The sequence below is a fragment of the Scyliorhinus torazame genome, chromosome 24, assembly GCF_047496885.1.
Source record: "Scyliorhinus torazame isolate Kashiwa2021f chromosome 24, sScyTor2.1, whole genome shotgun sequence".
Taxonomy (NCBI): Eukaryota; Metazoa; Chordata; class Chondrichthyes; order Carcharhiniformes; family Scyliorhinidae; genus Scyliorhinus; species Scyliorhinus torazame.
The window spans coordinates 36,692,175-36,764,263 of NC_092730.1; the positions used below are offsets into that span (position 1 = coordinate 36,692,175).

At 46.1% G+C, this 72,089-nt stretch overlaps 9 non-coding genes across 9 annotated transcripts; 2 read left to right on the forward strand and 7 right to left on the reverse strand.

Annotated features, from left to right (window-relative positions):
- Positions 1 to 2,262: 2,262 nt before the first annotated feature.
- On the reverse strand, positions 2,263 to 2,344 carry trnas-cga (transfer RNA serine (anticodon CGA)). The gene has a single exon. It is a non-coding gene; the product is annotated as a tRNA-Ser (tRNA).
- An 11,933-nt stretch (positions 2,345 to 14,277) lies between these two features.
- trnag-ucc (transfer RNA glycine (anticodon UCC)) lies at positions 14,278 to 14,349 on the forward strand. The gene has a single exon. It is a non-coding gene; the product is annotated as a tRNA-Gly (tRNA).
- A 12,473-nt stretch (positions 14,350 to 26,822) lies between these two features.
- Positions 26,823 to 26,894, reverse strand: trnag-ucc (transfer RNA glycine (anticodon UCC)). Its single transcript has one exon. It is a non-coding gene; the product is annotated as a tRNA-Gly (tRNA).
- A 1,791-nt stretch (positions 26,895 to 28,685) lies between these two features.
- On the forward strand, positions 28,686 to 28,757 carry trnag-ucc (transfer RNA glycine (anticodon UCC)). Its single transcript has one exon. It is a non-coding gene; the product is annotated as a tRNA-Gly (tRNA).
- A 12,474-nt stretch (positions 28,758 to 41,231) lies between these two features.
- On the reverse strand, positions 41,232 to 41,303 carry trnag-ucc (transfer RNA glycine (anticodon UCC)). Its single transcript has one exon. It is a non-coding gene; the product is annotated as a tRNA-Gly (tRNA).
- Positions 41,304 to 43,221: 1,918 nt separating this feature from the next.
- On the reverse strand, positions 43,222 to 43,304 carry trnal-aag (transfer RNA leucine (anticodon AAG)). The gene has a single exon. It is a non-coding gene; the product is annotated as a tRNA-Leu (tRNA).
- Positions 43,305 to 46,039: 2,735 nt separating this feature from the next.
- Positions 46,040 to 46,111, reverse strand: trnag-ucc (transfer RNA glycine (anticodon UCC)). The gene has a single exon. It is a non-coding gene; the product is annotated as a tRNA-Gly (tRNA).
- Positions 46,112 to 46,787: 676 nt separating this feature from the next.
- trnai-aau (transfer RNA isoleucine (anticodon AAU)) lies at positions 46,788 to 46,870 on the reverse strand. Its single transcript has one exon. It is a non-coding gene; the product is annotated as a tRNA-Ile (tRNA).
- An 11,406-nt stretch (positions 46,871 to 58,276) lies between these two features.
- Positions 58,277 to 58,359, reverse strand: trnal-aag (transfer RNA leucine (anticodon AAG)). The gene has a single exon. It is a non-coding gene; the product is annotated as a tRNA-Leu (tRNA).
- Between the last annotated feature and the right edge of the window lie 13,730 nt (positions 58,360 to 72,089).

Genomic DNA, 72,089 nt, shown 5'->3' on the forward strand with positions numbered 1-72,089 from the left:
GCCAAAAGAACACGAAGCCCCCAAGTATAAGTAGAAGAGTTTGCCAGATATTCGTCCTCTCTTGGACCTGGCGCCCCGGCCACGACCATTTCCAAGTGCAGTAACACCAGAAGTAAGTGCAAGTTTAACGCTCGCTACCAGACGGATGAGCCGAGCTGAGCAGCACTTATTTCTCCAGACTCGAGTGTTCCAGAATCGGACAGCAGCCACTGTTCCTCTGACCTAAGCCGGGTGCCTGAAGTTAAGTACAGGTTGTCTTAGTCGATAGGTGTAGTTAACTAGCAGTGTTTATGTTGCATGACTAATTGTGTGTAAATAAAGTACTCTTGACCTTGAACTAACTAACTGGTGTTTGGCTCTTTGATCAATAGCCGGTTGAACCTTGTGGTGGTATCATTTGATACCTGGCGACTCTGAGCATTAGAACATAGATATCAAAAGAAAGGTGGGCAAACTTATTGATTGCCATAATTGGAACAGCGTCACAGAAAAGACAGGAAAAGAAAAGGCAACATCTTTCCTTCAGTTTTCAATCAGGTCAAAACACATTGATACACAAAGCAGCTCAACACAAACAGATTGAGAGATAACAGAAATAAATACACAATTATTCTATTATTCAACGCACTCTCATGCTCCTACACATAAAATTCAAATGCAAACGTCGCAATAGTAATCATAAATATTGTTTTATTTAGAGCTTGATATTATCCAATACCTGCAACAGCTACGTTGAAGATGTCATCGGAGTGCGTTCTTCAGCGGGAGGAACTCGAAGATTTTATATTCTTCTGTCATTTGTCGCATCCATTCTGCAATTTAGATTTGCGGAGATATGAAAAAGGAATATGTGAATTCCTCGGCTAGAACGAAATAAACTGATATGTGCCAGTAGAATACAGGCTGGAAATGCAATGAATAGTAGACGCAGAGGCAGTCAGTAAAGATGTGCGGGGTTACACAACAGCCTCACATTGCAGGACCAGTGGGAAATTGGTGTACTTTGCAGATGGTGAGAAACGATAGACCTTGGAGGAGCAAAGGGATTGGAGACCCTTGTTTCGGAGTCATTCACCGTCAGTGGAAATATCCGATTACTAGTTTCTCGTTCTCAACTTCCAGGCTGTCATATCAGAGGCGACATTCATTCCTCCAGTCCATTGTCTGGGCAAATCGCTCCAATGAGCTGCTGTAATTAATTGAAACATCGATTCCCTAGCGGGCAGAGTGGGGCTATTCGGTCCATTAAGTGGTGACCGACCCTCCGAACGAGCATCATACCGTTCCCGTACCAGCCTCCCCGAACAGGCGCCGGAATGTGGCCACTAGGGGTTTTTCACAGTAACTTCATTTGAAGCCTACTTGTGACAATCAGCGATTTTCATATTTCATATTTCATTTCATACCCTGTCCATGCCCTGCCCATAACTCCACCTAATGACTGGAAAGTACAGGCCTAGTAAGCATGGCCCATCCAACTAAGCTGCAGATGGTTGAAGTGTGGAAGGTAGCCGGTGCAGTCCCACTGCCTGCTCGCACCTCGTTCTATTCATCCATTAGCCTTTGATTTGAACAATAAAATGATATCCAGACATTTTGCTCATTTGTCGGCGAGATCAGCGGCCATTAAGAACGGCAGATAAGTCTTGCCGTTCGACACATTTTCACGAAAGTTCCTTTGACATTTTTGTGTTTTACACCACCTCACAGCTTTCCATGGAAGGCATAACTTATGACAACGAAACTTGCGTGAATTTGTAAATTGCATGAGCAAAGGAAGACACGTTGTCATCAGGATTCGAACCTCCGCGGGGAAAGCCCAATGGATTTCTAGCCCATCGCCTGAACCGGCATAGTGGGGAGCACCGCCGTGTTCCCGGTGGTTAACCAGCGTTCGATTACCGGCCATTGTTGCGCCGATTTATTTAGAAATTTATGCGAGCTGGTCAATTTCAAAATAAGAGAACAAAAAGATCTAACAAATGACAGGCAAAAATAAATTTGAAGCTTTGTTATCATCGATTTTCACAATTCTGGTGCCCGGTGAAGTTAATATGAACGTGACTGAGGTTGTGAAACTATCCTGACAAATAAGAAAATTCAGAGCGAAAGCAGAATGAGAAAAAGGAAGGTTCTTCTGTCATGACACAGACATTTAATCCGAATACATTGAATGAACAAGAAATTCAAATTGATACTTAGACTGACATCGTGTTCTGCAAACAGATTGCTCCAAACGAAGTAAAGATTTCGGATCATAGCCGCTGCGAGTAGGGTGCGAACCTACGCGGGGAAACCCCATTGGATTTCGAGTCCAACGCCTTAACCACTCGGCCATTGCAGCTGATCGCTCGCTTGTCGAAAGCATTGTAAAATGCACTCCAGGTATTCCAGTAATGCAATGAACGGTGTCCCAGTCTTTATCTGGGAAGGGTAGAATTAACATGGAAAAAGACCATGAGATTTGGGGCAACGCCTTGAGCTGCACGAAAATCTCACCTTCCATAACGCACTGTTCTACTTTTGTGTCACAATATCAGTTGCAAAGGAAATATGCGATAAATTGATGTTTTTTGAATGGACCAGTACATAACTTCCCAGTCTCGGTCAAAATTAAAGTAATGGAATCGAAGAATCTGACAACACAGAAAGAGACCTGCGCAGACCGAGTGGTCACGTGATGACTGGGTTATCAGGAAGTTCCACCAGATTTCTGTGTGAAGTGACCGCAGCAGGTCTACCACATGGACTCAACGATAAATTCCTCGACGTCAGACGCCGTTTCCATCCGCTGCAAAGAGGAAGCTGATGTTTTCACCCTGTCAATAATCACTGTGAATATTTCCATTTCAGTTCTGTTTTTGATGATACCCTTTTTCCCAGATCACAGAAAATACACGGAAAGCTCCAGCTGCCGGACATGGTCATTTTCGATGTCGCAAAAGTCCTTCACATTGAGAGCCGTGAAGATTCATGGAGCATCATCCTCAAATTTAGCTGCTCACGGGCATGTGTCACATCCTCTGCCTGTTCGGCAATCACATAGAGTCAGTGATCCTCACCAAGTGAATCAACACAAACCCGGCTCAATAAGAACTGCAGACAAACAAAGGGTGCGTCATAGCACCAATTTTCTTTTCCATTTTCCTCACTACAATATTCTACATGTCACCCAGCAACTTCCCGACAGGCCTGGAGATAATCAAAGGAACGACAGGAAATTGTTCAAACTACAATCGTTTTCATTAGAAAGTCAAACACTATCTTCAGACATTGAGCTCCAGGCTGGAGGCAAAGTTTGTGTGGGTGTTCAATCAGAATCTCAGAATCAAGCAGATTCAGCACGGCTTTATGAAGGGAACGTCATGGACGACAGATTAATTGGAATTCTTTGCGGCGTTAATCACCAGGATAAATAAAGGAGACCCAAAAGGTGTAATATATTTGGATATCCAATAACGCGTTCGACAAGATGCCACACATAAGTTAACTTAATGAGATAAGAGACCATGGTTTTCTGGCTAATATATTCGGACGGTCTCCTTGGATTTTATTTTGTATATTGTCACGTTCTCCAAGGTACAGTGATATGTATTCTTCTGCGAGCAGCTCAACAGATCATTAAGTACATGAAAAGGAAAGGAAATAAAAGAAAATACATAATAGGGCAACACATGTTACACAATGTAACTCCATAACACCGGCATCGGGTGAAGCATACAGGGGTGTAGTGTTCATGTGGTCAGTCCATAAGAGGATCGTTTAGGAGTCCGCTAACAGCGGGGAAGAAGCTGTTCATGCGTTATCTCAAACTTCGGTATCTCCTGCCCATTGGAAGAAGTTGGAACAGTGAGTAAGCCGGGTGGGAGGCGTCTTTGATTGTGCTGCCCGTTTTCCCCAGGCAGCAGAAGGTGTAGATGGAGTCAATGGAGGGGAGGCAGGTTCGTGTGATGGACTGGGCGGTGTTTACGACTCTCTGAATTTTCTTGCGGTCATGACCGAGCAGTTGCCATAACAGGCTGTGATGCAGCCAGATAGATTGCTTTCAATGGTGCATCTGTAAATGTGGGTAAGAGATAATGTGGACATGCCGAATTTCCTTAGTTCCCTGAGGACTGGATAATATCCCAAACTTGTATCCTGCTATTGTCACCTTGCTCCACCACCTTGTTCTCTTCACAAAACATCAGGAATCTCAGACCAAATCTTCAGACATTTGATTCTCTCTTCAACCAACATCTTGTCCCTGATTAAGTCCACCTTGGGAAGAGGGGCTTGACATTCCGAGATCCCCTGCAGACAGCCGGCTGCTGTTGATGGATCAAAAGAGGCCTAACCCCTGAAAGAAAGCCTCTCTCACAGTCCTGTGAGCATGTCTCCATTAGACGGCGCAGTCACAACCTGCAGAGTACCTAACGGCACAGAGGTCCCACTTTCGATCCCGGCCCTGGGTCACTGTCCGTGTGGAGTTTGCACATTCGCCCCGTATTTGTGTGCGTTTCATCCCCACAACCCAAAGATGTGCAGGGTAGGTGGATTGCCCCTTAATTGGTAAAATGAATTGGGTACTCTAAATTTATATTGAAACAAAACACTGAATAGATCCTCTGGGAGCTGGACTCAAATCAAATGGGGAATATCCGATGAATTTCTGGTCGAAAGATTTAACAACTGGATAACGTCAGCTGACATAAGCAATTGTGTTAAAATCCCTGTTGATATGCCACAGGAAAGGGAAGGAGAATTTGCAAAAGACAGATATCCCGCTGTTATGGAGGGAGTTCTCATTCTTACATATGGTCAAAGGGAATAAGGCTCGGCTGAGATTTGAATTTAGATTTTTCTTTCGGGAACAGACACTTTAACATACTAAACTATAGTGTGTGAGTATGTTGAGCTAATCACAAGGGAATGCTGGAAATACTTTACGGATCTGTAGTATCTGTGAAAAGAGAAATAGTTACCATTTCAGATGCTGACCTTTCATTGGAACGACCTGTTCCTCTCTCCACAGAAGCTGCCGGATCAGCTGAATATTTGCAGCATTTTCTGTCTTTGTTTCGGGTTTGCAGCATCCACAGTATTTTGGTTTTGGGCCTAAGGACAATGAGTTGTCCTTCCTGCTCTGAGGGTTATTGCAGGTCTCTCTGGATGTGATTATCGCTGATTATCCATCTCTGGGATCTTTATGAATCATTGAACGATTTATCGTGAGCTAGTCCCATTTACTGCATTCAGGAGCAGCATTCCCTATCAGTGAGCAGGTCACACACGTTGCAGCCGCCTGCTGCCTGTGACCAGCAACAAAAGCAATTGCAGAGACAGACTTGATTATCATCATGGGACAAATAACAAAAATAATAATCGCTTATTATCACAAGTCGGATTCATTGAAGTTACTGTGAAGTCGACACATTCCGGCACCTGTTCGGGGAGGCCAGAATGGGAATTGAATCCGCGCTGCTGACTTTGTTTTGCAGAACAAGCCAGCTGTTTCGACTACTGTGCTAACCCGGTCCCTCAATACAAAGCCCGAGAGACAGGATCAGAGGGAAGGTTGTTTTTCTGCAGTGTGGACTTCACTCCAGAACAATGAGAAAAGCAGAACATGAGAGTTGAATGTGGTAAAGAGACGTTTCTTCACACAAAAGGTAATGGAAATTAGGAACTCGCGCCGAACAAGCCAGTGAAACTCAGAGTCAATAATATAGTTTTGAATATTTCACATATTTTTAACCAGCTCTGGTCTGATTGTTTCTGAAATCCTGTCAGGGAGCTGGAGTGAAGATGCAGCCGAGCCCTAATTCAATTTAAATAAAGCGTGGAACAGTCTCGAGGGGCTGAATGGCCAGCACAGTTTGTTTGTTCCTGGGAATACAACAGAATATCAAGAGAAACAGTTGAAAACACACATTGCATTTCATTCATAGAGTCATAGAACCATACAGCACAGAAAAGGCCCTTCGGCCCATCACGTCTGTGCTGCTCAAAAACAACCACCTAACCATTCTCATCCCATTTTCCAGAACTTGGCCCAAAGCATTGTGTGCCCTGGGATGGCAAGTGCACATCTAAATACTTCAATATTATGAGGGTCTTTGCTCTACCATCCTTTCAGACAGCGGAAAAACATGTTTTCACAATAAAATATTTCACAACAAACACTGCAATCAGAATCTGAAAAGGGAGAGAGGTCATCTGGCAGGAAGGATCAAGGAAAACCCAAAAGCTTTCTATAGGTATGTCAGGAATAAGCGAATGACTAGGGAAAGTGTAGGACCAGTCAAGGACAGGGATGGGAAATTGTGTGTGGAGTCTGAAGAGATAGGCGAGATACTAAATGAATATTTTTCGTCAGTATTCACTCAGGAAAAATATAATGTTGTGGAGGAGAATGCTGAGCCCCAGGCTAATAGAATAGATGGCATTGAGGTACGTAGGGAAGAGGTGTTGGCAATTCTGGACAGGCTGAAAATAGATAAGTCCCCGAGACCTGATGGGATTTATCCTAGGATTCTCTGGGAGGCCAGGGAAGAGATTGCTGGACCTTTGGCTTTGATTTTTATGTCATCATTGGCTACAGGAATAGTGCCAGAGGACTGGAGGACAGCAAATGTGGTCCCTTTGTTCAAAAAGGGGAGCAGAGACAACCCCGGCAACTATAGACCGGTGAGCCTCACGTCTGTAGTGGGTAAAGTCTTGGAGGGGATTATAAGAGACAAGATTTATAATCATCTAGATAGGAATAATATGATCAGGGATAGTCAGCATGGCTTTGTGAAGGGTAGGTCATGTCTAACAAACCTTATTGAGTTCTTTGAGAAGGTGACTGAACAGGTAGACGAGGGTAGAGCAGTTGATGTGGTGTATATGGATTTCAGCAAAGCGTTTGATAAGGTTCCCCACGGTAGGCTATTGCAAAAAATACGGAGGCTGGGGATTGAGGGTGATTTAGAGATGTGGATCAGAAATTGGCTAGCTGAAAGAAGACAGAGGGTGGTGGTTGATGGGATATGTTCAGAATGGAGTACAGTCACAAGTGGAGTACCACAAGGATCTGTTCTGGGGCTGTTGCTGTTTGTCATTTTTATCAATGACCTAGAGGAAGGCGCAGAAGTGTGGGTGAGTAAATTTGCAGACGATACTAAAGTCGGTGGTGTTGTCGATAGTGTGGAAGGATGTAGCAGGATACAGAGGGGTATAGATAAGCTGCAGAGCTGGGCTGAGAGGTGGCAAATGGAGTTTAATGTAGAGAAGTGTGAGGTGATTCACTTTGGAAGGAATAACAGGAATGCGGAATATTTGGCTAATGGTAAAGTTCTTGAAAGTGTGGATGAGCAGAGGGATCTAGGTGTCCATGTACATAGATCCCTGAAAGTTGCCACCCAGGTTGATAGGGTTGTGAAGAAGGCCTATGGAGTGTTGGCCTTTATTGGTAGAGGGATTGAGTTCCGGAGTCGGGAGGTCATGGTGCAGCTGTACAGAACTCTGGTACGGCCGCATTTGGAGTATTGCGTACAGTTCTGGTCACCGCATTATAGGAAGGACGTGGAGGCTTTGGAGCGGGTGCAGAGGAGATTTACCAGGATGTTGCCTGGTATGGAGGGAAAATCTTATGAGGAAAGGCTGATGGACTTGAGGTTGTTTTCGTTGGAGAGAAGAAGGTTAAGAGGAGACTTAATAGAGGCATACAAAATGATCAGGGGGTTGGATAGGGTGGACAGTGAGAGCCTTCTCCCGCGGATGGATATGGCTGGCACGAGGGGACATAACTTTAAACTGAGGGGTAATAGATATAGGACAGAGGTCAGAGGTAGGTTCTTTACGCAAAGAGTAGTGAGGCCGTGGAATGCCCTACCTGCTACAGTAGTGAACTCGCCAACATTGAGGGCATTTAAAAGTTTATTGGATAAACATATGGATGATAATGGCATAGTGACGTTTAGATGGTTTTTGTTTCGGTGCAACATCGTGGGCCGAAGGGCCTGTACTGCGCTGTATTGTTCTATGTTCTATATGTTCTATCTTGTCCTCTGTGCCCCTATTAATAAAGCCGAGGATACCGTCTGCTTTATTAACGGCTCTTGCAACCTTTTCTACCTGCTTCAATGATTTATACACTTGTCCATCCATTTCCCGCTGTTCCTGCACACACTTTTGGAATTATATCCTTTATTTTATATTGCTACTCGTGTTCTTCGTACAGAAATTAATCACTTCATTTCTTGTCTGCCATATGTTCTCCTGTTGCACCAACAAGTCTATGTCCTTTCAGTGTTCGACGGTGTTCAGAATTCCTGGAGCTCTTTTCACAACCACAGGCCGGCCCAAAACATTTCAGACAATAATGTTCTCTTGAAATGTACTCTTTGAACTGTGCAAATTGCTGAACTTTTGAACTGCCTGTTGGACAACATCGGAAATTCCCATGTGGGGATGGGAGCTTTCTGCAAGTGTGGCTCTATGGCGCAACGGATAGCGCGTTGGACTTCAGGTTGCTGTCGTGGTGAGACGTTCAATGGTTGTGGGTTCGACTCCCATGAGAGTCACGTTTTAAATAATGTTTTACGAAATCAGTCACGGGTTGATCAATGTTCCCAGAGGACTGCCGCCCGGAACTTCCTTCCAGAAAGGTTCCTCCAGTCACTCCCCCACTTTCTCATCAGAACAACGTCACAGAAGAAACCACACCACCTTCACAGAACGACCATTCAGCAGGAAAGTAAAATATGTGAACTATGCTGACCCGAATCAGTCTGCTCAAACGTGAGTTCTTGTTGAAAGAAAAATTGAGGAAGTGAATAGTTGACTGGCAACCGCAGGGCAGTAATGTCGTAGCTCCTGGTTTCAGGAGCAGAGTGCTGCAGTGGAATGATGGGCCATTACCCCGAGTACGAAGAATCGAGGGTATTCCCTGCTATTTACAATCGCCCTCACAAGAAAGCAAACAGAAACAACGTTCCTGTTTGCTTTACAGCAAATGCCTATCAGAATCCTGCTTGCAGTCGCATCCCGACAGTTGTCCCAAGAATGACGCAGACAGTATTACAATATTGTAAAGGTAAAAAATGGGGAACCACAGAGAAAATGCTGTAAAAAGGGATGGGTGAGTAAATTTGCAGATGACACAAAAGTCGGTGGAGTTGTGGATAGTGCGGAAGGGTGTTACAAGTTACAGAGGGACCATAAGACCATAAGACATAGGAGCGGAAGTAAGGCCATTCGGCCCATCGAGTCCACTCCACCATTCAATCATGGCTGATTTCAACTCCATTTACCCGCTCTCTCTCCATAGCCCTTAATTCCTCGGGAAATCAAGAATTTATCAACTTCTGTCTTAAAGACACTCAACGTCCCGGCCTCCACCGCCCTCTGTGGCAATGAATTCCACAGACCCACCACTCTCTGGCTGAAGAAATTTCTCCTAATCTCTGTTCGAAAGTGACTCCCTTTTATTCTAAGGCTGTGCCCCCGGGTCCTAGTCTCCCCTGCTAATGGAAACAACTTCCCTACGTCCACCCTATCTAAGCCATTCATTATCTTGTAAGTTTCTAGTTGATCTCCCCTCAACCTCCTAAACTCCAATTAATATAATCCCAGGATCCTCAGACGTTCATCGTATGTTAGGCCTACCATTCTTGGGATCATCCGTGTGAATCTCCGCTGGACCCGCTCCAGTGCCAGAATGTCCTTCCTGAGGTGTGGGGCCCAAAATTGCTCACAGTATTCTAAATGGGGCCTAACTAATGCTTTATAAAGCTTCAGAAGTACATCCCTGCTTTTATATTCCAAGCCTCTTGAGATAAATGACAACATTGCATTTGCTTTCTTAATTACGGACTCAACCTGCAAGTTTACCTTTAGAGTATCGTGGACTAGGACTCCCAAGTCCCTTTGCACTTCAGCATTATGAATTTTGTCACCGTTTAGAAAATAGTCCATGCCTCTATTCTGTTTTCCAAAGTGCAAGACCTCGCACTTGCCCACGTTGAATTTGATCAGCCATTTCTTGGACCACTCTCCTAAACTGTCTAAATCTTTCTGCAGCCTCCCCACCTCCTCCATACTACCTGCCCCTCCACCTATCTTTGTATCATCGGCAAACTTAGCCAGAATGCCCCCAGTCCCATCCTCTAGATCGTTAATATATAAAGAGAACAGCTGTGGCCCCAACACTGAACCCTGCGGGACACCACTCGTCACCGGTTGCCATTCCGAAAAAGAACCTTTTATCCCAACTCTCTGCCTTGTGCCTGACAGCCAATCGTCAATCCATGTTAGTACCTTGCCTCGAATACCATGGGCCCTTATTTTACTCAGCAGTCTCCCGTGAGGCACCTTATCAAAGGCCTTTTGGAAGTCAAGATAGAGAACATCCATTGGTTCTCCTTGGTCTAACCTATTTGTTATCTCTTCAAAGAACTCTAACTCGTTTGTCAGGCACGACCTCCCCTTACTAAATCCATGCTGACTTGTCCTAATCCGACCCTGCACTTCCAAGAATTTAGAAATCTCATCCTTAACAATGGATTCTAGAATCTTGCCAACAACCGAGGTTCGGCTAATTGGCCTATAATTTTCCATCTTTTTCCTTGTTCCCTTCTTGAACAGGGGGGTTACAACAGCGATTTTCCAATCCTCTGGGACTTTCCCTGACTCCAGTGACTTTTGAAAGATCATAACTAATGCCTCCACTATTTCTTCAGCTATCTCCTTTAGAACTCTAGGATGTAGCCCATCTGGGCCCGGAGATTTATCAATTTTTAGACCTCTTAGTTTCTCTCGCAATTTCTACTTTGTGATGGTTACCATATTCAACTCTGCCCCCTGACTCCCCTGAATTGTTGGGATATTGCTCATGTCTTCTACTGTGAAGACTGACGCAAAGTACTTATTTAGTTCCTCAGCTATTTCCTTGTCTCCCATCACCAGATTACCAGCGTCATTTTGGAGCGGCCCAATGTCTACTTTTGCCACCCGTTTGTTTTAATGTATTTAAAGAAACGTTTACTATCATTCCTAATGTTACTGGCTAGCCTACCTTCATATTTGATCCTCTCTTTCTTTATTTTTCTCTTTGTTATCCTTTGTTTGTTTTTGTAGCCTTCCCAATCTTCTGACTTCCCACTACACTTTGCCACATTATAGGCTTTCTCTTTTGCTTTGATGCATTCCCTAACTTCCTTTGTCAGCCATGGCTGCCTAACCCCCCCCCCCCCCCCCCTCTGATAACCTTTCTTTTCTTTAGGATGAACCTCTGTACTGTGTCCTCAATTACTCCCAGAAACTCCTGTCATTGCTGTTCTACTGTCTTTCCCACTAGGCTCTGCTCCCAGTCGATTTTCGTCAGTTCCTCCCTCATGCCACTGTAGTTAGCTTTTTTTAACTGTAACACCTTTACATGTACATAGATAACTGCAGCTCTGGGCGGAGAGGTTGCAAATGGAGTTTAATGCAGAAAAGTGTAAGGTGATTCATTTTGGAAGGAATAACAGGAAGACAGAGTACTGGGCTAATGGTAAGATTCTTGGCAGTGTGGATGAGCAGAGAGATCTCGGTGTCCATGTACATAGATCACTGAAAGTTGCCACTCAGGTTGAGAGGGTTGTTAAGAAGGCGTACGGTGTGTTAGTTTTTATTGGTAGAGGGATTGAGTTTCGGAGCCATGAGGTCATGTTGCAGCTGAACAAAACTCTGGTGCGGCTGCATTTAGAGTACTGCGTGCAATTCTGGTCACCGCTTTATAGGAAGGATGTGGAAGCATTGGAAAGGGTACAGAGGAGATTTACCAGAATGTTGACTGGTATGGAGGGAGGATCTTATGAGGAAAGGCTGAGGGACTTGAGGCTGTTTTCGTTCGAGAGAAGAAGGTTAAGAGGTGACTTAATTGAGGCATACAAGATGATCAGAGGATTGGATAGGGTGGACAGTGAGAGCCTTTTTCCTCGGATGGTGATATCTAGCACGAGGGGACATAGCTTTAAATTCAGGGGAGATTGATATAAGACAGACGTCAGAGGTATGTTCTTTACTCAGAGAGTAGTAAGCGTGTGGAATGCCCTGCCTGCAACCGCATTGGACTCGCCAACACTAAGGGTATTCAAATGGTCATTGGATAGACATATGTACGATAAGGGAATAGTGTAAATGGGCTTTAGAGTGGTTTCACAGGTCGGCGCAACATCGAGGGCTGAAGGGCTGTACTGCGCTATAATGTTCTATGTTCTAAATCTCAGCTGCTTTGGCAGCATCTATGGGGAGAGAAAAGAGCTAACGTTTGGAGTCCAGGTGACACTTTGTCAAAGCTGGACACGAAACATTATCCAGTAGTACCACACAGAGGGGCAATATAGATATATAACGATAACCAGTAATACGTCACAAGGGAGCAATAAAGAAATAAAACATTATCGAGGAATAAGTCACAATAGAAACTGAGTGCCCAGCTTCCCCTCTCGGACGGATGCGGACAATCCAACCAGCCAGACTATATACAACAAGGGAAGAAGGATTTTACCCGGAGTCCTGGGATCATTATTAATTCCTCAACCAGAGTCACTGAAAAGGCTATCCAGTCATTCACTGGGCTTTTACCTGTGGGATAATTCTGTGCGAATTTAAGAAGGAATGTCTTGTGCTGAGATCGCCGCTTCCCCATTGAATGGGAGGCATTTGATCTTCGTGGGTTGAACATTCACAAAGAACTTCGACTTTAACACAGCGCCTTTGGCCGCCCAACCATCAGAACACGTTGCGATAGAAGATACAAATCGATTTAAATTATATCTTCAACGCCATTTCATTTCAAGTTAGATCTGCTTTTCCCATTTATTTATTTTTAAAATAAATTTAGAGCACCTAATTCATTCTTTCCAACTAAGCGGCAATTTAGCGTGTTCAATCCACCTACTTGGCACATCTTTGGGTGATAGAACATAGAAAATAGAACATAGAACAATACAGCGCAGTACAGGCCCTTCGGCCCACGATGTTGCACCGAAACAAAAGCCATCTAACCTACACTATACCATTATCATCCATATGTTTATCCAATAAATTTTTTAATGCCCTCAATGTTGGCGAGTTCACCACTGTAGCTGGTAGGGCATTCCACGGCCTCACTACTCTTTGCGTAAAGAACCTACCTCTGTCCTATATCTATTACCCCTCAGTTTAATGTTGTGTCCCCTCGTGCCAGCCATTTCCATCCGCGGGAGAAGGCTCTCACTGTCCACCCTATCCAACCCCCTAATCATTTTGTATGCCTCTATTAAGTCTCCTCTTAACCTTCTTCTCTCCAACGAAAACAACCTCAAGTCCATCAGCCTTTCCTCATAAGATTTTCCCTCCATACCAGGCAACATCCTGGTAAATCTCCTCTGCACCCGCTCCAAAGCCTCCACGTCCTTCCTATAATGCGGTGACCAGAACTGTATGCAATACTCCAAATGCCAACACACCAACACGGGGCGAATGTGTAAACTCTACGCGGACAACTACCCAGAACAGGATCGAACTTGGGACCTCGGCGCAGTGACGCTTTTCCTATTTCTCAACCCCCGTCAGAGTCCTGTATCTGAGTGCCACCCTTCTCCAAGCCGCAGGGCATAAAGGAGCTGCTCAAAGCTGCATTGGTCAGTTTTCACCAATCAGCAAGGAGCGAATTCCCACTCTACCTGTTCCTCACACCAAGGTATTGAGAGTCTAAGATCTGAGCGACGTGACGCATCCAAATGGAGCGTTGCAACCTGGCGACTGAAATCTCTCTCCACAGCTGCTTCCGGTGCTACTTTCACATACTAGTAGCCGAAGAACCCCTCCAGTGTCCAAACAGGAGGGAGTTCATCCAGTAGAATCGTCAGAAGAGAATTATGGGAGAAGTCAATCCGATCACCTCGACTGCACTGTGGGTAGCCGAAGAACTGGTGGCAATGAGCGGTTAAGCCCCAAACACGTCTGCCTCCATTCCTCCCTTGAATCCAACTCGATGCAATCTGGCCTGACAAAGTGGAAAGGATTGTCACATCAGTGATTGCAGATCGATCGTGGAAAACTGAATTCCACTTCCGAAAAATGTGTGGATGAAAAATCGAAGAGGACGGGATTCGAACCCACGTGTACACAGCACAAAAGGTAAACAGTCCATCGCTTTAATCACTCAGCCACTTCGTCCCACAGGTTCAGATGCCAATACGTCTCAATTTGTTTTGCATCCATGAACTGATGGAAATTATCTGCCTCGTTCGTTTCAAACTGGTGTTCAACGATGGAAATGAAGCGATGGTGGTATAGTGGTGAGCACAGTTGCCTTCCAGGCAGTTGATTCGGGTTCGATTCCCGGCCATCGCAGTAATTGCTAGCGCGGATGTCTTGACATCGTGAGTTTCAAACTGAGAAAAACTGGTCAACAGTTTCTCACTTGAATGTATGTGTAATTATCGAACTGAGGTGTATCAGATGCCAAAAGGTCCGGAAAGGTAGACATGGAGCTGATGCCTCCTCTTGTGGCGCATTCTAAAACGAGAGGTCATGACCTTAGAATAAAAGATCGCAAATTAAAAAAGAGTGGAGGTAAAACTACTTCTCGCAAAGGGTGTGAGTCTGTGGAATTCGGTACCCCAGAGTGTGTTGGATGCAGGGAGACTGAGTAAATTTCATGAGGTGTTAGAGAGATTTTTATTGGTGAGGAGTTGAAGGGTTGTGGAGAACGGGCCAGACGGTGGAGTTGAGGCCAGGATGGGATCAGCCAAGATCACGTGAAATGTGTTAGGCTCACGAAGCTAAATTGCCGACTCCAGCTCCGAAGTCTTGTTTTCCAGAGAGGATGTGTTCTGGCTAAAGCGCAATCGACCTCTTCATCTGAAACATTGTCGGTAGCAGATGAGGAACATATCAGCACGATAGAATGGCGGGGCAGACTCGATGTGTCTAATGGCTTAATTCTGCTCCTGATATTTTATGAACGTAACTTTTGCGCGACTTCGTGAGTTTCAAACTGAGGGGCAGAAACAGTTTCCAAATCAGAATTTATGCGCAATTAGAGCAGTGAGTTAAATAAGTAATTTTCTCAGCTATTTGTAATGTGATTTCAACATGAATAGTGTTCGACTATTAACCACCCCCAAGCCCTTAAACAAAAGCTAAACATCACAGCATTTTTACTTTATGCTCGTGACATGGACCAAACAGAGACACAGCAGACACGTTTCAGCCGAGGATGGGATTCGAACCCACGTGCGCAGAGCGTAAAGGATTATTGTGCAGCCCCTTAACCACGTGGTACAACTACTTTACTTCATGAAACATTAATGTCCGATCTTCTCACAGACAAGCAGCCGACGCACTCCTCCAGTGACAAATAGAATGAAATTAATCCAGGAGAGGTAGCAGAATGTAATTGTGGGAGAAGTCAACCCGGTCACCTCGACGAGACTGTGGGTAGCCGAAGAAGAACTGGTGTCAATGAGCTGTTCAGCCCCAAACACGTCCCTCCTCTAACCCAACTGGATGCATTCTGGCCTGACAACTTGTAATAGACTGTCACATCAGTGATTGTGGATCCACCTTGGAAAAAGTAGTCACATTTCGCGGAAACAGTGGATACAATTTCGAGGAGTATGGGATTCGAACCCACGTGTGCAGAGCACAATAGATTATCAGTCGATCACCTTTACCGCGGCCCACAAGCGCGCAAGTTAATGTGTCTTCCCTCGTTTTGCATCCATGAACAGATGGAAAGTATCGGCCTCCATCTATTCCACCTGGTGTTCAAATTTGGAAATGCAGCGATGGTGGTGCAGTGGTCAGCACAGCTTTCTTCCAAGCAGTTGTACCGGGTTCGGATCCCGGCCATCGCAGTAATAGTTGTATCGGATGATTTTGCGCGACACCATGAGTTTCAAACTGAGGAAGACTGGCCATAGTCTCACTCAGAATCTATGCGCAATTATCTAATTGAGGTGTATAAGATGCCAAAAGGTATGGATAAAGTAGACGGGGGGCTGATGCTTCCTCTTATGGGGCATTCTAAAACGAGAGGTCATAGTTTTAGAATAAGAGATTGCAAATTTAAAAAAGATTTGAGGAAAAACTACTTCTCCCAAAGGGTTGTGATTCTGTGGAATTCGCTACCCCAGGGTGCGTTGCATACAGGGAGAGTGAGTAAAGTTAAGGAGGGGTTAGAGAGATGTTTATTGGTAATGAGTTGATGGGTTATGGACAACGGGCAGGATGGTGGAGTTGAGGCCAGGATGGCATAAGCCAGGATCACATGGAAGGTGTTAGGCTCAGTAGGCTAAATTGCCTACTCCCGCTCCGAAGACGTGTGTTCTCGGGAGGAGGTGCTCTGGCTGATATTGCAATCGACCACTTCATCTGTAACTTTGTAGGTAGCAGATGAGGAACAACTCAGCCATGATAGAATGGCGTGCAGACTCGATCGGTCTAATGGCTTAATTCTGCTCCTATACCTGATGAACTTATCTTTTGAGCGACTTTTTGAGTTTCAAATTGAGAGGAAGAAGCAATTTCGAACTCAGGATTTATGCGCAATTAGGGCAGGGAGTGAAATAAGTAACTTTCTCACCTTTTTATAACGTGGTATCAACATGGACAGTGTTGGACGAATTCACCACCCTCCAAGCCCTTGAACAAATGCTAAAAATCACAGCATTTTTACTTATTGCTCATGAAGTGGACCAAACAGAGACACAACAGACACATTACAGACGAGGATGGGATTTCATTCCATGTGTGTAGAGTACAATGGATTATTGTGCATCTCATTAACCACATGATACAACTCCTTTACTTTATTGAATTTTAATACGTGATCTTCTTACAGGAAAGTAGCTAAAGAACCCCTCCCGTCTACAAACAGGAGGAGGATCATCCTGGAGAGCTGGCTGAAGAGAATTAGGGGAGAAGTCATCCCGGTAACCTCAACTGTACTGTGGGTAGCCGAAGAACTGGTGTCAAGGAGCGGTTCCACTGACAACGTATCCACAGGCACATATAGTGACGAAGACTGTCAGTTTCAGATTGTCTCTTTCACTCTCACTCATTACCTGAGAGTGACAGGAATCCCCCATTTACAAACGGGACCAGAGAAGGGCAGAGCGAATGCACCTCACTCCCACATACAACATGTTGACGGATTCAACACAACCAAAATATAAGAAAAGATCATCACCAAATATTATGTTCTCATAAATCCCGCCGTCCCAAGTTCAATATAATATAAACAATTGTTATCAGTTGTGTGTCACTCTTACCTGCGAACTTCGTTCCACCAGAGTGTGCTGACATCTATTGGCCACGACACAGAACCGCAACAGAGCGGGGGAGATTCACATGAACTGTCGGTGTTGCAGAAACAGGTCAACATGAAGAACCGGTGATAGAATGTGATCGGCAGGACTGAGAGGTGTTAGAAGTAAGTAAAAGTTAAACAATCTATATTCATGTATTTCCCAATGGAGGTGGTAGAATTCGGAAGTGTTTATCTTGAGGATCAATTAAGACGAATAGCAGAAATGTTTTTAAGTGAAATCTGGACGAGTACAGGAGTGAGAATGGATTTCAGAGACAAACAAATAATGTTGCATGAAGTAGTCCATAGAATCCACCAATTCTATAGTCTGGGTGTAGGATCTCCTGGAGCACTGTAACAATTAGAGAAGTGTCTGTTTTCAATTATGAGCATTATGGAGAGGACGAATAACAATTTGCAGTATTTTCAGACACTGACAGATACTGACAGCAACAGAGACTGACAGAAAGTAACAATCTGACAGGTAAATCACACTCACAGATAAGAACTGAGACTGACAGATACAATCAGACACTTACAGACAGTAACCCACACTGACAGATACAATTGTACATTCACACACAGTATCAAACACTGAAAGATACAATCACAACTCACATACACTGAAATACACTGATAGCTACAATCACACACAAACAGGCATTAACAGATACTGACAGTTACAATCACAACTCACAGACATTTACACACGCTGATACATCTAATCAGCGTGTGTCTGTTTAGCACAGGGCTAAATCGCTGGCTTTGAAAGCAGACCAAGGCAGGCCAGCAGCACAGTTCAATTCACGTGACAGCCTCCCCGAACAGGCGCCGGAATGTGGCGACTAGGGGCTTTTCACAGTAACTTCATTTGAAGCTTACTTGTGACAATACGCGATTTTCATTTCATTTCATTTTCATACACTCACAGTCACAGACACTGACTGATACAATCGCACACTTACAGACAGTGACAGGCACTGATACACTCGCCCAGAACCCTCCTCTGCCGCCTCCACTGGGTGAAATTCCTCCTGTTTGTCCACTGGAGGTGTTTCTCGGCTACGTGCCTGTGAAATCAGCCCCGGAAGCAGCGGGGGAGAGAGATTCCAGTCGCCAGGATGCAATTCTCCAATTGGATACTTCACGTTGCTCAGAACTTACACGCTCGTTTAGAGAATCATAGAATGGTTAATGATCAGCGTGAGTCCATTCCGCCCACCGTGTCCATGTCAGTCGCCTGGAGCTGGCGTGTAGTCCTGTGATGAAGACAGAAAATGCTGTAAAATCTCAACAGGCCTGGCAGCAGATGTGGGGAGGGAAACAGATAATGGGAAGGAGGGTCAGACTGGATTCGGAACTGTAACTCTCTGTCTCCCTCCACAGGTGTTGCCCGGCCATCCGAGTTATCCACAATTTTCTATTGCTGTTTCAGGATTTTATGAAGAATCGCCATAGCGGCATTGCCCTTGTGCTCGGCGCTTCTAATTATAAAAACTGGTCCCGTATGTCTATTGTTCTGTTCGCAGTGGAGGACAACGAACCAGAAAGAACCAAATTGACGCAATGATCCCGATAAGAAAAGCAAGGGACAAAGAAGACTTTCTTTTGATTTTACTTTCACAACCAAACCAAATTCAGCGGGAATTAAGAAGTCCATTGAGTTGCTCAAATAAACTTTGCTTGGGACGTAATGGTAAGGTGGTTTCAGCGGTACGTTGAGCGCACCTGGTTCGTTGGTCTAGGGGTATGATTCTCGCTTGGGGCCTTCTGCTGCAATAAAATGCTAGAGGTCACGTGTTCAAATCCTGGACGATCCTTGCAAAGCACTTATTAATATCTGTGCGATCGATATGGTGTCATTGACTGAACGAGGGAGCAGTTTGGAGAAAAAGGAGGGTGGGAGCGAGGGTCATGTTTGGGGCTTAACCGCTCTTTGACACCAGTTCTTTGGCTGCCCACAGTGCAGTCGAGGTGACACAGTTGACCACTCCCAGAACCCTCCTCTACCGCCTCCACTGGATGAATTTCCTCCTGTTTGTCCACTGGAGGGATTCTTCTGCTAAGTATCTGTGAAGGCTGCACCGTAAACAGCGGGGGAGAGAGATTCCAATCGCCAGGATGCAACTCTCCAATTGGATACTTCACGTTGCTCACACTCGTTTAGAGAATCATTAAATGGTAACAGATCAGGGTGAGTCCATTCCGCCCAAGGTGTCCATGACAATCGCCTAGAGCTGGCGTATAGTACCGTGATACAAACAAAAAATGCTGGAAAATCCCAACATGCCTGGCAGCAGCTGTGTTGAGCGAAACAGAGAATGGGAAGCAGGGTCATTCTGAATTCAGAATGGTAACTCTCTTCCTCTCTCCACAGATGTTACCATACCAGACGATTTGTCCAGCAATTTCTATTTGTCTTTCAGGATTTTATGGAGAATCTCCATAGCGGCATTGCCCTTCTGCCCGGCGCTTCTATTTACAAAGACTTGTCCCTTCTGTCTATTGTTCTGTTCCCTGTGGAGGCCAACAAACCAGAAAAGAACAAATTTACCCAATAATCTAAATAAGGAAAGCAAGGGGCAAAAGGGAGTTCCTTTTGATTTTACTTTAACAACCAAACCAAATTCAACAGAATTAAGAAGTCCGTTGAGTTGATAAAATAAGCTTTGCTTGGGAGGTAATGGTAAGATGGTTTCAGCGGAATACTGATCTCCGGCTTGTTCGTTGATCTAGGGGTATGATTCTCGCTTAGGGTCTTCTGATCGGCAAAATGCGATTGGTCCCGGTTTCAAACCCCCGCCGAGCCCTGCAAGGACTTTATAACATCTGTGCGATCGATATGGTCCCATTGACTGAACTCGGGAGCAGTTTGGAGGAAAAGGAGGGAGGGGCGAAGGTCATGTTTGGAGCTTAACCGCTCCTTGACATCAGTTCTTCGGCTGTCCACAGTACAGTCGAGGTGACTCAGTTGACCTCTTCCACAATCCTTCTCTGTCGCCTCCACTGGATGAATTCCCTTCTGTTTTGTCCACTGGAGGTGTTCTTCGGCTACATGTCTGTGAAAGTAGCACCGGTAGCAGCTGTGGAGGGAGATTACATACGCCAGGGTGTAACTCTCCAATTGGATACTTCCCGTTGCTAACTCTTGTTTAGAGAATCAAAAAATGGTTACAGATCAGGATGAGTCCATTCCGCCCACCGTGCCCATGACAGCCGCCGAGAGCTGGCGTGTAATCCCGTGATAAAAACAGAAAATGCTGGAAATCCTTAACAGGCCTGGCAGCAGCTATGGAGATGGAAACAGAGAATGGGAGGGAGTGTCGTACTGGATTCGGAACTGTAACTGTCTTTCTCTCTCCACAGATGTTGCCATACCAGTCGAGTTATCCAACATTTTCTATTTCTCTTTCAGGATTTTATGAAGAATCTGCATAGCGGCATTGCCCTTGTGCTCGACTCTTCTATTTGTAAAGACTGCTCACTTATGTCTATTGTTCTGTTCGCAGTGGACGCCACCAAACCAGAAAGAACCAAATTGACCCAGTGATCCCGATATAAAACCAGGGGACAAAAAGTCTTTCTTTTGATTTTACATCAGCAAGGAAACAAAATCTAACAGGAATTAAGAAGCACATTGACTTGATAAAATAAGCTTTGCTTCGGAGGAAATGGTAAATTGTTTCAGTGGAATGCACAAAGCGATTTAAATTCTATATTCATCGTCATTTCATTTCAAACTTGATGTGCTTTTACTATTTTTGAACCCTGTATCTGAGTGCCAGAGTCACAGATCTGATTATCCAGTCAGTAACTGATCTTTTCCTGTTGGGTTTTGCTGTGCCAATTTAAGCAGGATTCTCACGTCCTGAGGCCGCCGCTTCCCCGGTGAATGGGAGGCATTGGATCTTCCTGGGGTGAACATTTTGCTGGAGAAATGTAACCTCGTGGAGGAAAAGTTAATATCAGCAGTGGGATTCGGACCCATGCCTCCAGAGGAGACTGTGACCTTAATGCAGTGACTTCGAACGCTCGACCATCCTGACGCGCTGTCGCAAAAGATATGCTGCGTGCAAAAATCGATTAAAATTCTATCTTCGTCGTCATTTAATTTCAAGCTAGAAACAAGTACCAGGTGAAAGGTACTGAGGGAGATAGTAAATGGGTGACCAAAAGACAGAGCAAGAGTAGGAAGGCAGTGCAGGTGTCCTCTGCGGTCATCTCCCTGCAAAACAGATATACCGCATTGGATACTGTTGAGGGAGATGGCTCACCAGGGGAAGGCAGCAGCAGCCAGGTTCATGGCACCGTGGCTGGCTCTGCTGCGCAGCTGGGCAGGAAGAAGAATGGCAGGGCTATAGTGATAGGGGACTCAATTGTAAGGGGAATAGACAGGCGGTTCTGCGGACGCAATCGAGACTCCAGGATGGTATGTTGCCTCCCTGGTGCAAGGGTCAAGGATGTCTCGGAGCGGCTGCAGGACATTCTGGGTGGGGGGGGGGGGGGAGGGTGAACAGCCAGCTGTCGTGGTGCACATATGCACCAACGATATAGGTAAAAAACGGGACAAGGTCCTACAAGCTGAATTTAGGGAGCTAGGAGGAAAACTAAAAAAGTAGGACCTCAAAGGTCGTAATCTCAGGATTGCTACCAGTGCCACGAGCTAGTCAGAGTAGGAGTGTCAGGATTGAGAGGATGAATACGTGGCTCGAGAGATGGTGCAAGAGGGAGGGATTCAAATTCCTGGGACATTGGAACCGGTTCTGGGGGAGGTGGGACCAGTACAAACCGGACGGTCTGCACCTGGGCAGGACTGGAACTGATGCCCTAGGGGGGGGGGGCGGGGGGGGTGTTTGCTAGAGCTGTTGGGGAGAGTTGAAATTAATGTGGCAGGGGGATGGGAACCGATGCAGGAAGTTGGAAGGTTGTAAAACAGGGACAGAAATAAAAGGCAGTAATGGGGAAAGTGTAAGGCAGAGAAGCCATAGTCAAAAATCAAAAAGGGCGACAGTACAAGGTACAGTGACTGAGGGGAGCTCAGTGAATAGGACCACGAATACTAAAAGAAATAAAACGGGAAGTGAAAACATTAATGTTAAGCGACGCGGCAGGTTGTTACAGGAAGATATGGGTTCGATGACAAGGAAAATTAGGAGAAAGGTTAAGAGGAAATATAACTTAGGAGAGGTTACTGATCGAGGTGTTAAGATTCAGAACAGAGGTAAAAAAGCCAACATAAGTGTACTTTACCTGAATGCTCGTATTATTCAGAATAAGGTAAATGAGTTGATGGCGCAAATCGTCGTGAATGACTATGATTTAGTGGCCATTACTGAATCATGGTTAAAGGATGGTCACGACTGGGAGTTAAACATCCGAGGGTATCAAACCTTTCGGAAGGACAGAGTGGATGGTAAGGGAGGTGGTGTAGCTCTGTTATTTAAGGATGACATCCGGGCAACAGTAAGGGGTGACACCGGTGCTATGGAGGATAAGGTTGAATCCATTTGGGTGGAAATCAGGAATAGTAAGGCGACAAAGTCACTGATAGGAGTAATCTATAGGCCACCAAATAGTAACATTATGGTGGGGCAGGCAATAAACAATGAAATAACAGATGCATGTAGAAATGGTACACCAGTTATCATGGGGGATTTTAATCTACATGTTGATTGGTTTAACCAGGTCAGTCAAGGCAGCCTTGAGGAGGAGTTTATAGAATGTATCCGCGATAGTTTCCTAGGTGGAACCTACGAGGGAACAAGCGGTCCTAGATCTGGTCCTGTGTAATGAGACAGGATTGATTCAGGATCTCATAGTTAGGGAACCTCTCGGAAGGAGCGATCACAATATGATGGAATTTAAAATACAGATGGAGGGTGAGAAGGTAAAATCAAGCACTAGTGTTTTGCGCTTAAACAAAGGAGATTACAATGGGATGAGAGAAGAACTAGCTAAGGTAGACTGGGAGCAAATATTTTATTGTGAAACAGTTGAGAAACAGTGGAGAACCTTCCAAGTGATTTTGCACAGTGCTCAGCAAAGGTAAATACCAACAAAAAGGAAGGGCGGTAAAAAGAGGGAAAATCGACCGTCGATATCTAAGGAAATAAGGGAGAGTATCAAATTGAAGGATAAAACATACAAAGTAGCAAAGATCAGTGGGAGACTGGAGGACTGGGAAATCTTTAGGGGGCAACTGAAAGCTACTAAAAAAGGTATAAAGAAGAGTAAGATAGATTATGAGAGTAAACTTGCTCAGAATATAAAAACAGATAGTAAAGGTTTCTACAAATACATAAAACAAAAAAGAGTGGCTAAGGTAAATATTTGTCCTTTAGAGGATGAGAAGGGAGATTTAGTAATGGGAGATGAGGAAATGGCTGAGGAACTGAACAGGTTTTTTGGGTCGGTCTTCACAGTGGAAGACACAAATAACATGCCAGTGACTGATGGAAATGAGGCTTTGACAGGTGAGGACCTTGAGAGGATTGTTATCACCAAGGAGGTAGTGATGGGCAAGCTCATGGGGCTAAAGGTAGACAAGTCTCCTGGACCTGATGGAATGCATCCCAGAGTGCTAAAAGGGATGGCTAGGGAAATTGCAAATGCACTAGTGATAATTTACCAAAATTATCTGGGGCCGTCCCGGCGGATTGGAAATTAGCAAACGTGACACCACTGTTTAAAAAAGGAGGTAGGCAGAAAGCGGGTAATTATAGGCCAGTGAGCTTAACTTCGGTAGTAGGGAAGATGCTGGTATCTATCATCAAGGAAGAAATAGCGAGGCATCTGGATGGAAATTGTCCCACTGGACAGACGCAGCATGGGTTCATAAAGGGCAGGTCGCGCCTAACTAATTTAGTGGAATATTTTGAGGACATTAACATTGCGGTAGATAACGGGGAGCCAATGGATGTGGTATATCTGGTATATCTGGATTTCCAGAAAGCCTTTGACAAGGTGCCACACAAAAGGTTGTTGCATCAGATAAAGATGCATGGCATTAAGGGGAAAGTAGTAGCATGGATAGAGGATTGGTTAATTAATAGAAAGCAAAGAGTGGGGATTAATGGGTGTTTCTCTGGTTGGCAATCAGTAGCTAGTGGTGTCCCTCAGTGATCAGTGTTGGGCCCACAACTGTTCACAATTTACATCGATGATTTGGAGTTGGGGACCAAGGGCAATGTGTCCAAGTTTGCATACGACACTAAGATCAGTGGTAAAGCAAAAAGTGCAGAGGATATTGGAAGTCTGCAGAGGGATTTGGATAGGCTAAGTGAATGGGCTAGGGTCTGGCAGATGGAATACAATGTTGACAAATGTGAGGTTATCCATTTTGGTAGGAATAACAGCAAAAGAGATTATTATTTAAATGATAAAATATTAAAACATGCTGCTGTGCAGAGAGACCTGGGTGTTCTAGTGCATGAGTCTCAAAAAGTTGGTTTTCAGGTGCAACAGGTGATTAAGAAGGCAAATGGAATTTTGTCCGTCATTGCTAGAGGGATGGAGTTTAAGACTGGGGAGGGTCTGCTGCAATTGTATAAGGTGTTAGTGAGGCCACACCTAGAGTATTGTGTTCAGTTTTGGTCTCCTTACTTGAGAAAGGACGTACAGGCACTGGAGGGTGTGCAGAGGAGATTCACTAGGTTAATCCCAGAGCTGAAGGGGTTGGATTACGAGGAGAGGTTGAGTAGACTGGGACTGTACTCATTGGAATTTAGAAGGATGAGGGGGGATCTTATAGAAACATATGAGATTATGAAGGGAATAGAAAGGATAGACGCGGGCAGGTTGTTTCCACTGGCGGGTGAAAACAGAACTAGGGGGCATAGCCTCAAAATAAGGGGAAGTAGATTTAGGACTGAGTTTAGAAGGACTTCTTCACCCAAAGCGTTGTGAATCTATGGAATTCCTTGCCCAGTGAAGCAGTAGAGGCTCCTTTATTAAATGTTTTTAAGATAAGGATAGATAGTTTTTTGAAGAATAAAGGGATTAAGGGTTATGGTGTTCGGGCCCGAAAGTGGAGCTGAGTCCACAAAAGATCAGCCATGATCTCATTGAATGGTGGAGCAGGCTCGAGGGGCCAGATGGCCTACTCCTGCTCCTAGTTCTTATATTATCCAGTGATGAACTGGGCTTCTCCCTGTGAGGTCTTGCTGTGCGAATGTAAGCAGGAATCTCATTCCCGAAGGTAACCGCTTCCCCATTGAATCTTCCTGGGGTTGCACATTTTGCTGGAGAAACGTAACCACGTGGAGGAAAAGTTAATGTCAGAAGTAGGATTCGAACCCACCCCTCCAGAGGAGACTGCAACTTTTAACGCAGCGCTTTCGACCATTCGGCCATCCTGACGCGCTGTAACCCAAGATATGCTCCATCGGCGAATCGATTTAAATTCAATTTTCATCTTCATTTCATTTCACACTAGATGTGGTTTTACTATTTTTGAACGCCAGCCAGACTCTTGTATCTGAGTGCGATCGTTCTCCAACACGCTGTGTGTTAAGGAGCTCTCATTTCTGCATTGATCAGTTTGCTCTATTCAACAAAGTCCGTACTGCCGCCTACCTGTTCCTCACACGAAGGTATTAAGAGTCTAAGATCTGAGCGGCCTGATGGATCCAATTAGACAGTTGCATCTTGGCGACTGGAATCTCTCTGCAGAGCTGCTTCTGGTGCTGCTTTCACAGGCTAGTAGCCTAATAGCCCCTCCAGTGTCCAAACACGAGGATGTTCATGCTGTCAAGGCGGCAGAAGAACATTCTGGGAGAAGCCAACTTATTTACATCCGCCAATACAACATGCCAGACTATTTACAACAAGGGAAGTGGAAATTTACCCGGAGTCCTGGGATCATTATTAATTCCTGATCCAGAGTTACTGAGCAGATCATGCCGTCATGAACTGGGCTTCTGCCTGTGGGAACTTGCTGTGCGAATTTAAGCACGAATCTCACGCCCCGAGGCCACCGCTTCCCCTTTGAATCGGAGGTATTGGATCTCCCTGGGCCTGAACATTTTGCTGGAGAAATGTAAGCACGTGGAAGAAAAGTTAATGTCAGAGGGGCATTCGAACCCTCGCCTCCAGCAAGACAGTTTGGCCATCCTGACGAGCTGGGGGAAATGTTATGCTCCGTGCACAAATAGACATAGACATAGAACATACAGTGCTGTAGGAGGCCATTCGGCCTATCGAGTCTGCACCGACCCACTTAAGCCCTCAATTCCACCCTATCACCCTCACCCCGCAACCGGATAATCCTTCCTACTTTTGTTGACACGAAGGGCAATTTTGCATGGCCAATTCAACTAGCCTGCACGTCTTTGGGCTGTAGGAGAAAACCAGAGCACCCGGGGTGAAATTCACGCAGACACAGGGAGAACATGCAGACTCCGCACAGACAGTGACCGAAGCCGGGAATCGAAACTGGAACCCTGGTGCTGTGAAGCAACTGTGCTAACCACGATTCTACCTTGCTGTCCAAAATTTCGAAATAAATTTCTTCTGCGATGGCCGAGAATCGAACACGGGTCAACTGCTTGGAAGGCAACTATGCTCACCACTGTACCACCATCGCTCACAGACCCGCTTTAAATTATATCTTCATTCGCATTTTATTTCTAATCAGTTGTGCTTTTCCTATTTTGGAACACCAGCCATAATCCTGAATCTGAGTACCGTCCTTCTCCAAGCCGCTGGGGGCTAAGGAGCTTCGCATTGATGCATTGATCAGTTTGCTGCAATCAACAAAGACCGAACTCCCGCCGACCTGTTCCTCACACGACGGTATTGAGAGTCTAAGATCTGAGCGGCGTGAAGGATCCAATTGTACAGTTGCATCCTTGCGACTGGAAACTCTCTCCACAGCTGATTCTGGTGCTGCTTTCACAAACAAGTAGCCAGAGAACCCTTCAGTGTCAAAACAGGAGGTCGCTCATGATGTAAAGGCGGCAGAAGAACTTTCTGGAAGAAGCCAACTGATTCACGTCCGACAATCCAACCAGCCAGACTATTTACAACAAGGGAAGTGGAAATTTACTCGGAGTCCTGGGATCAATATTAATTCCTCAACCAGAGTCACTGAGCAGATCATCCCGTCATGAACTGGGCTTCTGACTGTGGGGTCTTGCTGTGCGAATTTAAGTGCGAATCTCACGTCCCGAGGCCACCGCTTCCCCATTGAATGGGAGGTATTAGATCTTCCTGGGGTTGAACATTTGTTGGAGAAATGTAACCTCGTGGAAAAAAAGGCAATGTCCGAAGTAGGATTCGAACCCACGCCTCCGGAGGAGACTGCAACATTAACGCAGCGCCTTCGACCGCTCGGCCAGCCTGACGAGCTGGCGACAACGTTATGCTACGTGCACAAATAGACATAGACAGAGAACATACAGAGCAGAAGGAGTCCATTCGGCCCATCGAGTCTGCACCGACCCACTTAAGACGTCAATTCCATCCTATCACACTCACCCCGCAACCCAATAATCCTTCCTACTTTTTTGGACACTAAAGGCAATTACGCATGACCAATTCCCCTAGCCAGAGCGTCTTTATGCTGTGGGAGGAAACCGGAGCACCCGGGGTGAAATTCACGCAGACATGGGGAGAACGTGCAGACTCCGCACAGACAGTGACCCAAGCCGGGAATCGAACCTGGAACCCTGGAGCTGTGAAACAACTGTGCTAACCACGGCGCTACCTTGCTCCCCAAAATTTCGAAATAAATTTTTTCTGTGATGGCCGGGCATCGAACCTAGATGAAATGCTTGGAAGGCAGCTATGCTCACCATTATACCGCCATCGCTCACTGAAGAACTTTAAATTCTATCTTCATTGTCATTTCATTTCTAATCAGTTGTGCTTTTCCTATTTTTGAACACCAGCCAGAGTCCTGTATCTAAGTGCCGTCCTTCTCCAAGCCGCTGAGGGTTAAGGAGCTTCGCATTGTTGCATTGATCAGTTTGCTGCAATCAACAAAGACCGAACTCCCGCCGACCTGTTCCTCACATGAAGATATTGAGAGTCTAAGATCTGAGCGGCGTGAAGGATCCAATTGTACAGTTGCATCCTTGCGACTGGAATCTCTCTCCACAGCTGCTTCTGGTGCTGCTTTCACAAACAAGTAGCCAGAGAACCCTCCAGTGTCCAAACAGGAGGACATTCATCCAGTAAAGGCGGCAGTAGAGTTTTCGGGGAGATGTCGACTGAGACACCTCAATAATCCAACCAGCCAGACTATTTACAACAAGAGACGAGACATTTACCCGGAATCCTGGGATCATTACGTCTCAATTTGTTTTGCATCCATGAACTGATGGAAATTATCTGCCTCGTTCGTTTCAAACTGGTGTTCAACGATGGAAATGAAGCGATGGTGGTATAGTGGTGAGCACAGTTGCCTTCCAGGCAGTTGATTCGGGTTCGATTCCCGGCCATCGCAGTAATTGCTAGCGCGGATGTCTTGACATCGTGAGTTTCAAACTGAGAAAAACTGGTCAACAGTTTCTCACTTGAATGTATGTGTAATTATCGAACTGAGGTGTATCAGATGCCAAAAGGTCCGGAAAGGTAGACATGGAGCTGATGCCTCCTCTTGTGGCGCATTCTAAAACGAGAGGTCATGACCTTAGAATAAAAGATCGCAAATTAAAAAAGAGTGGAGGTAAAACTACTTCTCGCAAAGGGTGTGAGTCTGTGGAATTCGGTACCCCAGAGTGTGTTGGATGCAGGGAGACTGAGTAAATTTCATGAGGTGTTAGAGAGATTTTTATTGGTGAGGAGTTGAAGGGTTGTGGAGAACGGGCCAGACGGTGGAGTTGAGGCCAGGATGGGATCAGCCAAGATCACGTGAAATGTGTTAGGCTCACGAAGCTAAATTGCCGACTCCAGCTCCGAAGTCTTGTTTTCCAGAGAGGATGTGTTCTGGCTAAAGCGCAATCGACCTCTTCATCTGAAACATTGTCGGTAGCAGATGAGGAACATATCAGCACGATAGAATGGCGGGGCAGACTCGATGTGTCTAATGGCTTAATTCTGCTCCTGATATTTTATGAACGTAACTTTTGCGCGACTTCGTGAGTTTCAAACTGAGGGGCAGAAACAGTTTCCAAATCAGAATTTATGCGCAATTAGAGCAGTGAGTTAAATAAGTAACTTTCTCACCTATTTGTAATGTGATTTCAACATGAATAGTGTTCGACTATTAACCACCCCCAAGCCCTTAAACAAAAGCTAAACATCACAGCATTTTTACTTTATGCTCGTGACATGGACCAAACAGAGACACAGCAGACACGTTTCAGCCGAGGATGGGATTCGAACCCACGTGCGCAGAGCGTAAAGGATTATTGTGCAGCCCCTTAACCACGTGGTACAACTACTTTACTTCATGAAACATTAATGTCCGATCTTCTCACAGACAAGCAGCCGACGCACTCCTCCAGTGACAAATAGAATGAAATTAATCCAGGAGAGGTAGCAGAATGTAATTGTGGGAGAAGTCAACCCGGTCACCTCGACGAGACTGTGGGTAGCCGAAGAAGAACTGGTGTCAATGAGCTGTTCAGCCCCAAACACGTCCCTCCTCTAACCCAACTGGATGCATTCTGGCCTGACAACTTGTAATAGACTGTCACATCAGTGATTGTGGATCCACCTTGGAAAAAGTAGTCACATTTCGCGGAAACAGTGGATACAATTTCGAGGAGTATGGGATTCGAACCCACGTGTGCAGAGCACAATAGATTATCAGTCGATCACCTTTACCGCGGCCCACAAGCGCGCAAGTTAATGTGTCTTCCCTCGTTTTGCATCCATGAACAGATGGAAAGTATCGGCCTCCATCTATTCCACCTGGTGTTCAAATTTGGAAATGCAGCGATGGTGGTGCAGTGGTCAGCACAGCTTTCTTCCAAGCAGTTGTACCGGGTTCGGATCCCGGCCATCGCAGTAATAGTTGTATCGGATGATTTTGCGCGACACCATGAGTTTCAAACTGAGGAAGACTGGCCATAGTCTCACTCAGAATCTATGCGCAATTATCTAATTGAGGTGTATAAGATGCCAAAAGGTATGGATAAAGTAGACGGGGGGCTGATGCTTCCTCTTATGGGGCATTCTAAAACGAGAGGTCATAGTTTTAGAATAAGAGATTGCAAATTTAAAAAAGATTTGAGGAAAAACTACTTCTCCCAAAGGGTTGTGATTCTGTGGAATTCGCTACCCCAGGGTGCGTTGCATACAGGGAGAGTGAGTAAAGTTAAGGAGGGGTTAGAGAGATGTTTATTGGTAATGAGTTGATGGGTTATGGACAACGGGCAGGATGGTGGAGTTGAGGCCAGGATGGCATAAGCCAGGATCACATGGAAGGTGTTAGGCTCAGTAGGCTAAATTGCCTACTCCCGCTCCGAAGACGTGTGTTCTCGGGAGGAGGTGCTCTGGCTGATATTGCAATCGACCACTTCATCTGTAACTTTGTAGGTAGCAGATGAGGAACAACTCAGCCATGATAGAATGGCGTGCAGACTCGATCGGTCTAATGGCTTAATTCTGCTCCTATACCTGATGAACTTATCTTTTGAGCGACTTTTTGAGTTTCAAATTGAGAGGAAGAAGCAATTTCGAACTCAGGATTTATGCGCAATTAGGGCAGGGAGTGAAATAAGTAACTTTCTCACCTTTTTATAACGTGGTATCAACATGGACAGTGTTGGACGAATTCACCACCCTCCAAGCCCTTGAACAAATGCTAAAAATCACAGCATTTTTACTTATTGCTCATGAAGTGGACCAAACAGAGACACAACAGACACATTACAGACGAGGATGGGATTTCATTCCATGTGTGTAGAGTACAATGGATTATTGTGCATCTCATTAACCACATGATACAACTCCTTTACTTTATTGAATTTTAATACGCGATCTTCTTACAGGAAAGTAGCTAAAGAACCCCTCCCGTCTACAAACAGGAGGAGGATCATCCTGGAGAGCTGGCTGAAGAGAATTAGGGGAGAAGTCATCCCGGTAACCTCAACTGTACTGTGGGTAGCCGAAGAACTGGTGTCAAGGAGCGGTTCCACTGACACCGTATCCACAGGCACATATAGTGACGAAGACTGTCAGTTTCAGATTGTCTCTTTCACTCTCACTCATTACCTGAGAGTGACAGGAATCCCCCATTTACAAACGGGACCAGAGAAGGGCAGAGCGAATGCACCTCACTCCCACATACAACATGTTGACGGATTCAACACAACCAAAATATAAGAAAAGATCATCACCAAATATTATGTTCTCATAAATCCCGCCGTCCCAAGTTCAATATAATATAAACAATTGTTATCAGTTGTGTGTCACTCTGACCTGCGAACTTCGTTCCACCAGAGTGTGCTGACATCTATTGGCCACGACACAGAACCGCAACAGAGCGGGGGAGATTCACATGAACTGTCGGTGTTGCAGAAACAGGTCAACATGAAGAACCGGTGATAGAATGTGATCGGCAGGACTGAGAGGTGTTAGAAGTAAGTAAAAGTTAAACAATCTATATTCATGTATTTCCCAATGGAGGTGGTAGAATTTGGAAGTGTTTATCTTGAGGATCAATTAAGACGAATAGCAGAAATGTTTTTAAGTGAAATCTGGACGAGTACAGGAGTGAGAATGGATTTCAGAGACAAACAAATAATGTTGCATGAAGTAGTCCATAGAATCCACCAATTCTATAGTCTGGGTGTAGGATCTCCTGGAGCACTGTAACAATTAGAGAAGTGTCTGTTTTCAATTATGAGCATTATGGAGAGGACGAATAACAATTTGCAGTATTTTCAGACACTGACAGATACTGACAGCAACAGAGACTGACAGAAAGTAACAATCTGACAGGTAAATCACACTCACAGATAAGAACTGAGACTGACAGATACAATCAGACACTTACAGACAGTAACCCACACTGACAGATACAATTGTACATTCACACACAGTATCAAACACTGAAAGATACAATCACAACTCACATACACTGAAATACACTGATAGCTACAATCACACACAAACAGGCATTAACAGATACTGACAGTTACAATCACAACTCACAGACATTTACACACGCTGATACATCTAATCAGCGTGTGTCTGTTTAGCACAGGGCTAAATCGCTGGCTTTGAAAGCAGACCAAGGCAGGCCAGCAGCACAGTTCAATTCACGTGACAGCCTCCCCGAACAGGCGCCGGAATGTGGCGACTAGGGGCTTTTCACAGTAACTTCATTTGAAGCTTACTTGTGACAATACGCGATTTTCATTTCATTTCATTTTCATACACTCACAGTCACAGACACTGACTGATACAATCGCACACTTACAGACAGTGACAGGCACTGATACACTCGCCCAGAACCCTCCTCTGCCGCCTCCACTGGGTGAAATTCCTCCTGTTTGTCCACTGGAGGTGTTTCTCGGCTACGTGCCTGTGAAATCAGCCCCGGAAGCAGCGGGGGAGAGAGATTCCAGTCGCCAGGATGCAATTCTCCAATTGGATACTTCACGTTGCTCAGAACTTACACGCTCGTTTAGAGAATCATAGAATGGTTAATGATCAGCGTGAGTCCATTCCGCCCACCGTGTCCATGTCAGTCGCCTGGAGCTGGCGTGTAGTCCTGTGATGAAGACAGAAAATGCTGTAAAATCTCAACAGGCCTGGCAGCAGATGTGGGGAGGGAAACAGATAATGGGAAGGAGGGTCAGACTGGATTCGGAACTGTAACTCTCTGTCTCCCTCCACAGGTGTTGCCCGGCCATCCGAGTTATCCACAATTTTCTATTGCTGTTTCAGGATTTTATGAAGAATCGCCATAGCGGCATTGCCCTTGTGCTCGGCGCTTCTAATTATAAAAACTGGTCCCGTATGTCTATTGTTCTGTTCGCAGTGGAGGACAACGAACCAGAAAGAACCAAATTGACGCAATGATCCCGATAAGAAAAGCAAGGGACAAAGAAGACTTTCTTTTGATTTTACTTTCACAACCAAACCAAATTCAGCGGGAATTAAGAAGTCCATTGAGTTGCTCAAATAAACTTTGCTTGGGACGTAATGGTAAGGTGGTTTCAGCGGTACGTTGAGCGCACCTGGTTCGTTGGTCTAGGGGTATGATTCTCGCTTGGGGCCTTCTGCTGCAATAAAATGCTAGAGGTCACGTGTTCAAATCCTGGACGATCCTTGCAAAGCACTTTTTAATATCTGTGCGATCGATATGGTGTCATTGACTGAACGAGGGAGCAGTTTGGAGAAAAAGGAGGGTGGGAGCGAGGGTCATGTTTGGGGCTTAACCGCTCTTTGACACCAGTTCTTTGGCTGCCCACAGTGCAGTCGAGGTGACACAGTTGACCACTCCCAGAACCCTCCTCTACCGCCTCCACTGGATGAATTTCCTCCTGTTTGTCCACTGGAGGGATTCTTCTGCTAAGTATCTGTGAAGGCTGCACCGTAAACAGCGGGGGAGAGAGATTCCAATCGCCAGGATGCAACTCTCCAATTGGATACTTCACGTTGCTCACACTCGTTTAGAGAATCATTAAATGGTAACAGATCAGGGTGAGTCCATTCCGCCCAAGGTGTCCATGACAATCGCCTAGAGCTGGCGTATAGTACCGTGATACAAACAAAAAATGCTGGAAAATCCCAACATGCCTGGCAGCAGCTGTGTTGAGCGAAACAGAGAATGGGAAGCAGGGTCATTCTGAATTCAGAATGGTAACTCTCTTCCTCTCTCCACAGATGTTACCATACCAGACGATTTGTCCAGCAATTTCTATTTGTCTTTCAGGATTTTATGGAGAATCTCCATAGCGGCATTGCCCTTCTGCCCGGCGCTTCTATTTACAAAGACTTGTCCCTTCTGTCTATTGTTCTGTTCCCTGTGGAGGCCAACAAACCAGAAAAGAACAAATTTACCCAATAATCTAAATAAGGAAAGCAAGGGGCAAAAGGGAGTTCCTTTTGATTTTACTTTAACAACCAAACCAAATTCAACAGAATTAAGAAGTCCGTTGAGTTGATAAAATAAGCTTTGCTTGGGAGGTAATGGTAAGATGGTTTCAGCGGAATACTGATCTCCGGCTTGTTCGTTGATCTAGGGGTATGATTCTCGCTTAGGGTCTTCTGATCGGCAAAATGCGATTGGTCCCGGTTTCAAACCCCCGCCGAGCCCTGCAAGGACTTTATAACATCTGTGCGATCGATATGGTCCCATTGACTGAACTCGGGAGCAGTTTGGAGGAAAAGGAGGGAGGGGCGAAGGTCATGTTTGGAGCTTAACCGCTCCTTGACATCAGTTCTTCGGCTGTCCACAGTACAGTCGAGGTGACTCAGTTGACCTCTTCCATAATCCTTCTCTGTCGCCTCCACTGGATGAATTCCCTTCTGTTTTGTCCACTGGAGGTGTTCTTCGGCTACATGTCTGTGAAAGTAGCACCGGTAGCAGCTGTGGAGGGAGATTACATACGCCAGGGTGTAACTCTCCAATTGGATACTTCCCGTTGCTAACTCTTGTTTAGAGAATCAAAAAATGGTTACAGATCAGGATGAGTCCATTCCGCCCACCGTGCCCATGACAGCCGCCGAGAGCTGGCGTGTAATCCCGTGATAAAAACAGAAAATGCTGGAAATCCTTAACAGGCCTGGCAGCAGCTATGGAGATGGAAACAGAGAATGGGAGGGAGTGTCGTACTGGATTCGGAACTGTAACTGTCTTTCTCTCTCCACAGATGTTGCCATACCAGTCGAGTTATCCAACATTTTCTATTTCTCTTTCAGGATTTTATGAAGAATCTGCATAGCGGCATTGCCCTTGTGCTCGACTCTTCTATTTGTAAAGACTGCTCACTTATGTCTATTGTTCTGTTCGCAGTGGACGCCACCAAACCAGAAAGAACCAAATTGACCCAGTGATCCCGATATAAAACCAGGGGACAAAATGTCTTTCTTTTGATTTTACATCAGCAAGGAAACAAAATCTAACAGGAATTAAGAAGCACATTGACTTGATAAAATAAGCTTTGCTTCGGAGGAAATGGTAAATTGTTTCAGTGGAATGCACAAAGCGATTTAAATTCTATATTCATCGTCATTTCATTTCAAACTTGATGTGCTTTTACTATTTTTGAACCCTGTATCTGAGTGCCAGAGTCACAGATCTGATTATCCAGTCAGTAACTGATCTTTTCCTGTTGGGTTTTGCTGTGCCAATTTAAGCAGGATTCTCACGTCCTGAGGCCGCCGCTTCCCCGGTGAATGGGAGGCATTGGATCTTCCTGGGGTGAACATTTTGCTGGAGAAATGTAACCTCGTGGAGGAAAAGTTAATATCAGCAGTGGGATTCGGACCCATGCCTCCAGAGGAGACTGTGACCTTAATGCAGTGACTTCGAACGCTCGACCATCCTGACGCGCTGTCGCAAAAGATATGCTGCGTGCAAAAATCGATTAAAATTCTATCTTCGTCGTCATTTAATTTCAAGCTAGAAACAAGTACCAGGTGAAAGGTACTGAGGGAGATAGTAAATGGGTGACCAAAAGACAGAGCAAGAGTAGGAAGGCAGTGCAGGTGTCCTCTGCGGTCATCTCCCTGCAAAACAGATATACCGCATTGGATACTGTTGAGGGAGATGGCTCACCAGGGGAAGGCAGCAGCAGCCAGGTTCATGGCACCGTGGCTGGCTCTGCTGCGCAGCTGGGCAGGAAGAAGAATGGCAGGGCTATAGTGATAGGGGACTCAATTGTAAGGGGAATAGACAGGCGGTTCTGCGGACGCAATCGAGACTCCAGGATGGTATGTTGCCTCCCTGGTGCAAGGGTCAAGGATGTCTCGGAGCGGCTGCAGGACATTCTGGGTGGGGGGGGGGGGGGGAGGGTGAACAGCCAGCTGTCGTGGTGCACATATGCACCAACGATATAGGTAAAAAACGGGACAAGGTCCTACAAGCTGAATTTAGGGAGCTAGGAGGAAAACTAAAAAAGTAGGACCTCAAAGGTCGTAATCTCAGGATTGCTACCAGTGCCACGAGCTAGTCAGAGTAGGAGTGTCAGGATTGAGAGGATGAATACGTGGCTCGAGAGATGGTGCAAGAGGGAGGGATTCAAATTCCTGGGACATTGGAACCGGTTCTGGGGGAGGTGGGACCAGTACAAACCGGACGGTCTGCACCTGGGCAGGACTGGAACTGATGCCCTAGGGGGGGGGGGCGGGGGGGGTGTTTGCTAGAGCTGTTGGGGAGAGTTGAAACTAATGTGGCAGGGGGATGGGAACCGATGCAGGAAGTTGGAAGGTTGTAAAACAGGGACAGAAATAAAAGGCAGTAATGGGGAAAGTGTAAGGCAGAGAAGCCATAGTCAAAAATCAAAAAGGGCGACAGTACAAGGTACAGTGACTGAGGGGAGCTCAGTGAATAGGACCACGAATACTAAAAGAAATAAAACGGGAAGTGAAAACATTAATGTTAAGCGACGCGGCAGGTTGTTACAGGAAGATATGGGTTCGATGACAAGGAAAATTAGGAGAAAGGTTAAGAGGAAATATAACTTAGAAGAGGTTACTGATCGAGGTGTTAAGATTCAGAACAGAGGTAAAAAAGCCAACATAAGTGTACTTTACCTGAATGCTCGTATTATTCAGAATAAGGTAAATGAGTTGATGGCGCAAATCGTCGTGAATGACTATGATTTAGTGGCCATTACTGAATCATGGTTAAAGGATGGTCACGACCGGGAGTTAAACATCCGAGGGTATCAAACCTTTCGGAAGGACAGAGTGGATGGTAAGGGAGGTGGTGTAGCTCTGTTATTTAAGGATGACATCCGGGCAACAGTAAGGGGTGACACCGGTGCTATGGAGGATAAGGTTGAATCCATTTGGGTGGAAATCAGGAATAGTAAGGCGACAAAGTCACTGATAGGAGTAATCTATAGGCCACCAAATAGTAACATTATGGTGGGGCAGGCAATAAACAATGAAATAACAGATGCATGTAGAAATGGTACACCAGTTATCATGGGGGATTTTAATCTACATGTTGATTGGTTTAACCAGGTCAGTCAAGGCAGCCTTGAGGAGGAGTTTATAGAATGTATCCGCGATAGTTTCCTAGGTGGAACCTACGAGGGAACAAGCGGTCCTAGATCTGGTCCTGTGTAATGAGACAGGATTGATTCAGGATCTCATAGTTAGGGAACCTCTCGGAAGGAGCGATCACAATATGATGGAATTTAAAATACAGATGGAGGGTGAGAAGGTAAAATCAAGCACTAGTGTTTTGCGCTTAAACAAAGGAGATTACAATGGGATGAGAGAAGAACTAGCTAAGGTAGACTGGGAGCAAATATTTTATTGTGAAACAGTTGAGAAACAGTGGAGAACCTTCCAAGTGATTTTGCACAGTGCTCAGCAAAGGTAAATACCAACAAAAAGGAAGGGCGGTAAAAAGAGGGAAAATCGACCGTCGATATCTAAGGAAATAAGGGAGAGTATCAAATTGAAGGATAAAACATACAAAGTAGCAAAGATCAGTGGGAGACTAGAGGACTGGGAAATCTTTAGGGGGCAACTGAAAGCTACTAAAAAAGCTATAAAGAAGAGTAAGATAGATTATGAGAGTAAACTTGCTCAGAATATAAAAACAGATAGTAAAGGTTTCTACAAATACATAAAACAAAAAAGAGTGGCTAAGGTAAATATTTGTCCTTTAGAGGATGAGAAGGGAGATTTAGTAATGGGAGATGAGGAAATGGCTGAGGAACTGAACAGGTTTTTTGGGTCGGTCTTCACAGTGGAAGACACAAATAACATGCCAGTGACTGATGGAAATGAGGCTTTGACAGGTGAGGACCTTGAGAGGATTGTTATCACCAAGGAGGTAGTGATGGGCAAGCTCATGGGGCTAAAGGTAGACAAGTCTCCTGGACCTGATGGAATGCATCCCAGAGTGCTAAAAGGGATGGCTAGGGAAATTGCAAATGCACTAGTGATAATTTACCAAAATTATCTGGGGCCGTCCCGGCGGATTGGAAATTAGCAAACGTGACACCACTGTTTAAAAAAGGAGGTAGGCAGAAAGCGGGTAATTATAGGCCAGTGAGCTTAACTTCGGTAGTAGGGAAGATGCTGGTATCTATCATCAAGGAAGAAATAGCGAGGCATCTGGATGGAAATTGTCCCACTGGACAGACGCAGCATGGGTTCATAAAGGGCAGGTCGCGCCTAACTAATTTAGTGGAATATTTTGAGGACATTAACATTGCGGTAGATAACGGGGAGCCAATGGATGTGGTATATCTGGTATATCTGGATTTCCAGAAAGCCTTTGACAAGGTGCCACACAAAAGGTTGTTGCATCAGATAAAGATGCATGGCATTAAGGGGAAAGTAGTAGCATGGATAGAGGATTGGTTAATTAATAGAAAGCAAAGAGTGGGGATTAATGGGTGTTTCTCTGGTTGGCAATCAGTAGCTAGTGGTGTCCCTCAGTGATCAGTGTTGGGCCCACAACTGTTCACAATTTACATCGATGATTTGGAGTTGGGGACCAAGGGCAATGTGTCCAAGTTTGCATACGACACTAAGATCAGTGGTAAAGCAAAAAGTGCAGAGGATATTGGAAGTCTGCAGAGGGATTTGGATAGGCTAAGTGAATGGGCTAGGGTCTGGCAGATGGAATACAATGTTGACAAATGTGAGGTTATCCATTTTGGTAGGAATAACAGCAAAAGAGATTATTATTTAAATGATAAAATATTAAAACATGCTGCTGTGCAGAGAGACCTGGGTGTTCTAGTGCATGAGTCTCAAAAAGTTGGTTTTCAGGTGCAACAGGTGATTAAGAAGGCAAATGGAATTTTGTCCGTCATTGCTAGAGGGATGGAGTTTAAGACTGGGGAGGGTCTGCTGCAATTGTATAAGGTGTTAGTGAGGCCACACCTAGAGTATTGTGTTCAGTTTTGGTCTCCTTACTTGAGAAAGGACGTACAGGCACTGGAGGGTGTGCAGAGGAGATTCACTAGGTTAATCCCAGAGCTGAAGGGGTTGGATTACGAGGAGAGGTTGAGTAGACTGGGACTGTACTCATTGGAATTTAGAAGGATGAGGGGGGATCTTATAGAAACATATGAGATTATGAAGGGAATAGAAAGGATAGACGCGGGCAGGTTGTTTCCACTGGCGGGTGAAAACAGAACTAGGGGGCATAGCCTCAAAATAAGGGGAAGTAGATTTAGGACTGAGTTTAGAAGGACTTCTTCACCCAAAGCGTTGTGAATCTATGGAATTCCTTGCCCAGTGAAGCAGTAGAGGCTCCTTTATTAAATGTTTTTAAGATAAGGATAGATAGTTTTTTGAAGAATAAAGGGATTAAGGGTTATGGTGTTCGGGCCCGAAAGTGGAGCTGAGTCCACAAAAGATCAGCCATGATCTCATTGAATGGTGGAGCAGGCTCGAGGGGCCAGATGGCCTACTCCTGCTCCTAGTTCTTATATTATCCAGTGATGAACTGGGCTTCTCCCTGTGAGGTCTTGCTGTGCGAATGTAAGCAGGAATCTCATTCCCGAAGGTAACCGCTTCCCCATTGAATCTTCCTGGGGTTGCACATTTTGCTGGAGAAACGTAACCACGTGGAGGAAAAGTTAATGTCAGAAGTAGGATTCGAACCCACCCCTCCAGAGGAGACTGCAACTTTTAACGCAGCGCTTTCGACCATTCGGCCATCCTGACGCGCTGTAACCCAAGATATGCTCCATCGGCGAATCGATTTAAATTCAATTTTCATCTTCATTTCATTTCACACTAGATGTGGTTTTACTATTTTTGAACGCCAGCCAGACTCTTGTATCTGAGTGCGATCGTTCTCCAACACGCTGTGTGTTAAGGAGCTCTCATTTCTGCATTGATCAGTTTGCTCTATTCAACAAAGTCCGTACTGCCGCCTACCTGTTCCTCACACGAAGGTATTAAGAGTCTAAGATCTGAGCGGCCTGATGGATCCAATTAGACAGTTGCATCTTGGCGACTGGAATCTCTCTGCAGAGCTGCTTCTGGTGCTGCTTTCACAGGCTAGTAGCCTAATAGCCCCTCCAGTGTCCAAACACGAGGATGTTCATGCTGTCAAGGCGGCAGAAGAACATTCTGGGAGAAGCCAACTTATTTACATCCGCCAATACAACATGCCAGACTATTTACAACAAGGGAAGTGGAAATTTACCCGGAGTCCTGGGATCATTATTAATTCCTGATCCAGAGTTACTGAGCAGATCATGCCGTCATGAACTGGGCTTCTGCCTGTGGGAACTTGCTGTGCGAATTTAAGCACGAATCTCACGCCCCGAGGCCACCGCTTCCCCTTTGAATCGGAGGTATTGGATCTCCCTGGGCCTGAACATTTTGCTGGAGAAATGTAAGCACGTGGAAGAAAAGTTAATGTCAGAGGGGCATTCGAACCCTCGCCTCCAGCAAGACAGTTTGGCCATCCTGACGAGCTGGGGGAAATGTTATGCTCCGTGCACAAATAGACATAGACATAGAACATACAGTGCTGTAGGAGGCCATTCGGCCTATCGAGTCTGCACCGACCCACTTAAGCCCTCAATTCCACCCTATCACCCTCACCCCGCAACCGGATAATCCTTCCTACTTTTGTTGACACGAAGGGCAATTTTGCATGGCCAATTCAACTAGCCTGCACGTCTTTGGGCTGTAGGAGAAAACCAGAGCACCCGGGGTGAAATTCACGCAGACACAGGGAGAACATGCAGACTCCGCACAGACAGTGACCGAAGCCGGGAATCGAAACTGGAACCCTGGTGCTGTGAAGCAACTGTGCTAACCACGATTCTACCTTGCTGTCCAAAATTTCGAAATAAATTTCTTCTGCGATGGCCGAGAATCGAACACGGGTCAACTGCTTGGAAGGCAACTATGCTCACCACTGTACCACCATCGCTCACAGACCCGCTTTAAATTATATCTTCATTCGCATTTTATTTCTAATCAGTTGTGCTTTTCCTATTTTGGAACACCAGCCATAATCCTGAATCTGAGTACCGTCCTTCTCCAAGCCGCTGGGGGCTAAGGAGCTTCGCATTGATGCATTGATCAGTTTGCTGCAATCAACAAAGACCGAACTCCCGCCGACCTGTTCCTCACACGACGGTATTGAGAGTCTAAGATCTGAGCGGCGTGAAGGATCCAATTGTACAGTTGCATCCTTGCGACTGGAAACTCTCTCCACAGCTGATTCTGGTGCTGCTTTCACAAACAAGTAGCCAGAGAACCCTTCAGTGTCAAAACAGGAGGTCGCTCATGCTGTAAAGGCGGCAGAAGAACTTTCTGGAAGAAGCCAACTGATTCACGTCCGACAATCCAACCAGCCAGACTATTTACAACAAGGGAAGTGGAAATTTACTCGGAGTCCTGGGATCAATATTAATTCCTCAACCAGAGTCACTGAGCAGATCATCCCGTCATGAACTGGGCTTCTGACTGTGGGGTCTTGCTGTGCGAATTTAAGTGCGAATCTCACGTCCCGAGGCCACCGCTTCCCCATTGAATGGGAGGTATTAGATCTTCCTGGGGTTGAACATTTGTTGGAGAAATGTAACCTCGTGGAAAAAAAGGCAATGTCCGAAGTAGGATTCGAACCCACGCCTCCGGAGGAGACTGCAACATTAACGCAGCGCCTTCGACCGCTCGGCCAGCCTGACGAGCTGGCGACAACGTTATGCTACGTGCACAAATAGACATAGACAGAGAACATACAGAGCAGAAGGAGTCCATTCGGCCCATCGAGTCTGCACCGACCCACTTAAGACGTCAATTCCATCCTATCACACTCACCCCGCAACCCAATAATCCTTCCTACTTTTTTGGACACTAAAGGCAATTACGCATGACCAATTCCCCTAGCCAGAGCGTCTTTATGCTGTGGGAGGAAACCGGAGCACCCGGGGTGAAATTCACGCAGACATGGGGAGAACGTGCAGACTCCGCACAGACAGTGACCCAAGCCGGGAATCGAACCTGGAACCCTGGAGCTGTGAAACAACTGTGCTAACCACGGCGCTACCTTGCTCCCCAAAATTTCGAAATAAATTTTTTCTGTGATGGCCGGGCATCGAACCTAGATGAAATGCTTGGAAGGCAGCTATGCTCACCACTATCCAACCATCACTCACTGAAGAACTTTAAATTCTATCTTCATTGTCATTTCATTTCTAATCAGTTGTGCTTTTCCTATTTTTGAACACCAGCCAGAGTCCTGTATCTAAGTGCCGTCCTTCTCCAAGCCGCTGGGGGTTAAGGAGCTTCGCATTGTTGCATTGATCAGTTTGCTGCAATCAACAAAGACCGAACTCCCGCCGACCTGTTCCTCACACGAAGGTATTGAGAGTCTAAGATCTGAGCGGCGTGAAGGATCCAATTATACAGTTGCATCCTTGCGACTGGAATCTCTCTCCACAGCTGCTTCTGGTGCTGCTTTCACAAACAAGTAGCCAGAAAACCCTTCAGTGTCCAAACAGGAGGACATTCATCCAGTAAAGGCGGCAGTAGAGTTTTCGGGGAGATGTCGACTGAGACACCTCAATAATCCAACCAGCCAGACTATTTACAACAAGGGACGAGACATTTACCCGGAATCCTGGGATCATTATTAATTCCTCAAATAGTGTCACTGAGCAGATTATCCAGTTGCGAACTGGGCTTCTGCCTGTGGGGTCTTGCTGTGCGAATATCAGCAGGAATCTCATTCCCGGAGTCCACCGCTTTCGCATTGAATGGGAAGTATTGGATCTTCCTGGTGTTGCAAATGTTGCTGGAGAAATGTAACCACGTGGAGGAAAAGGGAATGTCAGAAGTGGGAATGTCAGAAGTGGGATTCGAAACCACGCCTCCAGAGAAGACTGCGACCTTAACGCAGCGCCTTCGACCGCTCGGCCATCCTGAAGCACTGCGGCAAAAGATATGCTCCATGCGCAAATCGATTTAAATTTAATTTTCATCTTCATTTCATTTCAAACTAGATGTGGGTTAACTATTTTTCAACGCCAGCCAGACTCTTGCATCTGAGTGCGATGGTTCTCCAACACGCTGTGTGTTAAGGAGCTCTCATTTCTGCATTGATCAGTTTGCTCCAATCAACAAAGTCCGTACTGCCGTCTAACTGTTCCTGTCACGAACGTATTAAGAGTCTAAGATCTGAGTGGCGGGAAGGATCCAATGAGAAAGTTGCATCCTGGCGACTGGAATCTCTCTCCACAGCTGGTTCTGGTGCTGCTTTCACAAACAAGTAGCCGAATAACGCCTCCAGTGTCCAAACACGAGGATGTTCATGCTGTAAAGGCGGCAGAAGAACTTTCTGGAAGAAGCCAGCTGATTCACGTCCGACAATCCAACCAGCCAGACTATTTACAACAATGGAAGTGGAAACTTACCCGGAGTCCTGGGATCAGTATTAATTCGTCAACCAGAGTCACTGAGCAGATTATCCAGTTATGAACTGGGCTTCTGCCTGTGGGGTCTTGCTGTGCGAATATCAGCAGGAATCTCATTCCAGGAGGCCACCGCTTCCCCATTGAATGGGAGGTATTGGACCTTCCTGGTGTTGCATATTTTGCTGGAGGAACGTAACCACGTGGAGGAAAAGGGAATGTCAGAAGTGGGATTCGAACCACGCTTCCAGATAAGACTGCTACCTTAACGCAGCGCCCACGACCGCTCGGCCAGCCTGACGCACGGCGGCCGAAGATTTGCTCCATGCGCAAATCGATTTAAATTTAATTTTCATCTTCATTTCATTTCATTTCAAACTAGATGTGGTTTTACTATTTTTGAACGCCAGCCAGACTCTTGCATCTGAGTGCGATCGTTCTCCAACGCGCTGTGTGTTAAGGAGCTCTCATTTCTGCATTGATCAGTTTGCTCCAATCAACAAAGTCCGTACTGCCGTCTAACTGTTCCTGACACGAAGGTATTAAGAGTCTAAGATCTGAGTGGCGGGAAGGATCCAATTATACAGTTGCATCCTTGCGACTGGAATCTCTCTCCACAGCTGCTTCTGGTGCTGCTTTCACAAACAAGTAGCCAGAAAACCCTTCAGTGTCCAAACAGGAGGTCGTTCATCCAGTAAAGGCGGCAGAAGAGTTTTCTGGGAGATGTCGACTGAGACACCTCGACAATCCAACCAGCCAGACTATTTACAACAAGAGACGAGACATTTGCCCGGAATCCTGGGATCATTATTAATTCCACAAATAGAGTCACTGAGCAGATTATCCAGTTATGAACTGAGCTTCTGCCTGTGGGGTCTTGCTGTGCGAATATCAGCAGGAATCTCATTCCAGGAGGCCACCGCTTACCCATTGAATGGGAGGTATTGGATCTTCCTGGCGTTGCAAATTTTGCTGGAGAAACTTAACCACGTGGAGGAAAAGTTAATGTCAGAAGGGGAATTCGAACCCACGCCTCCAGAGGAGAGTGCGATCTTAACACAGCGCTCTCGACCGCTCGGCCATCCTGACGCACTGTGGCCAAAGATATGCTCCATGCGCAAATCGATTTAAATTTAATTTTCATCTTCATTTCATTTCAAACTAGATGTGGTTTTACTATTTTTGAACGCCAGTCAGACTCTTCCATCTGAGTGCGATCGTTCTCCAACACGCTGTGTGTTAAGGAGCTCTCATTTCTGCATTGATCAGTTTGCTCCAATCAACAAAGTCCGTACTGCCGTCTAACTGTTCCTTACACGAAGGAATTAAGAGTCTAAGATCTGAGTGGCGGGAAGGATCCAATGAGACAGTTGCATCCTGGCGACTGGAATATCTCTGCACAGCTGCATCTGGTGCTGCTTTCACAGAGAAGTAGCCGAATAACGCCTCCAGTGTCCAAACACGAGGATGTTCATGCTGTAAAGGCGGCAGAAGAACTTTCTGGAAGAAGCCAACTGATTCACGTCCGACAATCCAACCAGCCAGACTATTTACAACAATGGAAGTGGAAATTTACCCGGAGTCCTGGCATCAGTATTTATTCCTCAACCAGAGTCACTGAGCAGATCATCCAGTCATGAACTGGGCTTCTGACTGTGGGTCTTGCTGTGCGAATTTAAGTACGAATCTCGCGTCCCGAGGCCACCGCTTCCCCATTGAATGGGAGGTATTAGATCTTCCTGGGGTTGAACAATTTTTGGAGAAATGTAACCTCGTGGAAAAAAAGGCAATGTTAGAAGTAGGATTCGAACCCACGCCTCCAGAGGAGGAGACTGCGTCCTTAACGCCGCGCCTTCGACCGCTCGGCCACCCTGACGAGCTGCAGAAACTGTTATGCTCATGCACAAATAGACATAGAACATACAGTGCAGAAGGAGTCCATTCGCCCATCGAGTCTGCACCGATCCACTTAAGACGTCAATTCCATCCTACCACCCTCACCCCGCAACCCAATAATCCTTCCGACCTTTTTGGACACTAAGGGCAATTAGGCATGACCAATTCCCGGAGCCAGCTCGTCTTTATGCCGTGGGAGGAAACCGGAGCACCCGGGGTGAAATTCACGCAGACATGGGGAGAACGTGCAGACACCGCACAGACAGTGACCCAAGCCGGGAATCGAACCTGGAACCCTGGAGCTGTGAAACAACTGTGCTACCTTGCTGCCCAAAATTTCGAAATAAGTTTTTTCTGCGATGGCTGGGAATCGAACCCAGGTCAACTGCTTGGAAGGCAGCTGTGCTCACCATTATACCACCATCGCTCACTGAAAAGCTTTAAATTCTATCTTCATTGTCATTTCATTTCTAAACAGTTGTGCTTTTCCTATTTTTGAACACCAGCCAGAGTCCTGTATCTGAGTGCCGCCCTTCTCCAAGCCGCTAGGGGTTAAGGAGCTTCGCATTGTTGCATTGATCAGTTTGCTGCAATCAACAAAGACCGAACTCCCGCCGACCTGTTCCTCACACGAAGATATTGAGAGTCTAAGATCTGAGCGGCGTGAAGGATCCAATTATACAGTTGCATCCTTGCGACTGGAATCTCTCTCCACAGCTTCTTCTGGTGCTGCTTTCACAAACAAGTAGCCAGAAAACCCTTCAGTGTCCAAACAGGAGGACGTTCATCCAGTAAAGGCGGCAGAAAAGTATTCTGCGAGAGGTCGACTGAGACACCTCAATAATCCAACCAGCCAGACTATTTACAACAAGAGAAGAGAAATTTACCCGGAATCCTGGGATCATTATTAATAGCTCAAACAGAGTCACTGAGCAGATTATCCAGTCATGAACTGGGCATCTGCCTGTGGGGTCTCGCTGTGCGAATATACGCAGGAATCTCACTCCCGGAGGACAACGCTTCCCCATTGAATGGGAGGTATTGGATCTCCCTGGCGTTGCAAATTTTGCTGGAGAAATGTAACCACGTGGAGGAAAAGTTAATGTCAGAAGTGGGATTCGAACCCACACCTCCAAAGGAGACTGCGATATTAACGCAGCGCCTTTGACCGCTCGGCCATCCTGACGCACTGTGGCCAAAGATATGCGCCATGCGCAAATCGATTTAAATTTAATTTTCATCTTCATTTCATTTCAAACTAGATGTGGTTTTACTATTTTTGAACGCCAGCCAGACTCTTGTATCTGAGTGCGATCGTTCTCCAACGCGCTGTGTGTTAAGGAGCTCTCATTTCTGCATTGATCAGTTTGCTCCAATCAACAAAGTCCGTACTGCCGTCTACCTGTTCCTCACACGAAGGTATTAAGAGTCTAAGATCTGAGCGGCGGAAAGGATCCAATTAGACAGTTGCATTCTGGCGACTGTAACTCTCTCCACAGCTGCATCTGGTGCTGCTTTCACAGACAAGTAGCCGAATAACGCCTCCAGTGTCCAAACACAAGGAAGTTCATGCTGTAAAGGCGGCAGAAGAACTTTCTGGGAGAAGCCAACGGATTCACCTGCGCCAATCCAAGCAGCCAGACTATTTACAACAAGGGAAGTGAAAATTTACCAGGAGTCCTGTGGTCATTATTAATTCCTCAACCAGAGTCACTGAGCAGATCATCCCGTCATGAACTTGGCTTCTGCCTGCGGGGTCTTGCTGTGCGTATTTAAGCAAGAATCTCACGCCCTGAGGCCACCGCTTCCCCATTGAATCGGAGGTATTGGATTATCCTCGGGTTCAACACTTCGCTGGAGAAATGGATCCTCGCGGATGAAAGTTGAATGTCTGAAGTGAGATTCGAACACATGTCTCCAGAGGAGACTGTGACCGAAACGCAGCACCTTCATCCGCTCGGCCATCGGTACGCGCTGTGACAAACGGTGTGTTCCGTGCACGAATCGATTTAAATTCTATCGTCATTGTCATTTCATTTCAAACAAGAACAAAGAACAAAGAAAAGTACAGCACAGGAACAGGCCCTTCGGCCCTCCAAGCCCGTGCCGACCATGCTGCCCGTCTAAACTAAAATCTTCTACACTTCCTGGTTCCGTATCCCTCTATTCCCATCCTATTCCTGTATTTGTCAAAATGGCCCTTCCATGTTACTATCGTCCATGGTCCCACCGCCTCCTCCGGCAGCGAGTTCCAGGCACCCACTACCCTCTGTGTAAAAAACGTGCCTCGTACATCTCCTCTAAACATTGCCCCGCGCACCTTAGACCGATGCCGCCCAGTAATTAACACCCCTACCCTGGGCAAATGCCTCTGACTATCCACTGTGTCTATGCCCCTCATAATTTTGTAGACCACTATCAGCTCGCCCGTCAACCTCCGTCGTTCCAGTGAGAACAAACCGAGTTTATTCAACCGCTCCTCATAACTAATGCCCTCCATACCGGGCATCATCCTGGTAAATCTCTTCTGCACCCTTCATAAAGCCTCCACACCCTTCTGGTAGTGTGGCGACCAGAATTGAACACTCTACTCAAAGTGTGGCCAAACTAAGGTTCTATACAGCTGCAACATGACGTGCCAATTCTTGTACTTAGTGCCCCGGCCAATGAAGGCAAGCATGCCGTATGCCTTTCTGACTACCTTCTCCACCTGTGTTGCCCCTTTCAATGACCTGTGGACCTGTTCACCTTGATCTCTCTGACTTTCAATACTCTCGAGTGTTCTACCATTCACTGTATATTCCCTACCTCCATTAGACCTTCCAAAATGCATTACCTCACATTTGTCCGGATTAAACGCCATCTGCCATCTCTCCACCCATGTCTCCAAACGATCTAAATCCTGCGGTATCCGCTGACTGTCCTCATCTCTATCCGCAATTCCACCAATCTGTGTGTCGTCTGCAAACTTACTTATCAGAGCAGTTACATTTTCCTCCAAATCATTTATGTTTTCTACGAACATCAAAGGTCCCAGCACTGATCCCTGCGGAACACCACTAGTCACAGCCATCCAATTAGGAAGGCACCCTTCCATTGCTGCACTCTGCCTTCTATGACCTAACCAGTTCTCGATCTAACTTGCCAGCTCACCCCTGATCCCATGTGACTTCAACTTTTGTGCCGGTCTACCATGAGGGACCTTGTCAAAGGCCTTACTGAAGTCCATATAGATAACATCCACTGCCCTACCTGCATCAATCATCTTTGTGACCTCTTCGAAAAACTGAGTTTACCTTGACAATCCAACCAACCAAACTACTCACAACAAGAGAAGAGGAATTTTACCCGGAGTCCTGGGATCAATGTTAATTCCTCAACCAGAGTCACTGAGCAGATCATCCAGCCATGAATTGGGTTTCTATCTGTACGGTCTTCTTGTGCGAATCGAAGCAGGAATCTCATGTCCTGAGGCCACCGCTTCCCCATTGTATCTGAGTTATTGGACCTTCCTGAGGTTGAACATTTTGCTGCAGAAATTTAACCTCGTGGACGGAAAGTTAATGTCAGCAGTGGGATTCGAACACACGCCTCCAGAGGAAACTGCCACCTGAATGCAGTGTCTACGATCGCTCGGCCATCCTGAGACGCTCTGGCAGAAGCCCTCCTCCGTGCACAAATCGATTTGAGATCTTTCTTAATCATCATTTCATTCTAAACTCGATGTGATTTTCCTATTTTTGAACCACAGCCAGAGTCTTGCATCCGACTGGCATCGATCTCCAAGCCGCTGGGGGTTATGGAGCTTCTCAACGCTGCATTGACCTGTTTGCTCCAATCAACAAAGACCAAACTGCCGCCGACCTGTTCCTCATTATTGAGAGTCGAAGATCTGAGCGGCGTGAAGGATGCAATTAGACTGTTGCATTCTTGCGACTGGAATCTTTCTCCACAGCTGCTTCTCTTGCTGCTTTCACAGACAAGTAGCCAAAGAACCCCTGCAGTGTCCAAACAGGAGGGCGTTCATCCAGTAAAGGCAGCAGAAGAGGATTCTGTGAGAGGTTAAATGAGTCACCTCGACAATCCAACCAGCCAGACTATTTACAACAAGTGAAGAGGAATTTTGACCGGAGTCCTGGGATCCATATTAATTCCTCAACCAGAGTCACTGAGCAGATTATCCGGTCACTAGCTGGGACTTTGCCAGTGGGGTATTGCTGTGCCAATTTAAGCAGGAATCTCACGTCCTGAGGCCAACGGTTTCCCATTGAATGGGAGGTATTGGATGTTTGGTGGTTGAACATTTTGCTGGAGAAATGTAACCTCGTGGAAGAAAAGTTAATGTCAGAAGTGGGAGTCGAACACAGGCCTCAGGGAAGACTGCGATCTTAATGCTGCGACTGGGACCTTAAAGCAGCGCCTTCGAACGTTCGGCCACCCTGCCGCGCTGTGGCAACAGATATGCTCCGTGCACAAATCGATTTAAATTCTATCTTCATCGTAATTTCCTTTCAAACAAGATGTTCTTTTCCTATTTTTGAACCCCAGCCAGAGACCTGCATCTGAGTGCGATCTTTCTCCAAGCCGCTGGGGGGTTAAGGAGCTTTTCATTGCTGCATTTATCAGTTTGCTCCAATCAACAAAGACCGAGCTGCCGCCTACCTGTTCCTCACGCGAAGGTATTGAGAGTCTAAGATCTGAGCGGCGTGAAAGCTCCAATTAGACAGTTGCATCCTGGCGACTGGAATCTCTCTCCACAGCTGCTTCTGGTGCCGCTTTCACAGACAAGTCGCCAAAGAACCTCTTCTGTGTCCACACAGGAGGAAGTTCATCTCATGTCCTGAGGCCACAACTTCCCAATTGAACCGGAGGTATTGGATCTTCCTGGGGTTGAACATTTTGTTTGAGGAACATAACCTCATGGAAGGAATGTTAATGTCAGAAGGGAATTCGAACGCACGCTTCCAGAGGAGACTGCAAACTTAACGCAGCGCCTTCGACCGCTCGGCCATCCTAACGCTTTGTGACAAAACAGATGCTCCGTGCACAAATCGATTTAAATTCTATATTCATCGTAATTTCTTTTCACACTTCATGTGCTTTTCCTATTTTTGAACCCCAGCCAGAGTCCTCTATCTGAGTGCCGTCCTTCTCCAAGCCGCTGGTGTTTAACGAGCTTCTCATTGCTGCATTGATCAGTTTGCTCCAATCAACAAAGACCGAGCTGCCGCCTACCTGTTTCTCACGCGAAGGTATTGAGAGTCTAAGATCTGAGCGGCGTGAAAGCTCCAATTAGACAGTTGCATCCTGGCGACTGGAATCTCTCTCCACAGCTGCTTCTGGTGCTGCTTTCACAGACAAGTAGGCAAAGAACCCCTTCAGCGTCCAAACAGGAGGACATTCATCCAGCAAAGGCGGCACAAGAGGATTCTGGGAGAGGTCAACTGAGTCACCTCGACAATCCAGCCAGACAGGCTATTTACAACAAGAGAAGAGGAATTTGACCCGGCGTCCTGGGATCAATATTAATTCCTCAACCACAGAGCAGATCATCCAGTCATTAACTGTGCTATTGCCGGTGGGGTTTTGCTGTGCCAATTTAAGGATGAATCACATGTTCTGAGGCCACCGCTTCCCCATTGAATCGGAGGTATTGCATCTTCCTGAACTTCAACGTTTTGCTGCAGAAACGTAACCTCGTGGAGGAAAAGTTAATGTCAGAAGTGGGACTCGAAGCCACGCCTCCAGAGGAGACTGTGACCTTAACGCAGCGCCTTCGGCAGCTCGGCCATCCTGACGAGGTGTGGCCAAATATATGCTCCATGCACAAATCGATTTAAATTCTACCTGCATTTGCATTTCTTTTCAAACTTGATATGCTTTTCCTATTTCTGTAACCCAGCCAGAGCCCCGTATCTGGGTGCCATCCTTCTCCAAGCCGCTGGGGTTTGAGGAGCTTCTCATTGCTGCACTGATCTGTTTGCTCCAATCAACAAAGACGGAACTGCCGCCGACCTGTTCCTCACACGAAGGTATTGAGAATCTAAGATCTGTGAGGCGTGAAGGATCCAATATAACAGCTGCATCGTGGCGACTGGAATCTCTCTCCACAGCTGCTTCTGGTGATGATTTCACAGACAAATAGCCTAATAACCACTCCAGTGTTCAAACAGGATGAAGTGCATCCAGTTAAGGCGGCAGAAAAGGATTCTGGGAGAAGTCAACTGAATCACCTCGACAATCCAACCAGACCGGCTATTAACAACAAGGGAAGAGGAATTTTGGCAGGCGCCCTGGGATCAAAATTAATTGCTCAAACAGACTTACTGACCAGATCATCTATCGTGAACTGGGCATCTGCCTGTAGGGTCTTGTTCTGCCAACTAAAGCAGGAATCTCACGTCCTGAGGCCACCACTTCCCCATGGAATCGAAGTAATGGACCTTCCTGGGGTTGAACATTACTTGGGGGAAAAGTTAATGTTAGAAGTGGGATTCGAACCCACGCCTCCAGAGGAGACTGCGACCTTAACTCAGCGCCTTTGACCGATCGGACATCCTGACGCGTTGCGACAAAATATATGCCCCGTGCACAAATCTATTTAAATTCTATCTTCATTGACATTTCGTTCCAAACTTGATGTGATTTTACTATTTCTGAACCCCAGCCAGTGTCCTGTATCTGAGAGCCTTCCTTCTCCAAGCCGCTGGGGGTTAAGGAGATTCTCATTGCTTCTTTATCAGTTTTCTCTAATCAACAAAGTCCGAACAGCCGCCTTACTGTTCCTCACACGAAGGTATAGAGAGTCTAAGATCTGACCGGCGTGAAGGATCCAACTAGACAGTTGCATACTGGCGACTGGAATCTCTCTCCACAGCTGTTTCTGGTGCTGCTTACACAGGCAAGTAGCCGAATAACCCCTCCAGTGTCCAAACAGGAGGAAGTTGATCCAGTAAAGGCGGTAGAAGAGGATTCTGGGAGAGGTCAACTGAGTCATTTCGACAATCCAACAAGACAAGCTATTTACACCAAGAGAAGAGGAATTTTACCCGGAGTCCTGGGATCAATATTAATTTGTCAACCAGACTCACTGAGCATATCATCCAGTCATAAGACATAGGAGCGGAAGCAAGGCCATTCGGCCCATCGAGCCCACTCCACCATTCAATCATGGCTGATTTCAACTCCATTTACCCGCTCTCAATACAAGCCCTTAATTCCTCGAGAAATCAAGAATTTATCAACTTCTGTCTTAAAGACACTCAACGTCCCGGCCTCCACCGCCCTCTGTGGCAATGAATTCCACAAACCCACTACTCTTTGGCTGAAGAAATTTCTCCTCATCTCTGTTCTAAAGTGATTCCCTTTTATTCTAAGGCTGTGCCCCCGGCTCCTAGTCTCCCCTGCTCATGGAAACAACTTCCCTACGTCCACCCTATCTAAGCCATTAATTATCTTTTAAGTTTCTATTAGATATCCCCTCAACCTCCTAAACTCCAATGAATATAATCCCAGGATCCTCAGACGTTCATCGTATGTTTGGCCTACCATTCCTGGGATCATCCGTGTGAATCTCCGCTGGACCCGCTCCAGTGCCAGTATGTCCTTCCTGAGGTTTGGGGCCCAACATTTCTCACAGTCTTCTAAATGGGGCCTAACTAACGCTTTATAAAGCTTCAGAAGTACATCCCTGCTTTTATATTCCAAGCCTCTTGAGATAAATGACAACATTGCATTTGCTTTCTTAATTACGGACTCAACCTGCAGGTTTACCTTGAGAGAATCCTGGACTAGGACTCCCAAGTCCCTTTGCTCTTCAGCATTATGAATTTTGTCACCGTTTAGAAAATAGTCCATGCCTCTATTCTTTTTTCCAAAGTGCAAGACCTCGCACTTGCCCACGTTGAATTTCATCAGCCATTTCTTGGACCACTTTCCTAAACTGTCTAAATCTTTCTGCAGCCTCCCCACCTCCTCCATACTACCTGCCCCTCCACCTATCTTTGTATCATCGGCAAACTTAGCCAGAATGTCCCCAGTCCCGTCATCTAGATCGTTAATATATAATGAGAACAGCTGTGGCCCCAACACTGAACCCTGCGGGACACCACTCATCACCGGTTGCCATTCCGAAAAAGAGCATTTTATCCCAACTCTCTGCCTTCTGCCTGACAGCCAATCGTCAATCCATGTTAGTACCTTGCCTCGAATACCATGGGCCCTTATTTTACTCAGCAGTCTCCCGTGAGGCACCTTATCAAAGGCCTTTTGGAAGTCAAGATAGATAACATCCATTGGCTCTCCTTGGTCTAACCTATGTGTTATCTCTTCAAAGAACTCTAACAGGTTTGTCAGGCACGACCTCCCCTTACTAAATCCATGCTGACTTGTCCTGATCCGACCCCGTACTGACAAGAATTTAGAAATCTCATCCTTAACAATGGATTCTAGAATCTTGCCAACAACCGAGGATAGACTAATTGGCCTATAATTTTCCATCTTTTTCCTTGTTCCCTTCTTGAACAGGGGGGTTACAACAGCGATTTTCCAATCCTCTGGGACTTTCCCTGACTCCAGTGACTTTTGAAAGATCATAACTAACGCCTCCACTATTTCTTCAGATATCTCCTTTAGAACTCGAGGATGTATCCCATCTGGGCCCGGAGATTTATCAATTTTTAGACCTCTTTGTTTCTCTAGCACTTTCTCCTTTGTGATGGATACCATATTCAACTCTGCCCCCTGACTCTCCTGAATTGTTGGGATATTACTCATGTCTTCTACTGTGAAGACTGACGCAAAGTACTTATTTAGTTCCTCAGCTGTTTCCTTCTCTCCCATCACTAGATTACCAGGGACATTTTGGAGCGGCCCAATGTCTACTTTTGCCTCCCGTTTGTTTTTAATGTATTTAAAGAAACTTTTATTATCAATCCTAACGTTACTTGCTGGCCTACCTTCATAATTGATCCTCTCTTTCCTTATTTCTCTCTTTGTTATCCTGTTTGTTTTTGTAGCCTTCCGAATCTTCTGACTTCCCACTACTCTTTGCCACATTATAGGCTTTCTCTGTTGCTTTGATGCATTCCCTAACTTCCTTTGTCAGCCATGGCTGCCTACTCCCCCCTCTGATAACCTTTCTTTTCTTTGGGACGAACATCTGTACTGTGCCCTCAATTACTCCCAGAAACTCCTGCCATTGCTGTTCTACTGTCTTTCCCACTAGGCTCTGCTCCCAGTCGATTTTCGTCAGTTCCTCCCTCATGCCCCTGTAGTTACCTTTATTTAACTGTAACACCTTTACATCTGATTCTATCTTCTTTCTTTCAAATTGGAGATTGAATTCTACCATGTTATGATCACTGCCTCCTAAGTGTTCCCTTACTTTAAGATCTTTAATCAATTCTGGCTCATTACATATAACTAAGTCCAGAATGGTCTGTCCCCTCGTGGGCTCCATCACAAGCTGTTCCAAAAAGACCCCTCCTGTAAACATTCAATGAATTCCCTTTCCTTGGGTCCACTGGCAGCATTATCTACCCTGTCCACCTGCATATTAAAGTCCCCCATGATCACTGTGACCTTGCCTTTCTGACACGCACTTTCTATTTCGTGGGGCATTTTGTGACCCTGGTCCTGACCACTGTTAGGAGGCCAGTACATAACACCCATTATGGTTTTTCTTTGCCTTTGTGGTTCCTCAACTCTACCCACGCAGACTCCACATCATCTGACCCTATGTCGTTTAGTGCTATCGATTTAATTTCATTCCTAATTAACAAGTCAGCCCCGCCCCCTCTGCCCACCTCTCTGTCTCTTCGATAGGTTGTGAATCCCTGGAGGTTTAAATGCCAGTCCTGAACCCCCTGCAACCACCTCTCTGTGATGCCTACCACATCATACCTGCCAGTCACAATCTGGGCCACAAGCTCATCTACCTTGTTCCGTACACTGCGCGCATTTAAATATAGCACCTTTAATTCTCTATTGACCGTCCCTTTTTGTTTTCTTAGTATGGTGGACCTTGGTTTACTGAGGCTTTCCATACACTGTGTCATATTTTGTGGGACGGGGACTATCGTAACCTCTCCTGAGTTCTGTCTTTTCGTGCGTTTTTGTATTCCTAAGCAGCTACGCTTCCCACTGATTACTTGACCTCATGGTTCCCTGACTCCCCCCCCCCCCCATTCTCTAGTTTAAAGTCCGACTGACCACCCTATTTACGTTTTTCGCCAGAACACAGGTCCCAGCTCGGTTCAGGTGGAGACCATCCCAACAGTATAGGTCCCCCCCTGTCCTAAAACTGATGCCAGTGTCCCATGAAAAGGATCCCCTCTTTCCCACACCACTCTTTCAGTCACGTCTTATCTTCCCTTATTCTTGCCTCCCTATGCCAATTTGCACGTGGCTCGGGCAGTAATCCGGAGATTATGACCCTTGACGACCTGTTTTTAAATTTGAATCCTAGCTCTTTATAATCTCTAAACAGGTCCTCTTTTCTCGACTTGCCTATGTTGTTGGTATCGACATGGACCACAACAACTGGGTCCGCCCCCTCCCTCACCCGTATCCTTTCAAGGCGGTCAGAGATGTCCCGCACCCTAGCACCGGGCAGGCAACATATCATGCGGGACTCTTTATTCTGCTCACAAAGGATACTATCTATCCCCCTGATAATAGAATCCCCTACAACTACAACTTGCCTATTTACTCCCTCCCCTTGAATGGCCTGCTGAACCATGGTGCCTTGGTCAGCTGACTCATCCTTCCTGCAACCCTGTTCGCCATCCACACAGGGAGCAAGTGCCTCATACCTGTTGGACAGGGTCAAGTGCTGAGGCTCCTGAGTTCCTGACTGCTGCTTCCCGTTACCTGCCTGACTTGCAGTCGCACCCTGCTGTCCCTGGCCACCGGCAGGATTGAAACTACTACTGTCATGAACTGGGCTTCTGCCTTTCGGGTCATGCTGTACGAATTCAAGCAGGAATCTCATGTCCTGAGGCCACCGCTTGCCCATTGAATGTGAGGTATTGGATCTTCCTGGGGTTGAACATTGCGTGGAGGAAAAGTTAATGTCTGAAGTGGGATTCGAACCCACGCCTCCAGAAAAGACTGAGACCTTAGCGCAGCGCCTGCGACCGCTCGGCCACCCTGCCACGTTGCGACAAAATATATGCTCCGTGCACAAATCTATTTAAATTCTATCTTCATTGTCTTTACATTCCAAGCTTGATGTGATTTTACTATTTTTGAACCCCAGCAGAGTCTTGTGTCTGAGTGCCATCCTTCTCCAAGCCGTTGGTGTTTAAGAAGATTCTCATTGCTGCATTGAACAGTTTTCTCTAATCAAGAAAGTCCGAACTGCCGCCTTACTGTTCCTCACACAAAGGTATAGAGAGTCTATGATCCGAGCGGCGTGAAGGATCCAACTAGACAGTTGTATACTGGCGACTGGAATCTCTCTCCACAGCTGCTTCTGGTGCTGCTTACACAGACAAGTAGCCGAATAACCCCTCCAGTGTCCAAACAGCAGGAAGTTGATCCAGTCAAGGCGGCAGATGAGGCTTCTGGGAGAGGTCAACTGAGTCACTTCGACCACCCAACAAGACAAGCTATTTACAACAAGAGAAGAGGAATTTTACCCGGAGTCCTGGGATCAATATTAATTTGTCAACCAGACTCGCTGTGCATATCATCCAGTCATGAACTGGGCTTCTGCCTGTGGGGTCATGCTGTGCCAATTTAAGCAGGAATCCCATGTCCTGAGCTCACCGTTTGCCCATTGAGGGTGAGGTATTGGATCTTCCTGGGGTTGAACATTTCGTGGAGGAAAAGTTAATGTCAGAAGGGGGATTCGAGCCCACGCCTCCAGAGGAGCCTGCGACCTTAACGCTGCGCCTTCGACCGCTCGGCCAGGCAAAACATATGCTCCATGCACAAATCGATTTAAATTCTACCCTCACCGACATTTCCTTGCAAACTTGATGCTCTTTTCCTATTTTTAAACCCTAGACAGAATCCTGTATCGGAGAGCCATGCTTCTCCAAGCCCCTGTTCGTTAATGACCTCCTCATTGATCAGTTTTCTCCAATCAACAAAATCCGAACTGCCGCCTACCTGTTCCTCACACGAAGTATTGAGAGTGTAAGATATGAGTGGAGTGAAGGATCCAATTGGAGAGTTGCATTCTGGCGACTCGAATCACTCTCCATTGCTGCTGCTTTCACAGACAAGTAGCCGAAGAACCCTTAAGTGTCCAAACAGCAGGAAGTTCATCCAGTAAAGGCGGCAGAATAGGATTCTAGGAGAGGTCAACTGAGACACCTCGACATTCCAACCAGCCAGACTATTTACAACAAGAGAAGAGAAATGTTACCCGGCGTCCTGCGATCAATATTATTTCCTCAACCAGACTCACTGAGCACATCATCCAGACATGGACTGGGCTTCTGTCTGTTGGGCCTTGCTTTGCGAATGTGAGCAGGAATCTCATGTCCTTACGCCACCGCTTCTCAATTGAATCGGAGGTATTGGATCTTCCTGGTGTTGAACGGTTTGCTGGAAACACGTAACCTCGTGGAGGAAAAGGTAATGTCAGAAGTGAGATTCGAACCCACGCCTCCAGAGGAGACTGCAACCTTAACGCAGCGCCTTCGACCGCTCGGCCATCCCGACGCGCTGTGATCAAAGATATGCTCCATGGGCAAATCGATTTTAATTCAATTTTCATCTTCATTTCATTTCAAACTCGATGTGGTTTTACTATTTTTGAACGCCAGCCAGACTCTTGTATCTGAGTGCGATCGTTCTCCAACGCGCTGTGTGTTAAGGAGCTCTCATTTCTGCATTGATCAGTTTGCTCCAATCTACAAAGTCCGTACCACCACTTGCCCATTGAATGTGAGGTATTGGATCTTCCTGGGGTTGAACATTTCGTGGAGGAAAAGTTAATGTCAAAAGTGCGATTCGAACCCACGCCTCTAGAGAAGACTGCGACCTTAACGCAGCGCCATAGCCACTCGGCCATCCTGGTGCGCTGGCGTCAAAACTACGTTCCGTGTACAAATCGACTTAAATTCTATCTTCATCGTCATTTCATTTCAAACAAGATATGCTTTCGCTACTTTTGAACCCCACCCAGTGTCCTGTATCTGAGTGCCATCCTTGTCCAAACTGCTGGGGGTTAAGGAGCTTCTCATTGCCGCATTCATCAGTTTGCTCCAATCAACAAGTACCAAAGTCCCGCTCAACCTGTTCCTCGCACGACGGTATTGAATGTCTAAGATCTGAGAGACGTGAAGTATCCAATTGGAGAGTTGCATTCTGGCGACTGCAATATCTCTCCACAGCTGCTCCCTGTGCTGGTTTCAGAGACATGGAGCCGAACAACCCCTCCAGTGTCCAAACAGGTGAACGGTCATCCAGTAGAGGCGCCAGAAGAGTGTTCTGGGAGAAGTCAACTTAGTCACATCGACTGCAGTGTGGGTAGCTGAAGAACAGGTGTCCAAGACCGGATCAGACTGAAAGCAAAACTTTGATACCAATAAAGAAAATCGCAGATGTGCTGCTGACCAATAGCAACTTGTTTCCGTTTGGTGTGAGTGAGAACACGAATAGCAGAGGATGGTTTCAATCCATCGACTTCTGGGTTATGGGCCCAGCACGCTTCCGCTGCGCCACTCTGCTCGTGGTTGACTCTCTTCGGGGTCGGACTTGAGGCAAGATTTGAAGAAATCAGTAACAGCGTGATTAATGTTCCCAGAGAGTGAAACTTCCGTCACGAACTTCATTCTATGAAGGTGATTCCAGTCACTCCCCACTTTCCCATCAGAATAACGTCACAGAATCAATCACATCACCTTCACAGAACAACCATTCAGCACGAAAATAAATTATCTGAACTATGCTGACCAGTATTAGTGTGTTCAAAAGTGTGTTCCTGTTGAAAGAAAAAATAAGGAAGTGAATAGTTGTGTGGCTACCGCAGGACAGTAATGTTGTAGCTCCTGGTTTAAGGAGCAGAGTGCGCAGCGGAAGCGTGCTGGTTCATTGGCCTGAGGTCGAGGAATCGAGGCATTTCTCTGCTATTTACATTCTCCCTCACACCAAAAGTAAACATAACGCAGATTCCTGTTTGCTTTGCAGCAAATCCCTATCAGAAACTTTTTGCAGTCTAATCCTGACATTAGTCCCAGGAATGAAGGAGGCAGCATGGCACATTACAACATTGTAAAGCTCACACATAGGGAACCACAGAGAAAATTCTTTAAAGTCTCAGACGGTCTGACAACATCTGAAGGGAGTGAAAAGAGCTAACGTTTCGAGTCCAGGTGACCCTTTGTCAAAGCTGGACGGAAACGTTATCGAGCAGTACCCCATAGAGGGGCAATATAGATATACAACGATATCCAGTAATAACTCACAGGGGGCCAACAAGGAAATAAAGCTTTATCGAGCAATGAATCACAATAGAAACAGATTTCCCATTTTCTCTCTCGGACGGATGTGAACAATCCAACCAGCCAGACTACTTACAAGAAATGAAGACGAATTTGTCCCGGAGTCCTGGGATCAATAGTCATTCCTCAACCAGTTTACTGAAGCAGGTTATAGAGTCATTAACTGCGCTTTTGCCTGTGGAGTCTTGCTGTGCGTATTTAAGCGGAATCTGATGCCCTGAGACCAATGTTTTTCCACTGAAAGGGAGCTATTGGATCTTCCTGGAAAAATGTAACCTCGTGGAGGAAAAGTCAAAATCAGGGGTGTGAGTGGAACCCACGCCTCCAGAAGAGACTGCGACCTGAACGTAGCTCCTTAGCCGCTCCGCCATCCTGATGCGCTCGCGTCAAATTTAAGATCCGTGCACAAATCGACTTAAATTCTATCTTCATCGTCATTTCCTTTCAAACAAGATATGCTTTTCCTAATTTTGAACCCCAGGCAGTCCTGTATCTGAGTGCCATCGTTGTCCAAACTGCTGGGGGTTAAGGAGCTTCTTATTGCTGCATTCATCAGTTTGCTCCAATCAACAAGGACCAAATTCCCGCTCAACCTGTTCCTCGCACGACGGTATTGAATGTCTAAGGTCTGAGAGACGTGAAGTATCCAATTGGAGAGTTGCATTCTGGCGACTGCAATCTCTCTCCACAGCTGCTCCCTGTGCTGGTTTCAGAGACATGGAGCCGAACAACCCCTCCAGTGTCCAAATAGGTGAACGGTCACCCAGTAGATGTGCCAGAAGAGTGTTCTGGGAGAAGTCAACTTAGTCACATCGACTGCAGTGTGGGTAGCTGAAGAACAGGTGTCCAAGACCGGATCAGACTGAAAGCAAAACTTTGATACCAATAAAGAAATTCGCAGAAGTGCTGCTGACCAATAGCAACTTGTTTCCGTTTGGTGTGAGTGAGAATATAAATAGCAGAGGATGGTTTCGATCCATCGACCTGTGGGTTATGGGCCCAGCACGCTTCCGCTGCGCCACTCTGCTCGTGGTTGACGCTCTTCGGCGTCGGTCTTGAGAAAGTTTGAAGAAATCAGTAACAACGTGAACAACGTTCCCAAAGAGGTGAAACTTTCTTCCCGAACTTCATTCTATGAAGGTGATTCCAGTCACTCCCACTTTCCCATCAGAACAACGTCACAGAAGAAATCACATCACCTACACAGAACAACCACTGAGCACGAAGGTAAATTAACTGAAATACGCTGACCAGAATCAATGTGCTCAAAAGTGTGTTCTTGTTGAAAGAATAAATGAGGAAGTGAATAGTTGTGTGGCTACCGCAGGGCAGTAATGTTGTGTCTCCTGGTTTAAGGAGCAGAGTGCCGCAGCGGAAGCGTGCTGGGTTATTAGCCTGAGGTCGAGGATTCGAGGCTGTTCTCTGCTATTTACATTCTCCCTCACACCAAAAGTAAACATAACACACGTTCCTGTTTGCTTTGAAGCAAATACCTATCAGAATGTTTCTTGCAGTCTCATCCCGACATTAGTCCCATGAATGAAGAAGACATAAGAACATAAGAACTTGGAACAGGAGTAGGCCATCTGGACCCTCGAGCCGGCTCCGCCATTTAATGAGATCATGGCTGATCTTTGTGGACTCAGCTCCACTCTCCGGCCCGTTCACCATATCCCCGAATCCCTTTATACTTTAGAAAGGCATTAATCTTTTTCTTAAAAACGTTTAAAGAAGGAGCCTCAACTGCTTCACTGGGCAAGGAATTCCAGAGATTCACAACCCTTTGGGTGAAGAAGTTCCTCCTACACTCCGTCCTAAATCTACCTCCCCTTATTTTGAGGCTATGCCCCCTGATTCTGCTTTCCCCGACCAGTGGAAACAACCTGCCCGCATCTATCCTATCTATTCCCTTCATAATTCTATATGTCTCAATAAGATCCCCCCCCCCCCGCATCCTTCTAAACTCCAATGAGTACAGTCCCAGTCTACTCAACCTCGCGTCATAATCTAATCCCCTCAACTCTGGGATCAACCTAGTGAATCTCCTCTGCACTCCCTCCAGTGCCAATATGTCCTTTCTCAGGTAAGGAGACCAAAACTGAACACAATACTCCAGATGCGGCCTCACCAACACCCTATACAATTGCAGCATAAACTCGCTAGTCTTGAACTCCATCCCTCCAGCAATGAAAGACAAAACTCGATTAGCCTTCTTAATCACCTGTTGCACCTGCACACCAACTTTTTGCGACTCGTGCACCAGCACACCCAGGTCCCTCTGCACAGCAGCATGTTTTAACATCTTACCGTTTAAATAATAATCCATTCTGCTGTTATTCCTCCCAAAATGGATAGCCTCAGACTTGGCAACATTGAACTCCATCTGCCAGACCCTAGCCCATTCACCTAACGTATCCAAATCCTTCTACAGACTTCCGGTATCCTCTGCACTTTTTGCTTTACCACTCATCTTAGTGTCGTCTGCAGATTTTGACACATTGCACTTGGTCCCCAACTCCAAATCGTCTATGTAAATTGTGAACAACTGCGGGCCCAACGCTGATCCTTGAGGGACCCCACTAGTTACAGGTTGCCAACCAGAGAAACACCCCTTTGATCCCCACTCTCTGCTTTCTGTTAGTTAACCAATCCTCTACCCATGCTACCACTTTACCCTCAATGCCATGCATATTTAGTTTATGCAGCAACCTTTTGTGCGGCACCTTGTCAAAAGCTTTCTGGAAATCCAGATATACCACATCCATTGGCTCCCCGTTATCTACTGCACTGGTAACGTCCTCAAACAATTCTACCAAATTAGTCAGACACGAACTATCCTTTGCGAACCCATGCTGCGTCTGCCCAATGGGACAATTTCCCTCCAGGTGCCCCGCTATTTCATCCTTAATGATAGATTCCACCATTTTCCCTACAACCGAAGTTAAGCTTACCGGCCTATAATTACCCGCTTCCCGCCGACCTCCTTTTTTAACCAGTGGTGTCACGTTTGCTACTTTCCAATCCTCTGGGACCACCCAGAGTCTTGTGAATTTTGGTAAATTAGCACTAGTGCGTTTACAATTTCCCTAGCCATCTCTTTTAACACTCTGGGATGCAGCCCATCAGGGCCAGGAGACTTGTCTACCTTTAGCCCCATTAGCTTGCCCAATACTGCCTCCTTAGTGATTACAATCATCTCAAAGGTCCTCACCTATCATATCTTTATTTCCATCAGTCACTGGCATGTTATTTGTGTCCTCCACTGTGAAGATTGACCCAAAAAACCTGTTCAGCTCCTCAGCCATTCCCCCGTCTCCTATTATTAAATCTCCCTTCTCATCTTCCAAAGGACCAATATTTACCTTAGCCACTCTTTTTTGTCTTATATATTTGTAGAAGCTGTTACTATCTGCTTTTATGTTCTCAGCCAGTTTACTTTCATAGTCTACCTTACTCTTCTTTATGGCCTTTTTTAGTAGTTTTCTGTTGTCCCCTAAAGACTTCCCAGTCCTCTAGTCTCCCACTAATTTTTGACACTTTGTATGTTTTTCCTTCAATTTGATACTCTCCCTCACCTCCTTAGATATCCACGGTCGATTTTTCCCCTTTCTACCGTCTTTCTTATTTGTTGGTATGAACCTTTTCGAAACACTGAGAAAGATCGCTCGGAAGGTTCTCCACTGTTCCTCAACTGCTTCACCATAAAGTCTTTGCTCCCAGTCTACCTTAGCTAGTTCTTCTCTCATCCCATTGTAATCGCCTTTGTTTAAGCACAAAGCACTAGTGTTTGATTTTACCTTGTCATCCTCCAACTGTATTTTAAATTCCACCATATTCTGGTCGCTCCTTACAAGAGGATCCCGAACTATGAGATCATTAATCAATCCTGCCTCATTACACAGGACCAGATCTAGGACCGCTTGTTCCCGTGTAGGTTCTATTACATACTGTTCCAGGAAATTATCCCGGGCACATTCTATAAACTCCTCCTCAAGGCTGCCTTTACCAACCTGGTTAAACCAATCGATATGCAGATTAAAATCTCCCATGATAACCGCTGTACCATTTCTACATGCATCTGTTATTTCTTTGCTTATTGCCTTCCCTACCATCCTGTTACTATTTGGTGGCCTATAGACTACTCCTATCAGTGCCCTTTTCGCCTTACTATTCCTGATTTCCACCCAAATTGATTCAACCTTGTCCTCCATAGCACCAATATCATCCCTTACTATTGCCCGGACGCCATCCTTAAACAACAACGCTACACCACCGCCCTTACCGTCCATTTTATCCTTTCGTATAGTCTGAATCCCTTGAATATTTAACTCCCAGTCGTCACCATCTTTTAACCATGTTTCAGGAATGGCCACTAAATCATAGTCATTCACGATGATTGGCGCCATCAACTCATTTACCTTATTTCGTATACTACGAGCATTCAGGTAAAGTACACTTATGCTGTTTCTTACGTCCTTTTTATGAATCCTAACACCTTGATCAGTAACTTTTCGCAATTTATTTTTCCTCTTACCATTTCTCCTAATTTTCCTTGTCTTTGAACCCATATCTCTACATAATAACCTGTCACGTAACCTGCTGCCTTAATCTCCATTAACCATCATACTGTCCATAGCTTTACATTTCCCTCCCCCCCCCCCAACTTGCTAGTTGAAAGTCCTTGTGACCAACCTATTTATCCTATTCGCTAGAACACTGGTCCTAGAATGGTTAAGGTGAAGTCCGTCCCAACGGTACAGGTCCCTCCTGCCCTATTACTGATGCCAATGGCCCATGAAATGGAATCCCTCTTTACCGCACCGCTCCTTTAGTGCGGGAAACTTCTCTAATTTTCTCAACCCTATGCCAATTGGCACGTGGCTCGGGTAGTAATCCAGAGATTATAACCCTGGAAGACCTGTTCTTTAATTTAGTCCCTAGTGTTTGATAATCCCCAAACAGGTGCTCTTTCCTAGTCTTACCTATGTTGTTAGTCCCCACGTGGACCACAACAACTGGATCCTCCCCCTCCCTCTCCAAAATCATTTCAAGCCGATCAGAGATGTCCCTCACCCTGGCATCGGGCAGGCAACATACCATGTGGGACTCTCGATCTGGCTTACAAAGGATGACATCAATCCCCCTAATTATAGAATCCCCTACAACTACCACTTGTCTTTTTGCTCGCCCCTCTTGAATGGCTTCCTGTACCACGGTGCAGTGGTCAGTCAACGCATCCTCCCTACAGCCCTCTTCCTCATCCACACAGGGAGTAAGTACCTCCTGCCTGTTGGACAAGGTCAAGGGCAGAGGCTCCTCAACTCCTAAACTCAGGATCCTCCTACATGCCTCCCTTGCAGTCACAGCACTCTGTCCCTGACCACTGTCCGAATTAACAGTACTTATTCTACCGGGTGTGACTGCCTCCTGAAACAAAGCGTCCAGCATGACACATTGCAACATTGTAAAGCTCACGCAGAGGGAACCACGGAGAAAATGCTTTAATCTCAGCAGGTCTGAAAGCATCTGCAGGGAGCGAAAAGAGCTAACGTTTCGAGTCCACGTGACAATTTGTCAAAGCTGCACGGGAAACGTTATCCAGTAGTACCCCATGGAGGGGCAATATTGATATATAACGATATTCAGTAATACCTCACAGTGGGGCAATAAGAAAATAAAGCTTATCGAGCAATAAATCACAATAGAAACCGAGTTCCCAACTTCCCCTCTCGGACGCATGTGAACAATCCAACCAGCCACACTATTTATAAGTTGAGAAGACGAATTTTACCCGGGGTCCTGAGATCAATATGAATTCCTCAACCAGAGTCACTGAAGCAGGTTATCGAGTCATTAACTGGGCTTTTGCCTGTGGGGTCTTGCTGTGCGTATTTAAGCAGGAATCTCATGACCTCAGGCCAACGCTTTTCCAATGAAATTCCTGAGGTTGAAAATCTTTCTGGAGAAATTAAATCTCGTGGAGGAAAAGTCAATATCAGGAGTGGGATTCTAACCCACGTCTCCAAAAGCGACTGCGAGCTGAACGCAGCATCTTAGGCCGCCTGGCCATCCTGATGCGTCGTCGTCAAAACTACGCTCCGTGCACAAATCGACTTAAATTCAACCTTCATCGTCGTTTCATTTCAAACAAGACATGCATTTCCTCCTTTTGAACCCCAGCCAGAGTCCTGTATCCGAGTGCTCCAAATGTGGCCTTACCAAAGTTTTGTACAGCTGCATCATCACCACACGGCTCTTAAATGCAACCCCTCTGTTAATGAACACTAGCACACCATTGGCCTTCTCCACAGCTCTATCCACTTGAGTGGCAACTTTCAAACATCTATGAACATAGTCCCCAAGATCTCTCTGCTCCTCCACATTGCCAAGAACTCTACCGTTAACTCTTTATTCCGCATTCATATTTGTCCTTCCAAAATGGACACCTCACACTTTTCAGGATTAAACTCCATCTGCCACTTCTCAGCCCGGCTCTGCATCCTATCTATGTCTCTTTGCAGCCGACAATAGCCCTCCTCACTATCCACAGCTCCACCAATCTTCGTATCGTCTGTAAATTTACTGACCCACCCTTCAATTCCCTCATCCAAGTCATTAATGAAAATCACAAACAGCAGAGGACCCAGAACTGATCCCTGCGGTACGCCACTGGTAACTGGGATCCAGGCTGAATATTTGCTATCCATCACCACTCTCTGACTTCTATCGGTTAGCCAGTTCGTTATCCAACAGGCCAAATTTCCCACTATCCCATGCCTCCTTACTTTCTGCATATGCCTACCATGGGGATCCTAATCAAATGCCTTAGTAAAATCCATGTACACTACATCCACTTCTTTACCTTCATCCACATGCTTGGCCACCTCCTCAAAGAATTCAATAAGACTTGTTAGGCAAGACCTACCTCTCACAAATCCGTGCTGACTATCCCTAATCAAGCAGTGTCTTTCCAGATACTCAGAAATCGTATCCCTCAGTGCCCTTTCCATTACTTTGCCTACCACCGAAGTAAGACTAACTGGACTGTAATTTCCAGGGTTATCCCTGTTCCCTTCTTTGAACAGGGGAACGACATTCGCCACTCCCCAATCCCCTGGTACCACCCCTGCTGACAGTAAGGACGAAAATATCATTGCCGACGGCTCTGCAATTTCATCTCTTGCTTACCATAGAATTCTTGTATATATTCCGTCAGGCCCGGCGGACTTGTCTATCCTCAACTTTTACAAAATGCCCACCACATCTTCCTTCCTAACAAGTATTTCCTCGAGCTTACTGTTTCACACTATCCTCTCCAACAATATGGCCCCTCTCATTTGTAAATACTGAAGAAAAGTACTCGTTCAAGACCCCTCCTATCTCTTCAGACTCAATACACAATCTCCCGCTACTGTCCTTGATCGGGCCTACCCTCGCTCTAGTCATTGTCATATTTCTCACATATGTGTAAAAGGCCTTGGGATTTTCCTGGATCCTACCCGCCAAAGATTTTTCATGCCCTCTCTTAGCTCTCCGAATCCCTTTCTTCAGTTCCCTCCTGGTTATCTTGTATCCCTCCAGCGCCCTGACTGAAACTTGTTTCCTCAGCCTTACATAAGTCTCCTTTTTCCTCTTAACAAGACATTCAACCTCTCTTGTCAACCATGGTTCCCTCACTCGACCATCTCTTCCCTGCCTGACAGGGACATACATATCAAGGACACGTAGTACCTGTTTCTTGAACAAGTTTCACATTTCACTTGTGTCCTTCCCTGACAGCCTATGTTCCCAACTTATGCACTTCAATGCTTGCCTGACAACATCGTATTTACCCTTCCCCCAATTGTAAACCTTGCCCTGTTGCACGCACCTATTCCTCTCCATTACTAAAGTGAAAGTCACAGAATAGTGGTCACTATCTCCAAAATGCTCCCCCACTAACAAATCTATCACTTGCCTTGATTCATTACCAAGTACCAAATCCAATATGGCCTCCCCACTGGTCGGACAATCTACATACTGTGTTGGAAAAGCTTCCTGGACACACCGCACAAACACCACCCCATCCAAACTATTTGATTACTCATGGACAAAGACGAGAGTGGTCCTAAAGAAAGAGTGCTAAATAGGGGAAAGGCCAAGTATAACAAAATTCGGAAGGAACTAGGGAATGGGGATTAGGAGAAGCTCTTTAAGGGTAAATCCACATTTGAAATGTGGGAGTCTTTTAAGGAAAGGTTGATTCGAGTGCAGGACAGACATGTCCCTGTGAAATTCAGGGATAGAAATGGCAAGATTAGGGAACCATGGATGACGGGTGGAATTGTGAGACTTGCTAAAATGAAAAAGGAAGCATACATAAGATCGAGGCGACTTAAATCTGATGAAGCTTTGGAGGAATTTCGGGAAAGTAGGACACATCTCAAACGCGCAATAAAGAGTTCTAAAAGGGGTCATGACATATCTTTGGCTAACAGGGTTAAGGAATATCCCAAAGCATGTTATTCGTAGAAAGGAGCAAAAGGGCAACTAGAGAAAGGATTGGCCCACTCAAAGACAAAAGAAGGAATTTATGCGTGGAGTCAGAGGAAATGGGTGAGATTCTTAATGAGTACTTTGCATCGGTATTCACCAAGGAGAGAGACATGACGGATGTTGAGGCTAAGGATGGATGTTTAAATACTCTAGGTCAAGTCGGCATAAGGAAGGGGGAAGTTTGGGTATCCTAAAAGGCATTAAGGTGGACAAGTCCCCAGGTCCGGATGGGATCTATCCCAGGTTACTGAGGGAAGCGAGGGAAGAAATAGCTGGGGCCTTAACAGATATCTTTGCAGCATCCTTGAGCACTGGTGAGGTCCCGGAGGACTGGAGAATTGCTAATGTTGTCCTTTTGTTTAAGCAGGGTAGCAGAGATAATCGTGGGAATTATAGACTTGTGAGCTTGACGTCAGTGGTAGGCAAACTGTTGGAGAAGATACTGCGTGATAGGATCTATTCACATTTGGAAGAAAATAGACTTATTAGTGATAGGCAGCATGGTTTTGTGCAGGGAAGGTCATAACTTACAAACCTAATAGAATTCTTTGAGGAAGTGACAACGTTAATTGATGAGGGAAGGGCTGTAGATGTCATATACATGGACTTCAGTAAGGCGTTTGATAAAGTTTCCCATGGCAGGTTGATGGAAAAAGTGAAGTCGTATGGGGTTCAGGGTGTACTGGCTAGATGGATAATGAACTGGCTGGGCAACAGGAGACAGAGAGTAGTGGTGGAAGGGAGTGTCTCAAAACGGAGAAAGGTGACTAGTGGTGTTCCACAGGGATCCGTGCTCGGAGCACTGTTGTTTGTGATATATATAAATGACCTGGACGAAGGAACAGGTGGTTTGATTAGCAAGTTTGCAGATGATATTAAGATTGGTGGAGTTGCAGATACCGTGGAGGACTGTCAGAGAATACAGGAAAATATAAATAGATTGGAGAGTTGGGCAGAGAAATGGCAGATGGAGTTCAATCCAGGCAAATGCGAGGTGATGCATTTTGGAAGATCTAATTCAAGAGTGGACTTTACGGTCAATGGAAGACGTCCTGGGGAAAATTGATGTAGTGACAAATCTGGGAGTTCAGGTCCATTGTACCCTGAAGGTGGCAACGCAGGTCGATAGAGTGGTCAAAAAAGCATACAGCATGCTTGCCTTCATCGGACGGGGTATTGAGTACAAGAGTCGGCAGGTCATGTTACAGTTGTCTAGAACTTTGGTTAGGCCACATTTGGAATACTGCGTGTAGTTCTGGTCGCCACATTACCAGAAGGATGTGGATGATTTAGAGAGGGTGCAGAGGAGGTTCACCAGGATGTTGCCTGGTATGGAGGGTGCTAGCTATGAAGAAAGTTTGAGTAGATTAGGATTGTTTTCGTTGGAAAGACGGAGGTTGAAGGGGGACCTGATTGAGGTCTACAAAATTATGAGAGGTATATACAGGGTGGATAGCAACAAGCTTTTTCCAAGAGTGGGGGTGTCAATTACAAGGGGTCACGATTTCAAGGTGAGAGGGGGAAAGTTTAAGGGAGGTGTGCGTGGAAAGTATTTTACGCAGAGGGTGGTGGGTGCCTGGAACGCTTTGCCAGCGGAGCTGGTAGAGGCGGGCACGATAGCGTCATTTAAGATGCATCTAGACAGATCTATGAACGGGCGGGGAACAGAGGGAAGTAGATCCTTGGAAAATAGGCGACAGGTTTTGATGAAGGCTCTGGATCGGCGCAGGCTGGGAGGGCCGCAGGGCCTGTTCCTGTGCTGTAATTTTCTTTGTTCTTTGTTCTTTGTAAAGAGTTTCCACTCAATGTTTGGGAAGTTGAAGTCACCCATGACGACTACCCTGTGATTTCTGTACCTTTCCAAAATCTGTTTCCCAATCTGTTCCTCCACATCTCTGCTAATATTTGGGCCCACAGAAAACTCCCAACAAGGTGACCGCTCCTTTCCTATTTCTGACTTCAACCCATACTACCTCAGTAGACAGATCCTCCTCAAACTGCCTGTCTGCAGCTGTTATACTATCTCTAATTAGCAATGCCACCCCCCACCTCATTTACCACCCTCCCTAATCGTATTGAAACATCTATAACCAGGGACCTCCAACAACCATTTCTGCCCCTCTTCTATCCAAGTTTCTGTGATGACCACCACATCGTAGTCCCAAGTAACGATCCATGCCTTAAGTTCACCCACCTTATTCCTGATGCTTCTTGCGTTGAGGTATACACACTTCAACCCATCTCCGTGCCTGCAAGTACTCTCCTTTGTCAGTGTTCCATTCCCCACTGCCTCATTACACGCGTTGGCGTCCTGAATATCGGCTACCTTAGTTGCTGGACTACAAATCCGGTTCCCATTCCCCTGCCAAATTAGTTTATACCCTCCCGAAGAATACTAGAAAACCTCCCTCCAAGGATATTGCTGCCCCTCTGGTTCAGATGCAACCCATCCTGCTTGTACAGGTCCCACCTCCCCCAGAATGCACTCCAATTATCCAAATACCTGAAACCCTCCCTCCGACACCATTCCTGCAGCCACGTGTTTAACTGCACTCTCTCCCTATTCCTAGCCTCGCTATCACGTGGCACCGGCAACAAACCAGAGATGACAACTCTGTCTGTTCTGGCTTTTAACTTCCAGCCTAACTCCGTTTACTACCTCCACACCCTTTTTCCTACCTACCTCGTTGATAGCAATGTGCACCACGACCTCTGGCTGCTCACCCTCCGCCTTAAGGATCCTGAAGACACGATACGAGACATCCCTGGCACAGGCACCCGGAAGGCAACATACCTTCTGGGAGTCTCTCTCGCGACCACAGAATCTCCTATCTATTCCCTTAACCATTGAATCTCCTATTACGATTGCTTTTCTCTTCTCCCCCTTCCTTTCTGAGCCCCAGACCCAGACTCAGTGCCAGAGAGCTGGCCGCTAAGGCCTTCCCCCGGTAGGTCATCCCCCCCCCCCCCCAACAGAATCCAAAACGGTATACTTGTTTTGAAGAGGAACGGCCACGAGGGATCCCTGCACTGTCTGCCTGTTTGTTTTCTTTCGCCTGACTGTAATCCAGCTACTCGTGTCCTGTACCTTGGGTGTGCTTACCTCCCTGTAACTATTCTCAATAACCCCCTCTGCCTCGCGGATGATCCGAAGTTCATCCAGCTCCAGCTCCAGTTCCCTAACACGGTCTCTGAGGAGCTGGAGTTGGGTGCACTTCCCTCAGGTACAGTCAGCGCGGACACCGGTGGTATCCCTCACCACCCACATCCTACAGGATGAGCATGTAACTGCCCTAGCCTCCAATCCTTCTTGCCTTACAGAATATAGCGGCCCTGTGGATCGACTGGGCTTCCGGCCTCTGACTCTGCTCCCAGTCAGCTGCACACTCTATAAACTCCTGGTTCCGTTCT